This window comes from Giraffa tippelskirchi, chromosome 6 (assembly GCF_054371585.1).
Source record: "Giraffa tippelskirchi isolate mGirTip1 chromosome 6, T2T-mGirTip1v1.2.pri, whole genome shotgun sequence".
Classification (NCBI taxonomy): domain Eukaryota; kingdom Metazoa; phylum Chordata; class Mammalia; order Artiodactyla; family Giraffidae; genus Giraffa; species Giraffa tippelskirchi.
The window spans coordinates 90,229,474-90,300,829 of NC_137280.1; the positions used below are offsets into that span (position 1 = coordinate 90,229,474).

Genomic DNA, 71,356 nt, shown 5'->3' on the forward strand with positions numbered 1-71,356 from the left:
ATTCACTCCAGTATTCTTGCCTGTATAATTCCATGGGCAGCGGAGCCTGGCGGGCTACAGTCTGTGGAGTCACAAAGAGTCAGACATGACTGAGCAACTAACACACACACACACTCACACACAATGTTTCAATGCTACTCTCTCAATTTGTCACACCCTCTCCTTCCCCTGCTGTGTCCACAAGTCCCTTCTCTACATCTGTGGCTCTATTTTTGCCCTGCAACAAGATTCATTGGTAGTATTTTTCTAGATTCCATACATATGTGTTAATGTCTGGTATTTTTCTCTTCTGATTCACTTCATCTATATTTAGATTTCCTACAATTTATAGTTGAAAAGGCAGGTTCATATATCCACATGCTCTAACACACGTATGTTTTCTTGAAACTGCACTGAGACCCTGCTTGCTCTGAAAGCTCCTGGCTCCTGGCTTCTGTCCAGGCAGTTTTCTTCTGAGCATCTAGCATGCTCTGTAATGATGTCTGCCTTTGATACAATTTTTCAAAAGCATCTGAAGCCAATAAGGCAAAAGGTTTGCATTAATTTTGGAAGGTGGTTACGTGGCTGTTTATTTTACTGATCACTGTGCTGTTTTCATGGTTTAAAATATTTTGTAATGTTTCGCTTGGAAGTTTTCAAAGAACGACTAGAAAAGTAGACTAATGGGTCTCAACCTCCTTGCCCAGAGTTCTCACAAGTAGGAGATCAGGACAAGACTTGAATTCTCTAAGAATGCAATCTGGAACGAGGAATGGGAAAATTAAAAAAGCCAAACTCACCCCATTCCAGGCCCACTCACTACCAAAAAAACTGGTAGAGAATTATAGAACAGGTGCCAGATTTCTGAAGGGGTTCATTCATGCTCAGGTGGTCCCTGGGATTTAGGAGACCAGAGCCAGAAATGATGAAAGCTGAAGGCAAACTGGATGAAAGTGGGAGGATAAATATACCAAGGTCAAAAACTTATCATCTTACTTATAATTCCATTGAACTACTTATCTTACCTCTTGGATGTCCTCCAGATAGACTGGTTAAAAAAATAAACTTAGGCTCCCCTCGTGGTTCAGTGGTGAAGAATCCACTTGCCGATGTAGGAGTCAGGGGTTTGACCCCTGACCAGGGAAGACCTGACATGCTGCAGAGAAACTAACCCCATGTGCCACAACTCTAGTGCCCAGGAGCTGCAACTACTGGCACCTACATGTCACGACTATTGAAGCCTTCTCACCCTAGAGCCCGAGCTCAGCAACAAGAGAAACCACCACAATGAGAAGCCAGAACACTGCAACTAGAGAATAGCCCTCCTCTTGTCAGAACTAGAGAAAAGCTCTCACAGCAACAAATACCCAGCACAGCCAAAAATAAATAAATAAAGTTGCTAAAACATAAAACTCTTCAATTTCTCACTGCATTTATTGGGCACTTCAGATTACCTTGGAGCCATCAATGTACTCATCTACCTTTCCTCTGGATATTGAAGGATGGAGACAGAAGATCAGCCCCCACAAAGGGTAGATGGCCTAAGTAAGGCAACTGGCTCCAGGGCAAGAGGGATCATCCCAGAAGGAGACTCAAGTGCGCTGTTTCCTGAGCTGAGTAGCGCTATTCTCAGGTGAACCATCTGCAGTCTCTGTGGCCCAGGGGAGTGAGGGGGGAGGGGTGCTCAATTTTCAAAGCTCCTCATTAGCCAAACGTGTACCAGCATTTCTTCCCTCAGGCAGTTCAAATCCTTAAGGAGCACAGATCTTAGAAGGGAGAACTCCTGCATAGCTGACTTCCTGACCCTGAGAGGACAGACAGGTATATGTCATTTTTTTCCCCACATTTCCTCTCACCTCCAGGGCTTATCATTCTTGAATCTTGGGTCTAACTGGAAGGGAACTGATGGACTTCTCCTTAGACTAATTCCCAACCTTCTCTGAGCCAAAATCACTAAAGGACTAGAGAACCAGAGTGGCTTAGTCCCTACAGGGACAGAGACTCAGTGATGGAGAGAATGTATCATGGGATCTTTACAAAGTCACAAGAAAATTTTCTGCTTTCTTAATTAAAGTCCCTGCATGAATGAGGTTAGTATTATTGTAGGAAAGAAGTAGCAAGGTTTGGACTTTCCTGGTGGTCCAATGATTAAGAATCTGCCTGCCAATGCCGGGGACACAGGTTCAATTGTGGTCTGGGAAGATCCCACATGCCACAGAGCAACTAAGCCCATGAGCCAAAACTACTGAGTCTGCACTCTTGAGCCCAGGTGCTGTAACTACTAAAGCCTGTGTGCCTAGAGTCCATGCTCCACAGTAAGAGAAGCCACCACAGTGAGGAGCCTGCGCTCCACAATGAAGAGTAGCCCCTGCTTGCTGCAACTAGAGAAAGCCCACGCACAGCAATGAAGACAAAAGGAAATAGCAAGGAAACAAATTTACTAGTTACTTAAGCAGGCTTTTCAAGGTTGCCTGAAAAATAGGCATAATCCAGCAATCTTAAAAAAAAAAATCACAGTGGCTCTTCCTTGGTGGTCCAGTGGTTAACATTCCATGATTCCAATGCAGAGGGCTCAGATTCAATCCCTGATATTCAGGGAACTAAGAACCCACATGCCACAAGGAAGGGCCAAAAAAAAAAAAATCATAAGAAAAACCACTAATTATAAAGGAAGTGACCAATAAACTGACTGCAATATTATTGGGAAACTCTCAGGGATAAGATGATGCTGTGAAAATGCTGCACTCAATATGCCAGCAAATTTGGAAAACTCAGCAGTGGCCACAGGACTGGAAAAGGTCAGTTTTCACTCCAACCCCAAAGAAAGGCAATGCCAAAGAATGCTCAAACTACTGCACAATTGCACTCATTTCACATGCTAGCAAAGTAATGCTCAAAATTCTCCAAGCCAGACTTCAACAGTATGTGAACTGAGAACTTCCAGATGGTCAAGCTGGATTTAGAAAAGGCAGAGGAACCAGAGATCAAATTGCCAACATCCGTTGGACCATAGAAAAAGCAAGAGAATTCTAGAAAAACTACTTCTGCTTCATCGACTACATTAAAGCTACATTAAAGCTGTGTGTATCACAACAAACTGTGGAAAATTCTTAAAGAGATGGGAATACCAGACCACCTTACCTGCCTCCTGAGAAATCTGTATGCAGGTTAAGAAGCAACAGTTAGAACATTATCTGGAACAACGGACTGGTTCCAAATTGGGAAGGGAGTACGTCAAGGCTGTATATTGTCACCCAATTTATTAAACTTATATGCAGAGTACATCATGTGAAATGTTGAACTGGATGAAGCACGAGCTGGAATCATGATTGCCGGGAGAAATATCAATAATGTCTGATATGAAGATGACACCACCCTTATGGCAGAAAGCAAAGAGGAACTAAAGAGCCTCTTGATGAAGGTCAAAGAGGAGAGTGAAAGAATTGACTTAAAACTCAACATTCAAAAAACTAAGATCATGGCATCTGATCCCATCACTGCATGGCAAACAGATGGGGAAATGATAGAAACAGTGATAAGACTTTATTTTGTGGGGCTCCAAAATCACTGCAGATGGTGACTGCAGTCAAGAAATTAAGACACTTGCTCCTTGGAAGAAAAGCTATGACCAACCTAGACAGCATATTAAAAAGCAGAGACATTACTTTGCCAACAGATGTCCGTCTGGTCAAGGTTATGGTTTTTCCAGTAGCCGTGTATGGATGTGCGAGCTGGACTATAAAGAATGCTGAGCACCAAAGAATTGACGCTTTTGAATTGTGGTACTGGAGAAGACTCTTGAGGGTCCCTTGCACAGCAAGGAGATCACATCAGTCAATCTTGAAGGAAATCAGTCCTTAATATTTATTGGAAGGACTGATGCTGCAGCTGAAGTTCCAATACTTTGGCCACCTGATGGGAAGAACTGCTCATCGGAAAAGACCCTGCTGCTGGGAAATATTGAAAGCAGGAGGAGAAGGCGACGACAGAGGATGAGATGGTTGAATGGCATCACTGACTCGATGGACATGAATTTGAGGAATCTCCTGGAGTTGGTGATGGACAGGGAAGCCTGGCATGCTGCAGTCCGTGGAGCTGCAAATAGTCGGACATGACTGAGCGACTGAACTGAACTGAGGGATATGTGTGTTAGTCGCTCAGTTGTGTCTGACTCTTTGTGACCCCATACTGTAGCCCACCAGGCTCCTCTGTCCATGGAATTCTCCAGGCAAAAATACTGGAGTGGGTAGCTATTTCCTTCTCCAGGGACTCTTCCTGACCCAGGGATTGAACCCAAGTCTCTTGCATCTCCTGCATTGGCAGTTGGATTCTTTACCATTGCACCATCTGGGAAGTTCTTCTTTAAGTGTAAAAGTAGTTCAAAATAAAAGTTTTTAAAATTAAGAAAAACCAAAATATGACCCTACATACTTATCAAAATGGTCCAAACAAAAGAGACAATGTGAAATATTGGCAAGAGAGCAGGAATGAAATTTGGTGCAACTATTTTGGAAAACTGCGTGGTAGTTGTGAAATAAATATTACCATCAGTTCAGTTCAGTCGCTCAGTTGTGTCTGACTCTTTGCGACCTCAATATTACCATACCTATTCCTTAATATATACCCAACAAAAATATGTAGTTGTGAATCAAAAGACATGTATAAGAATGTTCAGTGCAGAACTATTTGTAAAATATCCCAGCTATAAACAGATAAAATGTCCAAAACAGTTGAATGATACAGTGTACAAATTCATTCTATGGAAAACTATGCAACAATGAAAATAAACCCCGGCTAAATACAACAGCAAAAATGTATCTCAAAAATGTAATGTTGAGCAGAAGCCAGGCACAAATGACAATATGTGATATCAGGCACAAGAGTGCACATAACTTAAGTCAATGAATTGTACACTTTGCATGGGTGAACATTTTGGTACATGAATTATATCTTAAGAAAGTTGTTTTTAAAATACATGTTTCTAGGGGATCCCCTGGCCATCCAGTGGTTAGGACTCCATGCTTCACTGCCAGGGTCTAGTTTCTTGTTTTTTTCAGGGCCTGGTTTTGGTCCCTGGCCAAGGAACTAAGATCCTGCAAGCTGTACAGTGCAGTCAAAAAAAAAAAAAAAGACACAAATGAACTTACTTAGAAAACATAAACAGACTCAGACATAGAAAACAAACTCATGGCTACTGAATGGGAAAAGGGGGAGCTGCTGCTGCTGCTAAGTCGCATCAGAGGAAGGAATAAATTAGTATACTGGGGTTAGCAGATACAAACTACTATATATATAAAATAAACAACAAGGTCCTACTGTATAGCACAGGGAACTATATTCAATATCCTGTAATAAACCATAATGGAAAGGAATATGAAAAAGAATATGTATATATATATATATATATATGTATGTATGTATGTATGTATGTATGTATGTATGTATGGGCTTCCTTGGTGGCTCAGTAGTAAAGAATCCACCTGCCAATGCAGGAGACTCGGGTTTGATCCCTTGGTCGGGAAGATCCCTTGGAGAAGGAAATGCCAACCCACTCCAGTATTCTTGCTTGGGAAAGCCCATGGACAGAGGAGAAAACTAGTGGGCTACATGCAAAGAGTCAGATGTGACTTAGCGACTGAACAACAACATACATATATATATATTACTGAGTCACTTTGCTGAACACCAGAGACAACACTGTAAATCAATTGTACTTCAATTTTAAAAAAGAATTAAAAATACATGATTCCATAGAGTACCTACATTCTGATGGCAGGAATCAGTGATTAGTAGTGCCCATAATATTCTATATCTTGACCAGATCTTGCAGTAGTTAATACTGAGGTATTCTGCTGTTGTTCAGTCACTAAGTTGTGTTTGACTCTCTGTGATGCCATGGACTGCAGCACACCAGGATGCCAGGCCTCCCTGTCCCAGAGGTGTTTTACCTTGTAAAGATTCAGGCATTTTTTTCATTCTCATGTATGTTAAATATATAAACAAAATGTGTTGTGAAAAGTTCTTAATTCCAAGGAGAATTGAACCACCTGCTATCTTCATGGGAAGACTCACTACAGACCTTGTGCAGGACGTGATAGGAGACAAGAAACGTAGAGGTACACAGGAGATTTGTAAGCACAACTTAAGAGCTTTATCTAATAGGCAAACATCTATTAAGGGGCTTCCTCAGTGGTTCAGATGGTAAAGAATCTGCCTGCAATCCTGAGACCTAGGTTTGATCCCTGGGTTGGGAAGATCCCCTAAAGAGAATGGCTACTACTCTAGTATTCTTGCCTGGAGAATCTCATGGACAGAGGAGCCTGGTGGACTACAGCCATGGGTTTGCAAAGAGTTGGACATGACTGAGTGACTAAGCATGCACGCAAATATCTATCAAACCTATATCCCCATACTAAATAGTTTTTCAATTTTGTTACCATATGTAAAAGTTATTTTTAAAAACTGACCATCTGTGGACTATATTGGTTAGTGATTACAGCCAACTGGGAGAAAGAAAAAAAAACTCCCTACCACCACCACCATAGAGTCCATAGGGTTGCAAAGAGTTGGACATGACTGAAGTAACCTAGCACACATCACTACCACCACTACCATCACAACCACACACACACACACGGAAAACAAAAGAACAGATACACAGAAAACATGGTGGCTTAAAACATTAGGTTTTTATTTTTCTCAAGTAACAAGTCTTGAAGATATTAAAACATTTTCTTTCAGCATTACTACTTATCTTCTAAGGGATAATGAACGAATAAAAAATTTCTCACAATCATCGCATAACTCAGGCTTCTCCCATAACACATTATTCAGAGGCTTTCTCACATTATTCAAAATCAGTTCTTTCCACTTAGCATTTTGTTGTATGTCTTAATGGTTGAGAGTTCCCTGAAAGCTACTTTACATGGATGTCATCAAAAGGGACTTATTGTGCATGAGTTCTCTCGTGACGCTGAAAGGGTAAGGGTTTACTGAAACTGTGCCCACAGATCTTGCAATTATAGGGATTTTCTCTAGTATGTATTCTTTTGTGCACTGTGAGATTACACTTTACACTGAAGGATTTTCCACATTGATTACACTCATAGGGTTTCTCCCCTGTGTGAGTTCTCGTGTGTACTGTAAGGAAAACATGCCTGCTAAAAGCTTTTCCACATTCACTGCACTTAAACGGTTTCTTGCCTCTGGTATGGGTTTTCATATGCTTCCCATGAGATAAGAGACCACGGAAGGTTTTCCCACATTCCTTACATTCATACTTCATTTTCATGTGAATTTTCTTATGTAACATGAGGAAAGATTTCACTCTGAAGGCTCTTCCACACTGGTTACATGTAAAGGGTTTTTCTCCAGTGTGAATTCTCACATGTTCTTTAAGGCATGAGCGATCCCTGAAGGCTTTCCCACAGTCATTGCACTTACAGGGTTTCTCTCCAGTATGAATTTTCTTATGTGTGCTAAGGTTGGAGCTCAGCCTAAAAGCTTTCCCACATTGATCACACTTGTAAGGTTTCTCTCCAGTATGTATCCTCATGTGTGTCTTAAGAGATGCCTCACTCTTTAGGGCTTTACCACAGAGGCTACATTCAGTGACTATCTCTCCAGTGTGGATTCTCTTATGTTGTTTAAAGTATAGGAGAACACTAAAGGTGCTTCCACAATCATTGCACTTATAGGGTTTCACTCCAGTATGTGAAATCTGGTGTATGGTAAGCCTAGCATTTCTACTGAAGGTTTTGTTGCATTGGTTACATTTGTAGGGCTTTTCTCCTGAATGAGTCCTTGCATGCTGTCTGAGAAGTGAGCTATCTCGGAAGGTTTTTCCACAGTCATGGCACTCATAGGGCTTCTCTCCAGTATGAATTCTCTTGTGACGCGTAAGGTAAGAGCTTGAGGTGAAGGATTTCCCGCACTGATCACACTTGAATGGTTTTTCTCCAGTGTGGGTTCTCATGTGCAACTTAATGGACCCATGGCTCTGTAATACTTTACCACACTGACTACACTCAAAAGGTTTCTCTCTAATGTGAGTTTTCTCATGCTTCTTAAGATGTGAGATTGAATTTAAGACTTTCCCACAGTCACTGCATTCACAGGATCCCTCTCCTGTATGTTGTCTCTTGTGGCTGGCTAAGTTAGAGCTCCTGATGGAGGAATTTTCATCTGTTGTATTTTCACAGTTGTATGATTTTTTCTGAGGAAGAATTCTCTCATGTGACTTAAGATGTGAAGATTCACCAAGGGCTTCTACAGAGTCAGGGTATCGATGGAGTTTCTTGCCTGGGTAAATTCTTTTATTCTGAGTAATGCTCGATTTCACACTCAAGGTTTCAATAATTTCTCTGCACTGAATGGTATTTCCTCCAACAGTTTGTTCCTAATGATTAAAATACGAATTATGATCATGAGACTTATCATGTTCATGACTGAGACTCTCCCCTGGCATAAATTCTGACATGTCTAACCAGCACTTTATTAGCATGAGAGTTTCATATTTTCTCAGTGAATATGCACGGTTTCTGACTGAATTTATTAGCTTGAATAAGCAGATTGCTATACCAGATGGATCCCACTAAAGTTTCTTCAACAGATTAAGATAAAATTGCCTTAGGGTGAATGATATCTTAAACATTTAATATCTAATTCCATTATACAAATATTTACATTAGGGATTCTCTGAAACCATTTTTGGAGCTAAGTTATGAGTTTTCTTCAAATGAATACTTAACAGTAGCTTCTGCTTTCTGTTGGTGAAGTAAGTGTGCTATCACTTGGATTACCCTGTAGTCTAGCAGCCCCTAATCTTTTTGGCACCAGAGACTGATTTTTGTGGAAGACGATTTTTCCACGGATGGGGACGGGAATGGTTTTGGGATGATTCAAGTGTATTATTTTTATTATGCTGCCACTGATCTGACAGGGGGCAGAGTTCAGGTGGCAATGTGAGCAATGGGGTCACCCATCACTTACCTCCTGCTGTGCAGACTGGTAGCAGTCCATGGCCCAGGGATTGGGGAACCCTGCTCTAGTTCTTTTCTATCTTATAGAATTCTGGACTTCTAAGGTGAGGACAAGAAATTATCCCATGTGAATCTTACCTTCTTGCCATTGAGTGTATATTTCTCCAAAATACCTTGTTCTTGCTGTGGTCGTTCGGTTTTAAGGAGAATCATCTCACCTGAACAAAGTAGGGAAAAGTTTTGGAAAAGACATGGTGACCATATATTGACAAAAACAGGTAATGCCAAACCCCAATCTGAAACAAATGGGAAACATAACCTCATGTTCCTATATAAAACGGTGGAATGTATAGCACAGAGAACTCTATTCAGTACTCTCTGATGACCTGTATGGGAATAGAATCTAAGAGTGTATATATCTATAACTGATTGGCTTTGCTGTACAGCAGAAACTAACACAGCACTGTAAATTAACTATTATGCCAATAAAAATTAATTAATAAAATAAAATTGTGGGATGATGACCAAAATAGTAAGCCCCATGTGGATTTCTCTTCAAATATTGATCCTAGACTTAGGAAGACAATATGAAAGAAAAATCCATTTACAGTGAAACTGATGACATTTACATGGTTTATGATTTTGTGTAATTTACTAAGGAATCATTCTGTCTTGATTGAAAGTCATGTTGTTGACAAGCCATTATTACATATGCAAAATGGGAAGAATCAGACAATGATTCGAAATGTAAATATTAAAAATCAAGACAGATCTTTCAGAGCACAGGAAAGTATGAAATAAAAGGCAAAAAGTGAAAGATTAGGGAAAGCTGAAACTACATAAGGAAGCTCACACCAAAGGGTCTCTGCTTTCTCCTTAAATAATAGGGGTTATTTTTTAAAGTCTCCTGATTGACATTTCATAATGCACCTTTTCCTTCACCCCAAACAAATCTTGTAGGCAAGACATTCATATATGCCTGGTGCTCACAGGAATAGGTATCTTGGTAAATTCTTCGCTCTACTATCTTCATTTCATCTTCCTGTTCCAGATGGGTGATGAGAGGAGGTTTGCAGAGTTGATGTCCTATAATTGGGGATGATACATATGAGAGGGCCATGCAGTGTACGACAAAAACTATCAAACTGTGGCAAGAACTTGGTCTTTGAGGTTCTGAAGATCGATAATTGTGACATTACAGAGAGCAAAATGATGATAAACTTCTAATAGAGAAAGCAAAAGTAAAGCATTTGGGAGATCAACTTTCCACAAATGGAAAATGGTCTAGAGAAATCATTGAACCTTGGTAAGAAAACAGGATATGTGATATTTTAAAGCTATTTTAAGAAGCCCCATTGGGGACTTCCCTGAGTGTCCAGTGGTTAAGAATTCACCTTGCAATACAGGAGATGCGGTTTGATCCCTAGTCAGGGAACTAAGATTCCATATGCTACAGAGCACCTAAGCCTGTACACTGCAACTACAGAGTCTGTGAGACGCAACAAAAGATCCCTTGTGTTGCAACTAAGACCCAATGCAGCCAAATAAATAAATAAAACTTAAAAAAGAATTATTTCATCCTTTCACTCTCCCTAGCTCAGTGGCATAGTGGCCAACACCGGAAGCTCTGCAGTCAACAGAGAGGTGGTTTGACCTCTTTGGGAGCTCTGTTAAAAGAACCATAGAACACAGTCAATATTTTTGTTTTCTAAACTTGCAGCTCCTTAGAAAAGCTCCATACTCAGGGTGGTGTGGCTATTTGATTTACTCAGAGCCTGGATTAACAGACTAAAAAAAAGTCCTTAACTCCAAGGCATTATTCAAACACTTGCAACCTGCTAGTAACATCCCCAGATGCTTAAGGCTCTGATTTCACATGGGGAGAATGGAAGACAGGCTGGGAGTTTTAAAGAAGAGTAAGAATTAGACAACCACAGGGAACTTTGAGAAGCTCCCAACAAGTTCCTGAGGATCTGAAAGGCTGTGTGCATGAGCGAGGCTATGCATGTGCTCAGGAAATACCTAGGAAAGATTAAGTCCCAAGTCCTTTGGTGGACTTTAAGACTCTGTCCAAGTCTAAGCAGGAAGCGAAAGCTAAGCCTATCTTATAAGTTGCCTGAAGCTTAAAGCTGTGACTTCTCCCATAGGTCCCCTTGGCAAGAGGTGGAAGAGATAAAGGCAAGGGGCTTCCCTGGTGGTCCAGTGATTAAGAATCCACCTTGCAATGCAGGGGACACTGGTTCAATCCCTGGTCTGGGAAGATACCACATGCCGCAGAATAACTAAGACTGAGTGCTCTGAGCCAGTGTGCCGCAAGCAACTACTGAGTCCACGTGCTGCAACTACTGAAACCACAGCGCTCAAGAGCCTGTGCTCTACAACAAGAGAAGCCACCACACTGAGAAACCCACATACAATGAAAATTGGCCCCGCTCACCACAGCTAGAGAAAGCCCACATACAGCAACAAAGACCCACCATAGCCAATAAATAAATACATCTTTTAAAAACAAAACAAATGAAAAAAAAAAAAGATACAGGCAAGGCACTTAAGAAAATCTTTTTACCAATCATTGGTGGACTACTAAATTATAATGACTAGCTAGTGACTTCCCAAAAGCTAGGCTTTTTAAAATTAAGTACTTAGAAAAAAAACTACAAGAAAACTCCGTGGCTGCACACTGCAGGGAATACAGAATCTGTGGAATTCATCTAGTAAAGTCACTAAACAAATAAGCACCAACAAGAAAACAATAAAAGCCAGCAATGACACCAAATTTCCCTAAAACTGAGTTCCCTTACCAAGTTTATGATTAATTATGCTATCTAAAACTTCATTCCTGTTCTTTTATCCCCTCTGACCTCAGTCCTATGCTAACTGAACAGTAATCAGTCAGATGACTAAAATTGCTGTTTTTGGTAGATTCATTAATGTACTAAAACTGCTATTATGGATATCATCATTAGTGTACAAACTCAGGTTTTTTTTCCTCCAGAGCAAGATGAGCTAACTGACCCTGAAGTCATGGACCACCTGGCTACAGAATCTTAAACCAGAGACATCCTGACTCCCAAAACTGTGATCAAGAAAAGTCAGAGAAATGTCACAAGATAATGATTAATTAATCCCAGTCTCTTTTTTATTCCTCTTAAAAAAAAAACAACCCTAATTCAAAGACCAATTTGGAGTGGATCTGAGGCTTTTCTCCCACTCTCTTGCTTGGCATCCTGCAACGAATGCTGTATTTTTCTTCACCATAACCTGGTGTCAGGAGATCAAGCAAAGAATTAGGAAAGTTGGGATTTCCCTGGTGGTCCAGTGGTTAAGAATCCACCTTCCAATGCAGAGGATGTGGGCTCAACATTATTAATCACAACTACTAGGATGACTATAATAAAAAAACAGGAAATAAACGTTGGTAAGAAAATATGGAGAATTTGGAATCAACATATATTACTGGAGGGAATGTAAAATGACACAGCCAGTTTGGAAAACAGTTTGGCAGTGCCTAAAAATGTAAAGTATGAAGTTACCAAATAACCCAGCAATTTTACTCTTGGGCATATACCCAAGATAAATGACAACATTTGTCCACACAAAACTTGTATGTGAATGTTTGTAACAGCATTATTTGTAATATGGTTGTTGTTTTGTTGTTAAGTCGTGTCTGACTCTTTGAGACTGTAGCCCATCAGGCTCCTCTGTCTGTGGAATTCTTCAGGCAAGAATACTGGAGTGGTTGCTTTTCCCTTCTCCAGGGGATCTTCTAGACTCAGGGATTGAACCCATGTCTCTTGAGTCTCCTGCACTAACAGGAGGATTCTTTACCACTGAACCACCTGGGGAGCCCATTATTCATAATAACAAGGGTTAAAAATCCAAATGTCCATCAACTGATGGATAAACAAAATATGGTAAATCTATGCAAGAGAATATTATTCAGCAATGAATAGGCTACAAGTACTGACATATACTACAGCATGGATGAACCCTGAAAACATTATGCTAAGTGAAAAAAAGTAAGTCACAAAAGACAACACATGGTATGATCCCATTAATATGAAATGCTGAATAGGGATATCTATAGAAAACGAAAGTAGGTGAGTTGTCAGGGACTTAAGGCAGAAAGGAATGAAATGCCCTGTAGGCAGGTAAATGAAAATGTTCTGGAATTAGACAGTGGTGATGGTTGCACAACTCTGGAAAAAAAAAAAAACACTTTAAAAAGCTTAGTTTTGTACACTTTAAATGAATGAATTATGGTATGTGAATTATACCTCAATACAGCTATTTTTCTTAAAAATAAAAACCTACAGGGACTTCCCTGGTGGTCTAGTGGTTGGGAATCTGCCTGCCAATGCAGGGAATACAGGTTTAACCCCTGGCCCAGGAAGATCCCATATACCTTGCAGCAGCTAAGCCCAAGTGCCATAACTACCGAGCCCTGGCACCTAGAACTGTGCTCTGCACTAGAAGAATGAAGAGTAGCCTCTGCTTGCTCCAACTAGAGGAAAGCCCATGCACAGCAAAGACCCAGCACAGCCATAAACACATGAATGAATTAATTTTTAAAAAGCCTGTATCTGTATCACACTTAATCACCCAAGAAATCCATGCTCAAACTCAATAAAATAAATCAAGGGATTGTGTTGGCCTTACCCAGTGAAGCCAAGTTTCTATAGTTCTCCAGCATCACATCTCTGTACAGCATTCTCTGAGATGGATTCAGCAATGCCCACTCCTTCTGGGTGAAGTTTATGGCCACATCCTCAAAGGTGATTGAGTTCTAAAATAACAACACATTTCGTGTCAACCAGTCACCAATCCCACAGTGTTCCAGGGAAGAGGATCATGGGTAACAGCACTGGAGATGAAAGGCCTATTTACTTCATGGTCTTTACCTTAATTTCATAAGTCTAGATTCTGAGGACTCTTCATTTAATCCAGGATTCAAGGACTTCCTTGGTGGTCTAATGTTTAAGAATCCTCACTCCCAATTCAGGGGGTGTGGGTTCAATACCTAGTGGGGGAACTAGGGTCCCACATGTGGCACAGCATGGCCAAAACAAAACAAAACCCCAGGACTCAGTTCTCAGAATCTTCCCTTTTCTATTCATGCTCACTGCTTAAGGAATCCCAAGAATTTATGATGAAATGTATCTCTCTACTCCTAGCCTGAGAACTTCCACAATCTTACTCTCTTCTATATTCAGTGTCAAATAGAGACCTGAACATGTTGCAAGAATGAAAGAAATACTTCCTAAATGAAAAAAATTATTTTTCAAAATTATTATTATTTTAGACACTGTTGTTGTTCAGTTGTGAAGCTGTGTCCAGCTCTTTGCAACCCCACGTGCTGTAGCACCAGGCTTCCCTGTCCTTCACTATCGCCTGGAGTTTTCTCAAGTTTATGTCCACTGAGTCAATGATGCTATCTAACCATTCTGCCGCCCTCTTCTCCTTCTGCCTTCAATTTTTCCCAGCATCAGAGTCTTTTCCAATGAGTCGGTTCTTCATATCAGGTAGCCAAAGTACTGGAGCTTCAGTTTTAGTTCCTTCAATGAATGGGGCTTCCCTTGTGGCTCAGCTGACAAAGAATCCGCCTGCAATGCAGGAGACCTGAGTTCAATCCCTGGGTTGGGAAGATCCCCTGGAAGAAGGGAAAGGCTACCCACGCCAGTATTCTGGCCTAGAGAACTCCATAGACTGTATAGTCAAATGGGGTCGCAAAGAGTCAGACATGACTGAGTGACTTTCACTTTCAAAGAATATTCAGGATTGATTTCCTTTAGGATTGACTGGTTTGATCTTCTTGCAGTCCAAGGGACTCTCAAGAGTCTTTTCCAGCACCACATTTCAAAGCATCATTTTTGAGACTAAGACAGTATTATATTTTTCTTTTTATCTAAAATTTTTTTTACTGTTTTTTTTTCTTATTTTTATTCTTTTACTTTTTACTTCTTTTACTAACAGCACTAAGCAGAAGAGATGCCTGAAAGAAAACTGTTAAGTAGTGGGGTAGAATAATTTTTTTTAGAAGTCCTTGAACCACTATCAACAGTTCCAAAATGCAGGTTGAGTTGTGAGGCTCCAGAGTACTGAAGGAGATGCATTCACCCCAGGGGACAGGAATGCATTTTAGGAGAAAGAAAATAATTCTTGACTCACCTGTAACCAAGAGTGGAAGTTTCCCATCTCTGTGATACTTTCATGGGTACAGGAAGGGTCTAGAACAGGCAGAGTGAGAGGAGGGGATGACATGAGCATGTAGGCATATATATTATCACAATGTTTTCAAGCGTAGAAGTTGTCTGTCATCACTTGAGTCACACACACACACACTAGCTCCACCGGAGTGAGAAAATAGATGCTTTCTACTCATAACAGCCAAGACATGGAAGCAACCTAAATGTCCATTGACAGACGAATGGATAAAGATGTGGTAGTATATACAATGGAATACTACTCAGCCGTGAAAAAGAATGAAATAATGCCATTTGCAGCAACATGGATGAGCCTAGAGATCATATTAAGTAAAGTAAGTCAGAAACAAAAAGACAAATATCATATGATGTCATTTACATGTGGAATCTAAAATATGACACAAACTTATTTATGAAACAAAAGCAGACTCATAGATATAGAAAACAAACTTATGGTTACCAAAGGGGAAAGGGGGTTAGGGAGGGATAAATTAGGAGTGTGGGATTAACAGATACAAACCACTATATAAACAACAAACAAGGTCCTACTTTAAACACAGCATAATGAAAAAGTGTATGAAAAAGAAATCATGTATCACTGAATCACTTTGGTATACACTAATACAACTAATATAACACTGTAAATCAACTATACTTCGATTAAAAAAAGAGAATAGGGTGCTTTGATACCCATGAGAAATGGGTTTATATTCTCAATTTTCTTAACAAGGCAATTGAAATTCACAAAGGTTGAGTTGTTATCTTTCTCAGCTTTATAAAACAAATCAATGAAATAAAGAAGTACCACCCTTAAATTTTCTTCCCTCTCCCCACCATGCATATATGTCCTTCCTGTAAAATCCCAAAGAGCACTGAATCTGACATGAATAATTCTGGGGCTCCAAGGGTTCGAAGAGGGGCTCCATACCCACCTCCTTTCATTCCAGCGCTTCTTCCAGTCCCCTGTGACTCCTCAACTCCTTTATTTTGAGCCTGCTCTAAGGTGCTGAGCCCACTTAATCCTGGTGAAGTGAATCTACCCTAGGGACTTACCAAATATAGTGGACAGATGTGGGGCTGCCATTTTGTAAGTCTGTGAGTTGTTAAGTATGCTCAGATAGCAACCAGGAGAACCTGGAAGCTCCTCTTACTGCTTCTGTGATCCACTCCAGGCAGGGCTCTGGAATAAAGAAATATTAACAAAAGAATTCACAAGCTTTCTGTTTCTCCTTTGCACTTAGGACAATTTGATCACTGTGCATTCTGTATGTGCTCCTTTCAGACTCAAGCTGTCTTTGATTCTGGGTCTTTGTTTTGCATGCCACGTATCACCTCAAAGCAATATGAGGGCTGTTCTTGGTCTCTCCCATCCCTAACATACATCCTTTACATTGTCGTTTAGTCACTAAGTCGTGTCCCACTCTTCACGACCCCATGGACTGTTGCCCACCAGGCTTCCCCTGTCCATGGGATTTCTAGGCAAGAATATTGGAGTGGGTTGCCATTTCCTTCTCCAGGGGATCTTCCTGACCTTGGAACTGACCCGGCATCTCCTGCTTGGCAGGATTCTTTACTACTGAGCCACCTGGCAAGCCCATCCTTCACATTATCATTACCAAACCACATTAACCATCACTTATCAAAAATCCCATATCAAAAAAAAAAAAAATCCATCTCCTCTGAGGCACTTTACTGTCCTCTCACCTGAATTAGCATCAAACATAGACTTGACTCATTAAAGTCACTGCCACCTAACTCCCATTCTTTATTTTAACTCTATCCCTGGACTTCTCTGGTGGTTCAGTGGTTAAGATTCTGCACTTCCAATGCAGAGGGTATGAGTTAGATCCCTGGTTGGAGAACTAAGATCCCACATGCTGCATGGCATGGCTAAATTTTTTTTTTAAAAAAAGAAGAATAAAACATTAACTCTTATCCTTGCTCTAATTCAAGATGATTCCATGTTCGTGGGCATAAACTAGCAAACATCCAATCCATGGCTTCCACATCTCAATCACATACCTTGAATTTATTGTTACCTGAGATTCTTGCTTTCTACAAAGGCAAAAAGTCAGACCTCCCACTTTATAAATAAATACAGTAGGTATACTTCCACTTGTTCTCTTTTTTGGCTGTACTGCATCTTCTCTCCTGTCTCATAGAAGCTTCCAAGCCATCCATACTTCCACCATATTGCTATTATAATCCTCATTTTCTTGGCACTGTGTACAGAATGTCATGGCCCATCACTTCAATAATATATTTTCCAAAACACCAAATTTCTCTCTGAGGAATCATAATATCATCTGTCCATTCTGCATGAGTAATTCCTATCCAATAAAATATAAGAGAATCACTAAAAATTTTGAGTTCCATACTTTAAATGGGCCCTCAACACTAAAGGAAAAGCCCCACAGGGGATTTAATCTCCTAATTACCTAACGACCTTTTCAAAATTCCACCAAGATTTTGAATTTCATATGGTCTCAACTTTGTCTCTTCAATAACAAATGATCTTCGAACTTCCCTGGTGGCATAGTGGATAGAAGCTACCTGCCAATGCAGGGGACATGGGTTCCATCCCTGATCTGAGAAGATTCCAGGTGAGAACTACTGAGACTGTGCTTTAGAGCCCATGAGCCTCAACTACTGAAGCCTGGAGGTCTAGTGGGTAAGACTCTGCTCTTTCAATGCAGGGGGTGTGAGTTTGATTCTTGGTTGGGGAACTAAGAGCCTGTGCTCTGCAACAAGAGAAACCACCGCAAGGACAAGTTTATGCACTGAACTAAGAATAGCACCTGCTCGCTGCAACTAGATAAAGCCTGTGCACAGCAATGATGAATCAGTGCAATCAAAAGTAAATAAACAAATGATGTTACATCTTACTTTGCAGAACAACTGTAACAATGATATGAAGGATTTTTCATCTTGTTACCACCAGTTCAAAAGTAGTTCCACAGCATCATGATTTCTTTCACTTTGCAGGTGAAGATATGTCTGCCTTCTTATCTAAAGTTAACATCTCCTACACAGGAGATGCAGGTTCTACCCCTGGGTCAGGAAGATCCCCTGGAGGAGGGCATGGCAACCCACTCCAGTATTCTTGCCTGGGAAAACCCATGGACAGAGGAGCCTGGTGGGCTATAGTCCATAGGGTGTCAAAGAGTCGGACATGACTGAAGCAACTGAGAAAGAAAAGGCTTTATTGTTATGAGGGTACTATCCTGTGCATTGTAGATGCTTAGTAGCATCCCTGGACTCTACCCATTAGATGTCAGTAGCAGGTGAAGTCGCTCAGTCATGTCTGACTCTTTGCGACCCCATGGACTGTAGCCTGCCAGGCTCCTCTGTCCACGGGATTTTCAGGCAAGAATACTGGAGTGGGATGCCATTTCCTTCTCCAGGACATCTTCTCAACCCAGGAATCGAACCCAGGTCTCCAGCATTGCAGGTGGATTCTTTACCATCTGAGCCACCAGGGAAGCCCAAAAGTGAAAGAGAAAGTCGCTCAGTTGTGTCCGACTCTTTGTGACCCCATGGACTATATAGTCCATGGAATTTTCCAGGCTAGAATAGTGGAGTGGGTAGCTGTTCCCTTTTCCAGGACATCTTCCCAACCCAGGTATCAAACCCATGTCTCCAGCATTGCAGGCAGATTCTTTACCAGCTGAGCTACCAGGAAAGCCCAAGAATACTGGAGTGGGTAGCCTATCCCTTCTCCAGTGGATCTTCCAGACCCAGGAATCAAACCAGGGTCTCCTGCATTGCAGGCGGATTCTTTACCAGCTGAGGTCAGGAAGATGCCAGTAGCATCCCCTCAAGTTGTGAAAGGGGTATTGGCAAATGTCCTTTAGGGGGCAAAATTTCCTGGTTAAGAACCACTGGTCTAATCCCTTCTTACCTTCTCAGAAAGCTTGCTGTATTAGTTATTCCTTTGTTCTTTTCCATTACCATCGACTTCTACTCCACTGAACTCATACTGTTTAAAAAATTTTTTATTTATTTTTGGCTGTGTTGGGTCTTTGCTGCTGTATGGGCTTTCTCTAGTTTCAGTGAGCAGGTCCTAATCTCTAGTTGCGGTGGGTGGGCTTCTCATTATGGTGGCTTCTCCTGGTGCAGAGAGCAGGCTCTAGGGCATGCGGGCTCAGTAGTTGTTATACTCAGGCTCAGTTGCCCCAAGGCATGTGGAATCTTTCCTGACCAGTGATGGAACCCATGTCCCCTACATTGGTAGGTGGATTCCTAACCACTGGACCACCAGGGAAGTCCTGTACTCATACTTTCAACATTGAAATATAATCAAAGATCTCCCATCTTACAACAAGGTCCTATTGTACAGCACAGGGAACTATATTCAATATCCTTTGAGAAACCATAATGGAAAAGAATATTTAAAAAAAAAATGAGAAAGTACATGGGCTTGGACACAGGTATTTTCCTGGCTAATCTTTTCCCTTTATAATTTTTTGCAAAGTTTGAGTGTTATCTTAAGTGACTGTGGGTCTTCCCTGGTCCAGTGGTTAAGAGTGTGTGATTCTACTGCAGGAGGTGAGCGTTCCATCCCTGGTTGGGGAAGATACCCTATGCCACTGGGTGCGGCCAAAAAAAAAAAAGTTAAGTGACTTTTTGTACATTTTCTAAAGGTTACCTTGTATTTTCTAATACATATTGGCTTGTATCTCTTCTTTCTAAATAAAGCTTCTTAATCAATTCAAAGAAAAAAGATCTCCCATCTTGAAATGAATTCATAGCTTAGAACCCACTTAGCCCTCCAGTTACTGCTCAATCTCTTTTCCTTTTTTCCACCAAATTGTTTGAAAGAAGTCTATCCCCAGCGACTTCCCTGGGGGTCCAGTGGCTAAGACCTGAACTCCCAGTGCAGGTGGTCGGGGTTCGATCCCTGGTTAGGAAATGTGATCCCACATGCTGCAACTAAGACCTGGAGCAACCAAATAAATATTCTTTTAAAAGAATAGTCTATCCTCACATTCTCCCCATTTCCTCGCTTCCCTTAATTACACTCCAACCTAGTTTCTATCTCACCATCGCTTCAATGACACGGCTCTACCAAGACTGCCAAGGATTTAAGAGAATCAATCCAGTGAACACCATTCTGTTTTTGACTTACAAGCTTGGTAGCTCAGTTGTGTCCAACTCTTTGCGACCCCATGAACTGTATAGCCCACCAGGTTCCTCTGTCCATGGAAGTCTCCAGGCAAGAAAATTGGAGTGGGCTGCCATTTTCTTCTCCATGACTTAGTTGACCCATCAGAAAAAAATCCTATCACTACTTTCTTCCATAAATCAGCCTCTATCATAGGCTCTGTGACATCTCCTGCTTGGCATCTTATTTCTATGGTCACTGTCTTTTGGACTCATTGGCCTGCTCCTTTCCCACTGTTGACTGTTCTCAAGGCTCAGTCCTGGCCCTCATCTCTCACCTTATTCTGTGCATTCCACATCTATGCATTCCTTTGAAATTAAATTCCATCTCTATGCTCATGACACCCAAATCTCCAGTAGAGAACTCAAATTTGAAATTTAGGACCCATATATCCTGCTGCCTTTTCAACTGTGGCCATCTAAAATTTTTGTAGGTACCTCTGATGAAATTTATCAGACTGAATTTACCATCTCTCCCAAAAAGATTTTACTTCAAACATCTGCACTCTCAGTAAGGAGTACTAGTGCCCGAGGTATTCACAGCACATAGAAGGTATCACATACCTTTACCCCACCCCACAGCTATAATTAATTGAAACTAAAGATTAATTGATAAGCCTTTCTCCCTTCCTGTGGGCTGAACTCAATTAAAGCCCACAGAAGAAAAAACAACAAAACCCACAGAGGGCTTCCCTGGTGGTCCAGTGGTTGAGAATTCACCTGCCAATACTGGGGACATGGGTTCAATCCCTGATCTGGGGAAGATTCCACTTGCTGTGGAGCAGAGCAACTAAGCCTATAGGCCACATCTATTGAGGCGGTGCTCTAGAGCCTAGAAGGTGCAATTATTGAAGCCCGAGTGCCCTAGAGCCTGTGTTCCACAAGAAAAGTCATCGCAATGAGAAGCCCAAGTACCACAACTATAGAAAGCCCACACACAGCAACAAAGACCCAGTGCAGTCAAAAATAATAAAGGGACTTCCCTAGTGGTCCAGTAGCTAAGACTCTGTGCTCCCAATGCAGGGGGATCGAGGGTTCAATCCCTGGTCAGGGAACTAGATCCTATATGCTGCAACCAAAGATCCTACATGCCACAACTAAGACCCAGAACAGTCAAATAAATACATTTTTAAAAATAATAAAATAAACAAAACAAAACAAAAAACCACACAGAATCCTAGACTGCTCTCCCTCAGTCCACAACAACCAAAGAAATTTAAAAATATGGGCGCACTTTCCACCCCATCCCCTAAAGGCAGCAATTACCTGAAACCTGAAACCATTCCTTTGTAGACTTCTCCACCCTACCACACAGCAGAAATTGACAGACTAATCCAAGACACACCCTATCTCCACCCATATCTAATCATTTCTTCAATGGTGCTCCCTCCAGAGAAAATTCCAACTACTAGACTCTTTCCTCTTCCCTGACACATGGATAATTTTTCCTTTGTTATTTTTCTGTCCATGTAAATGTCATTTTCTCAGAATCAACTTTATCGTGAGCCCCATATTTAATATAAAGCCAATCTCTTTTTGTCTAAGAGCTCTCTCTATTCTTCCTATGTAGCCCTAGGCACAATTTCTAATCATACATTTATTCTTTGCTTGCTTATATTCTTTCTCTTCCACTAGATCTAATATCCAAGAGTGTATGCATGCACGCTCAGTCGAGTCTGAATCTTTGCAACCCCATGGACTGTAGCCCGCCAGGCTTCTCTGTCCATGGACTTCTCAGGCAAGAATACTGGAGTGGGTTGCCCTTTCCTTCTCCAGGGGATCTTCCTGACCCAGGGTTCGAATCTGTATCACCTGCATCTTCTGCCGTGAGAGGTGGATTCTTTACCACTTTGCCACCTGGGAAGCCCAATGTCCAAGAGAGTGGCCTTATTAAAACCATATACCTGAGGACTTCCCTGGTGGTGCAGTGGCTAAGACCCTGAGCTCCCAATGCAGGGGGCCCGGGTTTGATCCCTGGCAAGGAACTAGATCTCACAAGCCACACCTAAGAGTTCGCATGCTTCAACTAAAGATATTACATGCCACAACAAAGACTGAAGATCCTGCATGCCATAGCTAAGATGCAGTGCGACCAAATAGTAAATAGAAATATAAACATATATTTTTAAAAAGTCTATATCCAGTCACTAGCACATCACTAGCTACATCATAAAGCATTCTGAGTGTGAAGAAATTAATGAGTATGGATTCCACCCTTCATCTCTCCCCTAAGTCGTCACTTTTTTCTACTTTGCAACCATCAGGAGTCTAGATTACTGTCACTCATTCCTAAACCCTACTACAAATCCTTCCTCTTTTCTCTTGACAGTCCAACTTGTCCTTTTGTACTCCATCCTCACCACGCAGCTAGCTCTGCTAAACACAAGTCTATAATCGTTGTGCCCCTGCTCATAATGGCTTTCCACCTGTCTTAAATTAAACCCTGAACTTGCTTTCAAGACTACAAGTCATGTGGCTGGGGCTCCTGCAATCTATTTCGATTTCTTCCCCTCTTGCTTCTTTTTCAGCCATGTCCTGTCTTGCTCACTTCTTGGTATAATCCAGGGATTTTAGCTACAGGGATTTTACATGTGTGGAGTCCTCAGGCTAAAATGTTCACCTGCCCTCCTCCTCCCAGGCTTAGCCCATTGCCTGTTTGTATCCTAGTCATTTTCTAGATTGTGCATTGGGGCTTCAGAAACTTTTTTCCAACAGGCTTAATGAACCTTTAGATTGAGTCCTCCACTGACGTGCTCTCATTTAGGAACGGATTTCCCTGGTGGTCCAGTGGCTAAGACTCTGTGTTCTCAATGCAGGGGGCCCAGGTTCGATTCTTGGTCAGGGAACTAGAGTCCCACATGCTGCAACTAAGACTTGGTGCAACCAAAAAAAAAAAACTCAGGGGACTTCCCTGGTGGTCCAGACGTTAAGAATCTGCCTGCTAATGCAGCAGACATGGGTTTGATCCCCGGTTCAGGAAGATTCCACATGCCACAGAGGAACTAAACCCATGGGCCACAACTAGTGAATCAGTGCTCCAGAGCCCATGCTCCACAAAAGAAGCCACTGCAACAAGAAGCCCATGGACCACAACTAGAGAGTAGCCCACTTGCAGCAAAGAAGACCCACCAGTGCAGACAAAAAGAAATAATAAAATAATAAAAAAAATTTAAAACTCAAAAAAATGCAGGAAGCCCAGCCTCACACTCTGTGATAACCTAGAAAGGTGGGCTTGGGAGGAGAGTGGCAGGAAGACTCAAGAGGGAGGGGATATGCATACAGTTATGACTGACTCAAGCTGTTGTGTGGCAGAAACCAACACAACAGAGCAATTATCCTCCAATCACACTAAACTTTAGTGACTAAATGATAAGAATTACTAAAACGTATGTAATAAATAATAAAAACAAGAAGCTTGTTAGTGAGTTGTTTAAATAATGTGAATTCTATTTAAGTAAAGGAAGCATCAAATTCTATAAGAGGGGCTTTCCTGGTAGTCCAGTGGTTAAGACTCCACATGCGATCACAAAAAAATAAAAAATAAAAAAAGAAAGAAATTCTGTAAGAGAATGCTATTTTATAACCAAATCCCTGACATTTAAAGCCAAAGCAGATGCCTAATTTGGCTTTATGTTTTATCTCCTTTGGGGGATAATAAATATTTAATGAACACAACACTAGGTCAAAACTCCTTCCATATAGAGTCAACTGAACTCCAATTCCAGGTAGGACCTTAATGAAATTTGCATCACTTTTTCAAGGATCTCTTGACTTTCAAGTGTTGGGGGCTGTCATGTGAGCTGAGCCCTCTTGAAAAGAACTATGTGTGTGCTCAGTCACTCAGTCGTGTCTGACACTTTGAGACCCCCTGCAGCCCATCAGGCTCCTCTGATGGGATTTTCCAGGCAAGAATACTGGAGTGGGTTGCCATTTCCTTCTCCAGGGGATCTATTTGACCCAGGGATTGAACCTGCATCTCGTTCGTTCTTTTGGCAGGCGGATTCTTTACCATTGTGCCACCCGGGACCATACAGCTGACTTTAACAGGAGAACTTATGGTTAAAAGGTAATAAATTGCCCATTCTGACACCTTGTGAACAAAACCTATGTGGATGAAAAACTACCATCTGCCTCTATAAGGATGAAGTCACTAGCCACTGCAGTGGCTGACCTTCAACACACCCTGAAAGGAGTTCAGAGCAGAGTTCAGGAACGAGTAGCTCCATGCTCCTGGAAAAACTGGCAGAACAGGAGAAGATTTTACGAGCCCAATTTCTTGTATTATCTTTTATTTTTTGGCCATACCACAGTGGCATGTGGGATCTTAGTTCCCTGACCAGTGATCAAACACACACCCCCTGCAGTAGAAGGACTACGAGGGAAGTCCCCTTGCATTTTCTTTTATCTAAAAAGGACTAAAATAATTAACAGAGACATCTGCTCCTCATGACTAGTAGCAACCATCTGCCAAAATGTTGCTTGATGGCAGGTATATCCCTTCACCAAAATCATGCTGACCTCCCGCCTACCTTTTGGGAGTAGTTCTTTAGAAATATCTGAGAGGTGGTCCCCTAGGCTATAGTCCTCACTTTGCCCCAAATAAAACTTAAAAACTCACAACTCTCACATTGTGCACTTCTTCCAGTGGATGCTTATGCAACATAAATAACTAAAAATTTTCATTTCACAAGATATCTCAACCTCAAATGCACCCGGATGCCCACCATCAAGAGAAAAATATTCTGCAGGTTAGAAATTATCTTACAAAGTGAAGGGTAGTGGGGAGCCCGTGCTACAAGTTCTTATTCATTACTCACCAAAAGACACAGAAATCCACAGGACAGCGAGGTAAGGGCTTGCGCCAGGCTGTACTTCTCAGTTACTGAAAGCTTTCTGTCGGAAGAAATGCACAAGGTCACCGAACTTTATCTATGATACAACTAAAAGGATTAGAAGACACACCTTGTTCTCTTTGACCGGATTTACACAGTGAACTTTATATAGGATTATTGTTAAACCAAAAAGTACGCCCCGTTTACCCTAATGGTGGTGGTTTAGTTGCTAAGTCGTGTGTCCGACTCTTTCGACCCCATAGGCTGTAGCCTACCAGGCTCCTCTGTCCATGGGATTCTCCAGGCAAGAATATTGGAGTCGGTTGCCATTTCCTTCTCCAGGGTATTTTCCCAAACCAGGAATCAAACCCGGGTCTCCTGCCTAGCAGGCAGCTTCTTTACCAACTGAGTTACAAGGAAAGCCTGTTTACCCTAATTATTCCTTTTAATTGTTCAAGTAAAGATGCAAGTTCAGCCTTCCCTGGGTATCTGTGAAGGACTGATTTCACCACTCCACCCATACCGAAAGCCCGGGATATTCAAGGCCCTCCTGGAACACAGTGTGGTTTACATCCTGCCCTCGGATTCAGCGAGTTCCGCATCTGCTGGGTTCGGCATCTGCAGGGTTCCGCATCTGCAGGGTTCCGCATCTGCGGTTCTGGAACTGCGGGTTCCGCAACTGCAGATTCGACCAATCGCCAACCACTCTGATTCTGCGGATTCCGCAACTGCAGATTCGACCGATTGCGGATCCACAGATCCCAGGGTCGATTGCATTCAGTAAATTCTATAGAATGGTTCGCTGCCTACGGAAGTCTAAATTGTTGCGTATTTTAAAAATAAATTGTGTATTTTTACAGGATAATTTTCATTCATTGAATTAATGTTTATTGAGTATTACTGTATATCATGCACTATTCTGAATACCAGGAATGTAAAAAAAAAAAACAAAAAACAAGGCGACATAGACACGGGAAAATCAAATAAGTAAGACGGCTTTTGTAGATAGTGAATGCTAGAAGAAAAGTAAATGGTAATGGGATACCTGAATGACTGGTGGTAGTTGAACAGGGACACTCTTTGGGAAGATGAAGTTCCTGGGGAGACCTTGACACAACCTAGGCTTCACACAACCTAGGCTGGATTGACTTAAGAGAGTGAGAACCTTTATTTATGAGAAATTTCAGTCAATTCTTCCATATAGAGAATTGAAAGTGAAAGTCGCCCAGTCGTGTCTGACTCTTTGTGACCAGAATACTGGAGTGGGTAGCAGTTTCTTCTCCAGGGAATCTTCCCAACCCAGGGGTCGAAGCCAGGTCTCCCGCATTGCAGGCAGATTCTTTACCAGCTGAGCCACAAGGGAAGCCCCATACAGAGAGTTTGCCTTTCTCCTAAATTCAGCTCCCTGAATGCAGAAAAGAATATGGTTTAGGTGCCTTGTGAATGGAGTTTCACTTAATGCATTCAAATCTGACTTTACTCTCTCTAGCCCTGGACCTGATAAAAATTATGTTAAAGTCATGTGTTCCTGTCCTCAAGTATAAACTAATAATAATGCAGGTTGTTCTCTGTTGGAGGGTGATAATGCAGATAAAGGGCTTCCCTGGTGACTCAGACGATCCACGAGACCTGGATTCAGGCTCTGAGTTGGGGGAAGATACTCTGGAGAAGGAAATGGCAACCCACTCCAGTACTCTTGCCTGGGAAATCCCATGGACAGGGAAGCCTGGTGGGCTATAGTCTATGGCGTCTTGAGAGTCGGATATGACTCAGTGACTAAATCACTGCTACCACCACCATCAGTCCACCACCACGAGTCCATCACCGCCAGTACTGTAACTTGTTTGCTCTGTCAATCCCCATCCCTCCTCAATGTGCCTGACGACAAACATTTCCTGCCTCATCTTTTCCTGGTATTGCAATCTTTTTTTCTAAATTTATATTGCAATTATTTAAAGCAGTTTGTTAAGTTTCAAGACACTCCCCTACTCCATTTTGCACTTACACTCCCCACCCCAGCCCTGCCCACAAACTAGTTTTCAACAAGCCCCTGCCTCTCTCCTTCCCTCTCCAGTCCTGTGAGTTAGTCGCTCAGTCATTGGCAACCCCATGGGTTGTAGCCCGCCAGGCTTCTCTGTCCATGAGATTCTCCAGGCAAGAAAAATTGAGTGGGCTGCTGTTACCTTCTCCAAGGGATCTTCCTGACCCAGGGTCGAACCCAGGTCTCCTACATTGCAGGCAGATTCTTTACCACCTGAGCCACCAGGGAAGCCTAAGCATCTGCAAATTAAAGCTTTGTTGCTCCACTCCTTCCCTGAGACATTTCTGGTTAACTAAGCATTTCTGCTCCAACAAAGCGCAGCCGCCGCCCCTGACCTAGGGCCCGGGCTAGCTCCTCTCATCTTTCATGCAAAGATGGGCTCAATAAAGGACAGAAATGGTAGGGACCTAACAGAAGCAGAAGATATTAAGAAGAGGTGGCAAGAATACACAGAAGAATTGTACAAAAAAGTTCTTCACAATCCAATCACGATGGTGTGATCACTCACCTAGAGCCAGACATCCTGGAATGTGAAGTCAAGTGGGCCTTAGGAAGCATCACTAGGAACAAAGCTAATGGAGGTGATGGAATTCCAGTTGAGCTATTTCAAATCCTGAAAGATGAAGCTATGAAAGTGCTGCACTTTCATGATACTATGCATGATACAGGGTTCTCGGAGCTGGTGCACCAGGATGACCCTATATGCGAGACAGAATAAGAGACACAGATGCATAGAACAGTCTTATGGACTCTGAGGGAGAAGGTGAGGGTGGGATGTTCTGGGAGAATAGCACTGAAACATGTATATTGTCATATGTGAAGCAGAATGCCATTCCATGTTCGATGCATGGGACAGGTGCTCAGGGCCGGGGCGGTGGGATGACCCGGAGGGGTGGGATGGGGGTGGGGTGGGTGGGGGGTCCGGGAGGGGGAGCACATGTGGACCTGTGGCTGATTCGTGTCAGTGTGTGGCAGAAACTATTACAATATTGTAAAGTAATTAGCCCCCAACTAAAATAAATAAATTTATTTTAAAAAAAAGAAAAAAAAAAAAGAAAGTGCTGCACTTTCATGATACTATGCATGATACAGGGTGCTCGGAGCTGGTGTACCAGGATGACCTGGAGGGATGGGATGCGGAGGAAGGTGGAAGGGGGGTTCTAGAAGGGGAAAACATGTACACCCATGGTGGATTCGTGTCAATGTATAGCAAAACAAATACAATATTGTAAAGCTAAAAAAAAGAAAATAAACTAATTAAAAAAAAAAAAGAAAGTGCTGCATTCAATATGCCAGCAAATTTGGAAAACTCAGCAGTGGCCACAGGACTGGAAAAGGTCAGTTTTCATTCCAATCCCAAAGAAAGGCAATGCCAAAGAATGCTCAAACTACCATACAATTGCACTCATCTCACATGCTAGTAAAGTAATGCTTAAAATTCTCCAAGCCAGGCTTCAGCAATATGTGAACCGTGAACTTCTAGATGTTCAAGCTGGTTTTAGAAAAGGCAGAGGAACCAGAGATCAAATTGCCAACATCCAATGGATCATCGAAAAATCAAGAGAGTACCAGAAAAACATCTATTTCTGTTTTATTGACTCTGCCAAAGCCTTTGACTGTGTGGATCACAATAAACTGTGGAAAATTCTGAAAAAGATGGGAATACCAGACCACCTGATCTGCCTTTTGAGAAACCTGTATGAAGGTCAGCAAGTAACAGTTAGAACTGGACATGGAACAACAGATTGGTTCCAAATAGGAAAAGGAGTATGTCAAGGCTGTATCTTGTCACCCTGCTTATTTAACTTATATGCAGAGTACAACATGAGAAACGCTGGGCTGGAGGAAGCACAGGCTGGAATCAAGATTGCCAGGAGAAATATCAATAACTTCAGATATGCAGATGACACCACCCTTATGGCAGAAAGTGAAGAAGAACTAAAGAGCCTCTTGATGAAAGTGAAAGAGGAGAGTGAAAAAGTTGACTTAAAGCTCAATATTCAGAAAACTAAGATCATGGCATCTGGTCCCATCACTTCATGGCAGATAGATGGGGAAACAATGAAAACAGTGGCTGACTTTATTTTTCTGGGCTCCAAAATCACTGCTGATGGTGACTGCAGTGATGAAATTAAAAGATGCTTACTCCTTGGAAGGAAAGTTATGACCAACCTAGACAGCACATTAAAAAGCAGAGACATTATTTTGCCAACAAAGGTCCGTCTGGTCAAGGCTATGGTTTTTCCAGTGGTCATATATGGATGTGAGAGTTGGACTATAAAGAAAGCTGAGAGATGAAGAATTGATGCTTTTGTGGTGTTGGAGAAGACTCTTGAGAGTCCCTTGGACTGCAAGGAGATCCAACCAGTCCATCCTAAAGGAGATCAGTCCTGGGTGTTCGTTGGAAGGACTGATGTTGAAGCTGAAACTTCAATACTTTGGCCACCTGATGCGAAGAGCTGCCTCATTTGAAAAGACCCTGATGCTGGAAAAGATTGAGGGCAGGAGGAGAAGGGGACGACAGAGGATGAGATGGCTGGATGGCATCACTGACTCGATGGACATGGGTTTAGGTGGACTCAGAGAGTTGGTGATGGACAGGGAGGCCTGGCATGCTGCGGTTCATGGGGTCGCAAAGAGTCGGACACTACTGAGCAACTGAACTGACTGACTGAAGCATTTCTTCCTGTTGAAGTTGTCTGCTTTAGTGAAGTCATTCAGTAATTACTAACATTTGAAGTAGTGGCTTTTTAAAAAATTTGACAATCTGAATTACAAAAGCCAAGTGTGGGAAGATCTGGGAGAAGACTTTTCAAAAGAGAGAAATGCTAGAAATGCAGATACAAAAGCCTTGAGGCATGAATAAGCTTGGTGTTTGAAGGTGAAGGGATCCTCAGTGGTGAAGTCCACCCCTCAGAGTGGATCACATAGCTCTTTCCAGCTCTGCCTTCAGGGACTGGTAGCTTGAATTTATCATGGGAGAATTTATACTTCCGAAACCGACTAAGGTTGGGATTTCCTTGCTGGTTCAGTGGTTAGGTGTCTGTGCTCCCAATGCAGAGGGCATGTGTTCCATCCCTGGTGAGGGAACTAAGATCACCACATGCTCCAATACTCCACCATGCCCGCTCGGCCACTGCCCCCTCCCCCTGCCCCCACTGAAAATAGATCAGTGGTACTAATCAGGTCTTTTACCGACTTCCCAGCAAGCCATTACTTCTAATCACTGGTTGTATGTGAAAGTGTTAGTCGCTCAGTCGTGTTGGACTTTTTGCCACCACATGGATTGTAGCCTGCCAGGCTCCTCTGTCCATGGGATTTCTGAAGCAAGAATACTGGTGTGGGTAGCCATTCCCTTCTCCAGGGGATCATCCCAACCCAGAGACAGAACCTAGGTCTCCTACACTGCAGGCAGATTCTTTACCATCTGAGCCACCAGGGAAGACCACTTCACCTCTATTGCGGTTATAAATCATTATGGCATCTAACTCATGGTTTGAAACAGTTTCTTGACTCACATCAGTAATACATTATCAGCTTCTATTAGGGTCTGGTACTGTGTTAAGTTATGCTCAGCAAAAACTGTTCTCTTGTAATTGCATTTTTAAGGGCAAAATGGCCTTTCATCATCAAATAATCTCAAGAGTCTTGGATCTCAGTAGAGTCATAGGTGAATGTCACCAATGAGTAGAGCCCCAAATCAAGAACCCTGCCCCCAACAGGGGTGTCAGAGGAAGCCACCTGAGCAGGTGCTCCTAATGCAAAAATCTAGAAACTGTAGAGATGTACTCATTAGTGTTTCCAAAACAGGATGCAGACAGTGTTTTAAAGACTATATTTTTTGCTTGGCCAAAAATTTTGTTTGGGTTTTTCTGTAAGATGTTATAGAAAAACCTGCATGAACTTTAAAAAAAATATATATTTATTTTTTATTTATTTGACTGCATTGAGTCTTAGTCATGGCATGTGGAATCTAGTTCCTGACCATGGATGGAACTTGGACCCCTTGCATTGGGAGCTGTGAGTCTTAGCCACTAGGCCACCAGGGAAGCCCCTTGAATGAACTTTTTGGCCAAGCCAAATATTTTAATATGTATTATAAAATATTCCCTGATAGCTCAGTTGGTAAAGAATCCACCTGCAATGCAGGAGACCGCAGTTTGACTCTTGGGTCGGGAAGATCCACTGGAGAGGGATAGGCTACCCACTCCAGTATTCTTGGGCTTCCCTAGTGGCTCAGCTAGTAAAGAATCTGCCTGCAATGCAGGAGACCTGGGTTTGATCCCTGAGTTGGGAAGATCCCCTGGAGAAGGAAAAGGCTACCCACTCCAGTGTTCTTACCTGGAAAGTCCCATGGACAGAGAAGCCTGGCAGGCCACAAACCATGGGGTCAAAAAGAGTTGGACACGACTGAGAGACTGAACACATTACAAACCCCACATTACAAAATACATCACACACACACACAAAAAAAACCTGCTGAGTTTAACAAAAGAGCCGATTAAGAGTCACTTCCAACCATGAAGATGATCAGGAATGGCTCATTTTGGGAGACTGCTTCCTTGATAGGGGAGTGGTACTCGGTAAAGGACGATTATCTCTGCTGTTGGGCATCTGGACCAACCTGGGCTGTGAACTTTGGTACCTGAGAGAGGTAAGAGGAAAGGCCACATGCTTACTCCCACTCAGGGAATTAGCAAGCCAGTAGTTTTCTTCTTTCTGCTTCAGGACTGAAGGGAAGAGAGAGCAATTTGGCTAATGAGGAACTTTGGAGATAATGCCCCAAGGACCAGAAAAAAAAAACCCCACGAAAATGTAAACTGGACCTCTGTCCCCTATCAGTACAATCTTATACTTACAAGACCAGAAAGGGAGATACCTTGTTACTTCTTAGAGAATGTGTCTTATCCAGAAACTGCACTCATGACTGTCTCCTTGAAATTTTCAAGCATCAATTTGTCTTCAACATCTACCTCCTGGGGAGAAACTCAGCCCCTGTGGTCTTCTATGGGGCCTCCTGGAGATACAAAACCCCTTGTAAGTTCTAGAGGAAAGGGGCAACATTATTATTATTATCATTATCACTATTATTCTCATTTGGATGTAGTCTTGGGTTAATTAAGCAGGAAATCTAAACCAATGGTTCTCCAAATGTGTCCCTAGGACTGCCCTGGTGGTCCAGGAGTTAAGACTCTATGCCTCCACTTCAGGGGCCTCGGGTTCAATCCCTAGTGAGGGAGCTAAGATCTTGCACGCTGTGTGGCATGGCCAAAAAATTAAAAAAAAAAAAAAAAGAAAGAAATGTTTTGGGACTTCCCTGCTGATCCAGTGGCTAAGACTTCATGCTCCCAGTGCAGGGGGCCCAGGTTCGATCCCTGGTCAAGGAACTGGGTCCCATATGCTCCAATTAAAGATCTCACACTAAGACCTGGTACAGCCAAATAAATAAATATACATGTATGTTTGTGTTAGTCGCTCAGTTGTGTCTGACTCCTTGCAAATCCATGGACTGTAGCTCACCAGGCTCCTCTGTCCATGGGATTCTCCAGGCAAGAATACTGGAGTGGGTTGCCATTTCCTTCTCCAGGGGATCTTCCCCACCCAGGGTTTGAGTCCAGGTCTCTTACACTGCAGGCAGATTCTTTACATCTGAGCCACCAGGGAATCCCAAAGAAATACACAGAAATAAATAAGTATTAGAAAAATAATGTTTCCCTTAAATAAACGAACTGTGGTGTTGGAGAAGATTCTTGAAAGTCCCTTGGACTGCAAGAAGGTCCAACCAGTCCATCCTAAAGGAGATCAGTCCTGGATGTTCATTGGAAGGACTGATGTTAAAACTGAAACTCCAATACTTTGGCCACCTCATGCGAAGAGTTGACTCACTGGAAAAGACCCTAATGCTGGGAAGGATTAGGGGCATGAGGAGAAGGGGACAACAGAGGATGAGATGGTTGGATGGCATCACCGCCTCGATGGACATGGGTTTGGGTAAACTCCGGGAGTTGGTGATGGACAGGGAGGCCTGGCGTGCTGCGATTCATGGAGTCACATAGAGTCAGACACGACTGAGCGACTGAAGTGAACTGAACTGAACTTAAATAAAGTGACCAGCAGCCAGGGCTGGGTTTGTGGGTGGGTGTGCAATCAGAAGGACCACAGAGGACCCTGCTCTTGGTTGAACGCTCTGCTATCACTGTCTTGACATTTTTGCAACTTGGGGTTCCAAATTTTCATTTTGCACTGGGACCTGAAAATTATGCAGCAGGTTCTACCAGTTGGATCAGCATTACCTGGGGAATTCTTTGAAATGCAGTTTCTCAGACTTCACCTAGAGATGCTGAAACTGGGGTGGCGCCCAGCAACCTTTGTTTTAAGAAACCCTCCAGGTGACTCTGACACGTGGTCAAGACTGAGACTCACTGTCTAATGGGCCTCTTGATTTTTCTGGCCTATTCCCAAGTCCCTTGGCACCAGGTTTGCAACTGCTCCTGACTCTGCTGACCCCATTCTCTCACCCTGAAATTTTATGGACCAATTTACTACTCGAAGGAAATCAATACTTCCTAATATTTTCTGAGAATTTCAGGCTGCTCCAATGCATCCTTTTATTTCAGGAAGGGAAGGAGGAGATCTGTGCTATTGACTCTGATGTGATTCTGTCAAGAACAGGAGGAGATAAGATCTGAGTCTCAGTGAATGGTGTTAAATGTTCCCTGATCTGCAGAATTCCCTGACTGAGGGAGAAGCCTGAAACAGAAGTGGGGGTGGGGCTGTGTTCCTAAGAACATCCATGAAGTTCAAGAAATGAGGGGGCAGCTGGCTGATTTCTCAAAGCACAGGGACACGCGCATGAGTAAGCAAAACAGAAAGAGTTCCTTCAGTACTTCTTATTAATTCATTTATTTTTTAATAGTGACAAGATATAGAAAATAAAATGTACCCTTGTAACTATTTTAAGTATGCAGTTCAGTGGCATTGAGTTCAATTCCATTTTTGTGTAACCATCACCACCATTCATCTCCAGAACAGTTTTCATCTTTCAAAAATGATTCTTGGTTCCCTTGAAACACCACCCACCCCCCCTATTCTGCCATCCTCACATCCCCTGACAACCACCCTTCTTTTTTTTTAATTTATAAATTGAAACCTTTCATTTTGTTAGGTTGTTGTTCTTTGGTTGCTGAGTCATGTCCCACTCTTTGTGACCCCATGGACTGTAGCCCAAGGCTCCATGGGATTTCCCAGGCAAGTATACTGGAGTGGGTTGCCATTCCTTCTCCCAGGGATCTCCCCGACCCAGGGATCGAACTTGGATCTCCTGTGTTGGCAGGCAGATTCTTTACGCTGAGCCACCAGGAATCACATTTGTTGGGGAGTTACAAATCATTTTTACAATGAAAAAGATAAATCATAGTACCTTCCTCTAAAAGAAAAGAAAGTTACCAAATATTAGAGAATAATCACAATGGTTTCAGACTTATGATACCAAGAGTTAGAAAATATCATTAGGCCTTTGAGAAATCTTGGTCAAGGAAAATCAAGCAAAAAAAAAAGTTAATTTTTTTGAAGAGGTTCGTTTACTTGGCTCAAAATTCAAAAGGCACCAAAAACAGTGAAAAATGTCCCTTTTACTCCTATTTCTTAGCAGTAAAGTCCTCTTTTTGAGGCTAACATTGCACTGATTTTGTATGGATTCTTGAAGAGAAATTTTATGCACAGATAGACATCTATGTTACCTCCTCAACTCTTGTCTGCACACTAGTAATCATACTATTTTTTTAACCTAGCAAAATAGCTTGCAGATTGTTCCCCACAGTGCAATAGTATTAGAATATTTAAAGGAATGGATCATTGATATTATTTTTTACATTGAGATAGAAGAGAATCTGAGCTTATAATTTCTAGCAATACCTGAGATTTGCAAATCTGAGCAGACTCAGTATAAGGTTAGCCACAGAGTTAAAAATCCTCTGAGAAAATAAAGTCATCCAACTGGGCTCAAGGACTTCCCTGTTAACTCAGCTGGTAAAGAATCTGCCTGCAATGCAGGAGACCCCGGTTCAATTCCTGGGTCAGGAAGATCCTCTGGAGAAGGGATAGGCTACCCACTCCAGTATTCTGGCCTGGAGAATTCCACGAACTGTATAGTCCATGGGTCTCAAAGAGTCAGACATGATTCAGCCACTTTCACTTCTTAACCAAGCTTGATGCTGTATGAAGAACTGACCAGAATTTAATCATAGATTTTAAAATGCCTTGGGATTTCCCTGGTAGTCCAGTGATTAAAACTGTGCTCCCAATGCAGGGGGCCCAGGTTCGATTCCTAGTCTGGCAACTAGATCCCAGATACCTCAACTAAGAGTTCGAATGTCACAACTAATGATCCCAAGTGCTGCAACTAAGACCAGATGCAGCCAAATAAATAAATAAAATAAATAAATTAATACTAAGAAAATAAAGTGCTGTGAATGCATGATGCATGCATGCATGCTAAGTTGCTTCAGTCTTGTCCGACTCTTTGTAACCCTATGGACTGTAACCTGCCAGGCTCCTTAGTCTATGGGATTCACGAGGCAAGAATACTGGAGTGGGTTGCCGTGCCCTCCTCCAAGGGATCTTCCCAACCCGGGGATCAAACCCACATCTCTGACATCTCCTGCATTGGCAGGTGGGTTCTTTACCACTAGCAGAAGCCCATGATAGTTCCTAGAAAAAAACAATAGCACTTGTTTTCATTTTTTTAATTTTAGTATTGGAAAAAAATGTACAGTATTTAGAAGTTATTCAAAAATTACTTGGAGAAGGAGGAAATGAGTAGAGGAACTTGAAGGGAAGAATTTGGCTGCCCCACCCGGTATGCAAGTTCCTAGTTCCCCGACCAGGGGTCGAACCTGTGCCCTTTGCAGTGGAAGCATGGAGTCTTAACTCCTGGACCACCAGGGAAGTCCCTAGATATTTTTAGAATCTAAGGCATAGAAGAAAAATTTCTCTCAAACAAATGATGTCTGTATATCCATTTCATAGTAACTCATGTCGATATTTTCCGGTACACTCATCAACAACACGGAATTAGAAAACCAGACAGAAGTCTCAGAATTCCTCCTCCTGGCCTCTCTGATAATGCAGATTATCAGATTATCTCTCTGCAGCCCCTCCTGTTTGGGCTCTTCCTGTCCATGTACCTGATCACCATGCTTGGGAATCTGCTCATCATCCTGGCTGTCAGCTCTGACCTCCACTTCCACACTCCCATGTACTTCTTCCTCTCCCTCGTCCTTTGTTGACATCTCTTTCATCTCCACTATAGTCCCCAAGAAGGCAATGGCACCCCACTCCAGTACTCTTGCCTGGAAAATCCCATGGACGGAGGAGCCTGGTAGGCTATAGTCCATGGGGTCGCTAAGAGTCAGACACCACTGAGCGACTTCACTTTCACTTTTCCCTTTCATGCACTGGAGAAGGAAATGGCAACCCACTCCAGTATTCTTGCCTGGAGAATCCCAGGGACGGCGGAGCCTGGTGGGCTGCCGTCTATAGGGTCGCACAGAGTCGGACACGACTGAAGCGACTTAGCAGCAGCAGTAGCAGCATAGTCCCCAAGATGCTGTCGAACATCCAGACAGAGAGCAAAGCCATCACCTATGCAGGCTGCCTCACTCAGGTGTATTTTTTCATGGTTTTCATTTGTATGGACAATTAACTCCAGACCATCATGGCCATCTGCCACCCACTGTATTACGTGATCATCATGAACCCCTGTCTCTGTGGTCTGCTGCTGCTTCTCTCTTTGTTTGTTAGCACTCTGAATGCCCTGATCCACAGTCTGATGGTGTTGCAGCTGTCCTTCTGCACAGACTTGAAAATCCCCCACTTCTATGAACTTGCTCAGATCCTCAAACTTGCCTGTTCTGATACTCTTATCAACGACATCCTGGTGTATCTGGTGACTAACCTGTTACGTGTTGGTCCTCTCTCAGGCATAATTTTCTCTTACACTCGGATTGTCTCCTTCATCCAGAGAATCCCATCCGTTGGTGGGAGGTATAAAGCTTTTTCCACCTGTGGGTCTCACCTCTCTGTCGTTTTCTTATTTTATGGGACCTGTGTTGGGGTCTACTTTAGCTCTGCAGCTACTCTCTCCCCCAGGAGGAGGGCAGTGGCCTCAGTGATGTACACCGTGATTACTCCAGTGATGAAACCCTTTATCTACAGCCTGAGGAACAGAGACATAAAGGTAGCCTTGAGGAAATTCATCTCCAGAACGTTTTCTTTTTCATGATTCTGTCATCAACTTTTGGTGTGGGCTTCTAGAATGAGTCAAAGGGAATGAAATATTGGGTATGCTAGAATTTCTGGTTCTTCCAAAATTTAATTCTCCTGGTAAAGTGATTAATCATGGGTTTTCAAGTCAAGTATCTTTGTATTAAATCCTACTATCCTGGGAATTCCCTAGAAGTCCAGTGGTTAGGACTCCATGCTTCCACTTCAAGGGGAATGGGTTTGATCCCTGATTGGGGAACTAAGATCTCCCAGTTTGCTGAAATGCACACTCCTCCCAAAATTCTTCTATCTTGTGTTTTGCTACCTGTCATTTATCAAACAACTTAACTGAGTTCAATTTGATATCTATAAAATAGGCAAAATATTACATACTTAATAGTGAAACAGGAAATATATGTGTACAGAAATTCATCTAGATTAAGCACTAGTAAAATCAAACGCGTAATTATCAGGTGCTAACAGAAGTCAATTAATCTCCATAGAGCTGAAAGAAAAAAATCATTATTATCAGGTATACAGTTCATATGTCTGTATACTTGTGAACATGCATTTGCTTTAGCATTATACATTGATAAACCAATTCTCATTTCATCTTCCTTTTGAGTCATCTTCATTTTCCTCATTTCTGCTGGAATCTATACAGAGAAATTGATTAGAATAAAGTCAACTGACAGTTTTTGTTTAATCCATGAGTTATAAAGAAGTGCGTTTCTTTGTTTCCAAATATATAAAAGACCTATTTTTATGCCTTTGTTAGTGGCTTTTAGTATCACTGCACTATGGCTAGAGAACATAGTCTGCACAATTTAAATTCTTTGAAATTTAAGTGTGGTATGCAGCACTTGTGGTCAAACTTAGTAGATGATCTGTTTGTGCTTAAAGATCATTTCGGCAGTGATCGAGTACATTTTTTGTATATACCCACCCATTAGGTCAATCATGTTGAAATCTGACTTTTTTGTCTCCTTGTTATATCAATCATGGAGTGATATATGTTCAAATCAGCCAGTGTGATATTGAATTTGACTGTTTCTTTTTCTTAATTTTATTTTTAATTGGAGGGTAATTGCTTTACAATGTCATGTTGGTTCAACAGGGTGAATCAGCTGTTTGTTGTTGTTTAGTTGCTAAGTGATGTCTGATGCTTTGCAACCCCATGGACTGCAGCACCTCAGGCTTCCCTGTCTTTCACTATCTCCCGGAGGCAGATATAAATATACATGTATCCCCTCCTTCTTGAGTCAAATTCCTCTACCCGCCCCCCCCACACACACACTGAATTTGACTATTTCTGCTTATAGTTCAATCATTAGATACTGAGTACAAATTCAGAATTGTTGTATCTTCCTGGTGCTTTCAGTCTTTTATCTTTAAAAAGCTACCTTTGTTATCCCTGGGTGTATTATTGCATTAAAATCTACTTTGTCTGATAGTGAAAAGTGAAAGTGAAAATGTTAGTTGCTCAGTGTTGTCTGACTCTTTGCAGCCCCATGGACTGTAGACCACCAGGCTCCTTTGTCCATGGGATTCTCCAGGCAAGAATCCTGAAGTGGGTTGCCATTTCCTTCTCCAAGGGAAAAAATTTTAGAGGAAAAAATGTAGCCTTAAAAAGTGTGTAAAGCTTAAAATTTTATTTAATAAACATGGTAAGGTATTAATAAGAATAAATGTAGCAAACTCAAAGAAGAAAGCAGGAAACAATGATCACAAAAGAACAAATTAAATTAATTTTGAAGAAGCGGAGTAGTAGAGAAAAAAAACTGAAATTTGGTTTCTTGAAAATACTAATAAAGCAATTTCTAGCAAGACTGATAAATTTAAAAGTCTACACAAATTAGTATTGGGCTATCTTAGTATTAATTGCCAGTCCAGAAGTTAATTCAGAAAGGTGGATTCTCCAGGCCAGAATACTGGAGTGGGTTGCTATGCCCTCCTCCAGGGAATCTTCGCAACCCAAGGATCAAACCCAGGTCTCTTATGTCTCCTGCATGAGCAGGTGGTCTCTTTACCATTAGCACCACCTGGGAAGCCCAGAAAGGTGAGACACAGAGGTTTATTATATTAGGGTCCTGCCCTCTTTGTGTTCAAAATATTCCACAATATGGAGAAGGAAATGACAACCCACTCCAGTATTCTTGCCTGGGAAATCATATGAACAGAAGAGTCTGATGGGCTACAGTTCATGGGGTCACAAAGAGTCAGACACAATTGAAGCGATTTAGCGTACACACATGCATGTCATAGTCTAGGCATTGCCTATTGTATTCTGTATTCTGTGTAGTGTGCTTTAACAGGTACTAGTTCTCTCCTGTTCTAGTGCATCTTGCTCCAAGTGACTCATGCATTCTTGCTTTGAACAGGTTTGATACTTGAAATCCCAGCAGTTGAAGCAGTGGCAGAGTCAAAATGTGAAATCAATAGAATGAATGCCTTTAGCAGTGGTTGGAGAGAACAAGACTCCTATCCACACATGGTCAAAATAGATGGATGCACAATGAATGAAAGTCATGGCTGGTCTAGGGACAGTTTCCATGGAAGGCATGGGCTTCCTTGAGGCCTCATATCCCCAGCCACTCCAAGATTGTCCAATTGCTTTTCCTTATCTGGTTGATGTTATTATTCCTCCCTTTGGCATTTCCTGCCAAAGGGCATTTCCTTCCCTAGTGGCTCAGCTGGTAAAGAATCCGCCTGCAATGCAGGAGACCTGGGATCAATCCCTGGGTTGGGAAGATCTCCTGGAGAAGGGAAAGGCCACCCATTCCAGTATGCTGGCCTGGAGAATTCCATGGACTGTATAGTCCATGGGGTCACAAAGAGTTGGACACGACTGAGCAACTTTCACTTCACTTCTCCAAGGGATCTTCCTGATGTGGGGTTTGAACCTGGGTCTCCTACACTGCAGGCAGAGTCTTCACCATCTGAGATAGTAATGCACCGTAGTTACCCAAGGTTTTCCTGGCATCTCCCAGGTGGTGGCAACCTGGCTGTAGCCCATATTGGTTTGCTTTTTGTTCCTCCCTATTCCCCAGAGACATTCCTTTGGGGTGCTAGCCTAAAGGGAGATCCTTACCCTCACTGTTCACTTCTGATCCTGAAGAACTTAAAGCTCACACTGGTCCCTCAGCTTCCCTTGTAGACCACCTCAAGGGTAAAGCCAGCACCAGTGTCTGACTCACCACTCTGGAGCCCTTTCCTCTCCTAGTATACATGCAACATTTTCTTTTTGTGTGTAAGTTTAATGTGTACAAGGTACTGATTTGCAAAATGCTTATATCTTGCAAAATGGTTACATTCATAGTATTAGCCATCATCTCTACCAAGCCACATAATTACCACATTTTTTTGTAGTAAGAGCATTTATGATTTACTTTCCTAGCAACTTTCGAGTATAAGATACATTTTTTTTGCTTTATTTAATATTTTAATATAACTTGTTTCCTCTATAATTCTATGTATTTTATTAAATGCATAAAAATACTAAGCTATTAGATGCATATAAATATAAATTACTCTAAGAAAGGGTTGATAAACTTTTGCTTTTGTTGTTCTTTGTTGTTTTGGCCACACCTTGCAGCATGTGAGTTTGCCAGGTCGCCCTAGAGGTAAAGAACTGCCTGCCAGTGCAGGAGACATAGAGACGCAAGTTTGATCCCTAGATTGGGAAGATCCCCAACCCACTCCAATATTCTTGCCTGGAGAATCCCATGGACCAAGGAGCCTGGCAGGTTACAGTCCATGGGATCACAAAGGGTCGGACATGATTGAGCAACTGAGCATGCACACAAAGGTGTCTTAAATTAAACTAGGCATTTATATGCATGGCTCAAATATTAACATATAAAAGTGAGTGAGAATAGCGAATTTTACCTGTGCTGCCAGAAAATGCTGAGAAGATGCTGACGTACTGTATCATGTGGAATCTTAGTTCCCTGACCAGGGTGGCACCCTTGCCCCTCTGCACTGGAAGCACAGAGTCTTAACCATGGGACTAACAGGGAAATTCCACAAGTGAAGGCTTCTAGGAGAAACAAGACTCATCATTGCCTGGAATTACTCTTTGACTTTTAACTCCAGGGAGACTTTTTGCCATATGTAGTGTCTTCCTTATCCTTTACTCAGACAGGTTTTTTGCCTCTCTTTGTCCTTGCCATGATTATTCCCTTGAGGTGTTTACGAGACAAAAATTGGCTATTAACCCTGTTTCAATTGTTACTTCCATTTTTGAGACCAAAGAGAGGGCTGTTTGTAAATTCCTCAACTGGAGCCCACCTATCTCTTGCCTCAGGAAATGCAAAGCGGAGGCTTGTTGTTCAGTTGCTCAGTCCTGTTCGACTTTGCAACCCCATGGGCTGCAGCACACCAGGCTTCCCTGTCCTTCACTATCTCCTGGAGCTTGCTCAAACTCATATCCATTGAGTCAGTGAAGCCATCCAACCATCTTGTCCTCTGTTGTGCACTTCTCCTGCCTCCAATCCTTCCCAGCATCAGGGTCTTTTCTAAAGGGTCAACTCTTTGCATCAGGTGGCCAGAGGAACTTCAGCTTCAGCATCAGTCCTTCCAATGAATATTCATGATTGATTTCCTTTAGGATTGACTGGTTGGATCTCCTTGCAGTCCAAGGGACTCGCAAGAGTCTTTTCCAACATCACAGTTCAAAAACATTAATTTTTCAGTGCTCAGCCTTCTTTATGGTCCAACTCTCACATCCATACATGACTACTAGAAAAAGCATAGCTGTGACTATACAGCCCTTTGTTGGCAAAGTAATGTCTCTGCTTTTTAATATGCTGTTTAGGTTTCATAGCTTTCCTTCCAAGGAGCAAGTGTCTTTTTATTTCATGGCTGCACTCACCATCTGCAGTGATTTTGGAGCCCCCCAAAATAAAATCTGTCACTGTTTCCATTGTTTCGCTGTCTATTTGCCATGAAGTGATGGGACTGGATGCCATGACCTTCATTTTCTGAATGTTGAGTTTTAAGCCAGCTTTTTCACTCTCTTCTTTGACCTTCATTAAGAGGCTCTTTAGTTCCTCTTTGCTTGCTGACATAAGGGTGGTTTCATCTACATATCTGAGGTTAAAGAGGAGGCTTGCTGATTTTAAATGTCCAACTGGAGTCCATTTATTTCTTGCCTCAAACCTAATAGGTTGGGGTTCAGAGAGCTTCCAGGTTGGAAAGCAAGAACTCATCTATGTGCTAGGACAGTGGAGCTTCCTGAACTCTCAGGGGGCAGAATCTCCTGTGCTGAAGACTCTCTGAACCCTGCCCTGTGTACATATCTATCTGATTGTTCATTCATATTCTTTAATATCCTTTGTAATAAAGAAGTGATCTAGTAACTTCTTTTCCTGAGTTCTGTGAGCTACTCTAGCAAATTGAGCAAACCAAGGACTGCTTTGAGGGGACTTGCAATGTATAACCAATTAGTCAGACTGACTCTCAAAAGGTGTGCTGCTATTTTACCATTACCCCATCGCCACACCCTGACTCCGCCTCCAATCTTCATTCTATTCACCTTTGGCACCAGATAAAGTCTTTTCTGGGAGATTATTATGTGCATTTTGAGATGTTTAGCTGCACCCCCAGATGACACCACTAGATGCCAGTAGCACTCCACCCAAACCCAGTTGTGCCATTTTACAAAAATCTCCAGTTCAGTTCAGTTCAGTTGCTCAGTCCTGTCCGACTTTTTGTGACTCCATGGATTGCACCACGCCAGCCTTCCCTGTCTATCATCAACTCCTGGAGCTTACTCAAACTCGTGTCCATTGAGTCGGTGATGCCATCCAAACATGTCATCCTCTGTCGTCCCCTTCTCCTGCCTTCAATCTTTCCCAGCATTAGGGTCTTTTCCAATGAGTCAGTTCTTCCAATAAGGTGGCCAAAGCATTGGAGTTTCAGCTTCAGCATCTGTCCTTCTAATGAATATTCAGGATTGATTTCCTTTAGGATTGACTGGTTTGATCTCCTTGCAATCCAAGGGACTCTCAAGAGTCTTCTCCAACACCATAGTTCAAAAGCATCAATTCTTTGGTGCTCAGCCTTTAATGTCCAAATCTCACATCCATATATGACTACTGGAAAAACCATAGCTTTGACTAGATGGACCTTAGTTGGCAAAGTAATGTCTCTGCTTTTTAATATGCTGTCTAGGTTTGTCAGGAAGCAACAGTTAGAACTGGACATGGAACAACAGACTGGTTCCAAATAGGAAAACGTGCACCTCAAGGCTGTGTATTGTCACCCTGATTATTTAACTTATATGCAGAGTACATCATGAGAAACGCTGGGCTGGATGAATCACAAGCTGGAATCAGGATTGCTGGGAGAAATATCAATAACCTCAGATATACAGATGACACCACCACTATGGCAGAAAGTGAAGAAGAACTAGAGCCTCTTGATGAAAGTGAAAGAGGAGAGTGAAGAAGTTGGCTTAAAGCTCAACATTCACAAAACTAAGATCATGGCATCTGGTCCCATCACTTCATGGGAAATAGATGGGGAAACAGTGGAAACTGGCTGACTTTATTTTTGGGGGATCCAAAATCACTGCAGATGGTGACTGCAGCCATGAAATTAAGACGCTTACTTCTTGGAAGGAAAGTTATGACCAACCTAGACAGCATATTAAAAAGCAGAGATATTACTTTGCCAACAAAGGTCCGTCTAGTCAAGGTTATGGTTTTTCCAGTAGTTATGTATGGATGGATGTGAGAGTTGGATGTGAGAGTGCCAAAGAATTGATGCTTTTCAACTGTGGTGTTGGAAAAGACTTGAGAGTCCCTTGGACTGCATGGAGATCCAACCAGTCCATCCTAAAGGAAATCAGTCCTGAATGTTCATTGGAAGGACTGATGTTGAGGCTGAAACTCCAAAACTTTGGCCACCTCCTGTGAAGAGTTGACTCATTTGAAAATACCCTGATGCTGGGAAAGACTGAAGGCAGGAGGAGAAGGGGACGACAGAGAATGAGATGGTTGGATGGCATCACTGACTCAATGGACATGAGTTTGGGTAAGCTCCAGGAGCTGGTGATGGACAGGGAGGCCTGGCGTGCTGCAGTCCATGGGGTCGCAAAGAGTTGGACACGACTGAGTGACTGAACTGAACTGAGGTTTGTCATAGCTTTTCTTCCAAGGAGCAAGTGTCTTTTAATTTCATTGCTACACTCACCATCTGCAGTGATTTCGGAGTCCCACAAAATAAAGTCTGTCACTGATCCATTGTTTCCCCATCTATGTACCATAAAGTGATGGTACCAGATGCCGTGACCTTCATTTTCCGAATGTTGAGTTTTAAACCACTTTTTTCACTCTCGTCTTTGACTTCCATCAAGTGGCTCTTTACTTCCTCTTTGCTTTCTGCCATAAGGGTGGTGTCATCTGCATATCTGAACTTATTGATATTTCTCCCTGCAATCTTGATTCCAGCTTGTGCTTCATCCAGTCTGGCATTTTGCATGATGTACTCTGCAAATAAGTTAAATAAGCAGGGTGACAATATACAGCCTTTCCAAATTTGTAACCAGTCTGTTGTTCCGTGTCTGGTTCTAAGTGTTGCTTCCTGACCTGCATACAGGTTTCTCAAGAGACAGGTCAATGGTCTGGTATTCCCATCTCTTTAAGAATTTTCCATAGTCTGTTGTTGTGATTCACACAGTCAAAGGCTTTAGTGCAGTCAGTGAAATAGAATTTTTTTTTTTTTTGAATTCTCTTGCTTTTTCAATGATCCAGCGGATGTTGGCAATTTGATCTCTGGTTCCTCTGTCTTTTCTAAAACCAGCTTGAACATGTGGAATTTCATGGTTCATGTACTGTTGAAGCCTGACTTGGAGAATTTTGAGCATTACTTTGCTAGTGTGTGAGATGGGTGCAATTGTGCGGTAGTTTGAGCATTCTTTGGCATTACCTTTCTTTGGGATTGGAATGAAAACTGACCTTTTCCAGTCCTGTGGCCACTGCTGAGTTTCCAAAATTTCCTGGCATAGTGAGTGCAGCACTTTAATAGCATCATCTTTTAGGATTTGAAACAGCTCAACTGGAATTTCATCACCTCCACTAGCTTGTTCTTAGTGATGCTTTCTAAGGCCCACGTGACTTCATGCTCCAGAATGTCTGGCTCTAGGTGAGTGATCATACCATCGTGATTATCTGGGTTGTGAAGATCTTTTTTATATATTTCTTCTGTGTACTCTTGCCACCTCTTCTTAATATCTTCTGCTTCAGGTAGGTCCATACCATTTCTGTCCTTTATTGAGGCCATCTTTGCATGAAATGTTCCCTTGGTATCTCTAATTTTCTTGAAGAGATCTCTAGTCTTTCCCATTCTATTGTTTTCCTCTATTTCTTTGCATTGATCACTGTGGAAGGCTTTCTTACCTCTCCTTGCTATTCTTTGGAACTCTGCATTCAAATGGGTATATCTTTCCTTTTCTCCTTCGTTTTTCACTTTTCTTCTTTTTTCAGCTATTTGTAAGGCCTCCTCAGACAGCCATTTTGCTTTTTTGCATTTCTTTTTCTTGGGTGTGGGCTTGATCCCTGTCTCTTGTACAATGTCATGAACCTTCGTCCATAGTTTATCAGGCACTCTATCTATCAGATCTAGTCTCTTGAATCTATTTCTCACTTCCACTGTATAATTGTAAGGGATTTGATTTAGATCATACCTGAATGGTGCAGTGGCTTTCCCCACTTTCTTCAATTTCAGTCTGAATTTGGCAATAAGGAGTTCATGATCTGAACCACAGTCAGCTCCTGGTCTTGTTTTTGCTGACTGTGTAGAGCTTCTCCATCTTTGACTGCAAAGAATATAATCAATCTGATTTCAATATTGACCATCTGGTGATGTCCATGTGTAGTCTTCTCTTGTGTGGTTGGAAGTGGGTGTTTGCTATGACCAGTGTGTTCTCTTAGCAAAACTCTATTAACCTTTGCCCTGCTTCATTCTGTACTCCAAAGCCAAGTTTGCCTGTTACTCCAGGTGTTTCTTGACTTCCTACTTTTGCATCCCAGTCCCGTATAATGAAAAGGACACCTTTTTTGGGTGTTAGTTCTAGAAGGTCTTGTAGGTCTTCATAGAACCATTCAACTTCAGCTTCTTCAGTACTACTGGTTGGGGCATAGACTTGGATTACTGTGATATTGAATGGTTTGCCTTGGAAACGAACAAATATCATTCAGTTGTTTTTGAGATTGCATCCAAGTACTGCATTTCAGACTCTTGTTGACTATGATGGCTACTCAGTTTCTTCTAAGGGATTCTCACCTACAACGTAGAGGGCATATTAAACACTAGAGCCATCACTTTGTCAACAAAGGTCTGTATAGTCAAAGCTGGTTTTTCCACTAGTCATGGAAGGATGTGAGAAAATGGAAGTGAAAATGTTAGTTCCTCAGTCCTGCCTGACTCTCTGTGACCCCATGGACTGTAGCCCACCAGACTCCTCTGTCCATGTGATTCTCCAGCCAAGTTCTGAAGTGGGTTCCCATTTCCGTCCCCAGAGTATCTTTCTGACCTGGATATTGAACCTGGGTCTCCTGCATCGCAGGCAGATTCTTTGCCCTCTGAACCATCAGGGAAGCTGCACTGATGTGAGTGCTGAGGGCCAAAGAATTGATGCTCTCAAACTGTGGTGCTGGAGAAGACTCTTTTGAGTCCCTTAGACAGCAAGGAGATCAAATCCGTCAATCCTAAAGGAAAATCAACCATGAACATTAATGGAAGGACTGATGCTGAAGCTGAAGCTCCAATAACTCTGGCCACCTGATTGGAAGAACAGACTCATTGGAAAAGACGCTGATGCTGGGGAAGACGGAAGGCAGGAGAAGAGGGCAACAGAGAATAAGATGGATCTTGCTCGGTTTCAAGTGCTGCTGTGACCTTTTTTGACTCAGAAACAGGAAAAATATTTTTTGCAAAGCAGTAATATTCATGGCTTATGGTCAAGGTAGAACTGAGCATTCCCTGTTGGAGGAAGAAGAGTCCAGCCTGTTGTCAAGTTTATAATGGAAATGTGGAAAGATGGGGTTGCTGTTATTGATGTTGATAAGATGGAGTAAGGAGTTTGATTTGTGGCACTTTAATGTATCTGTTGAAAGCACTGTTTACTTAAAATGGTAAGATTCAGTGCTAACATAGACATTATAGAGGCCTGACAACTGATTATAAAGGGACTTGAACAATTATAAGTTGGAGAAAATGTGCCTGGTTCGTAGAATACACCTAGGCAACCTCCTCAGGCCTGCTTTAATTCCCAAACTACATTTCCCAGAATCCTTTCCGCTCTGTGCTTCCTTGTTCGCGTCCAGTTTTGAAGTCCCGCGACACTTAGAAGGCGGAAGTGAAGCGGAAGCCATTACTCTTGGGAGGAGAGTGCTGATATACACATGGGAAGAGGAGTGGTCTACAGTGGCTTCTTACAAGTTCTTGGTCCCCGCGGCCGATCGGACTATCCGTATGAACTTGTCATCCCTTCGGCCGCAGCTTCCGTGATCTTTGCTTCCCATGATTCTACTGTCGGTGATGTAAGTCCCTCTTTACTCACTTAACCCTTTACTCTTGGCCTTCATGAGAACCTGGGAGGCCCAAAAGGCTGGCGGAGGTAACAGGGAAAAGGACCTGGGACCAGGAAGCCAGGCAGGAGTGTGTTTTTGACCCTGTCATAAGCGGTAAGAAGTGTTGGTGACGAAGTTTAGGACCAGAGTGAGGCACCAGTGATGTGGTCCAAAAAAATTGACATCTTGGCGGTGGGGGCAAGAAAAGCCCATTCCAGGTGAGTTCAGGACGTTATTGAGGTGGATATGTGTATCACGAATTGGAGACCCAAGGATAAACTACCTACCTTTTGCTTTGTGGTCATTTTTGTCTAATATTAATAGGAGCACACTGGTTTTCTTTCAGTTAACATTTGTCTTGAATGCTTTTTTACACTTAAACTTTTATTCAGTTGACTGTCGTGTAAATAGTCTATAGATTTAAAAATGCACTTCAACGTTGTTGTTTAACTTGAGAATTAGTCCATTAATATTTAATGTGATTACTAATATTTTGCATTGACTTTTGCCATCTTACTTGGTGCTTTCTATTTTCCCTTCGAATAATTTTTTAATTAGAATATAGGACATATATGCCCTCCCAAAGTATGAAAACACACAAAATTAAAAGAAGAATAAAGTGAATCCTCAAACTAGGACAAGAAAAATAAGGTTATGAAAACTCAGAAACCTGTATTCTTCTGAACTGCATCCACCTCCTTCTCTATGATTTTCTTCCTGAATTTTACTGCTTATATGTTTTCTTAAAAATGTATTTCCTAATTTTGGTAATTACTTATGATGAATTACATGCACCCAAGTATTTTCAGAGACATGCGCCTACCATTCTTTTTTAGATACATAGTGACTTAGTCTGTTTACAAAGTTCCATACACTGTGGTTTTATTTGCAAATTGTGTTTTATATACACACACACACACACACACACACACATATATATACACACACACAGATACACACACACACCTGTGTGTGTGTATAAATTTTGAGAATATTGGCATTATTATGCCATTGAATTTTACAGTTAACTGGTTACATCTTCTATAATGCTTTTCAATAAAGTTTTATGAATATCAGCAAGTAAGATATAATGTCTTTTGTTATTGTTAGTTTTATTCCTTGGAAAGAAGTGATGTATATTTATGTTTTTCTTTCGTATCACACATTTATTTTTATTATTTACTTTCTTTGCTGGACTTCCAGTAGCATTGAATGGAGTTCGAAAAGCCAACTTGAGGCTATCCTGTTTTCTTTCTGACCTTAAGGGGAATTAACTTGAGTGTTAGCTGAAGGCTTTTTTTTTTTTTTTAATAGTATGAGGTAAAGGAAGCTCCTTTTTCCTAATCTAAGTTTTTTGTCATGAAAATCACTCTTACCTAGTGATTTTTTTTTCCAGCATCTACTTTGATGTGTTGATGTATTTCAGTCATCTCAAAGTATGCCTGATCTGTAGGTTCTAGTTCTGTTTGTGCTTTAAATGAATAAGTGAAAAATATGATTATCTTATTTACCTGATAATGGCATTAAACCAATTACAGAATTAAACCAATCTACATTTGAGTGAAATTGGCTTGTAATTTTCCTTTTCTGTTTCAGGTTTATGCCAGACTCATAAAATGGGGTGGGAGTGTTCTCTTTTTTTTCTAAACTCTGGAATATTTTACCTAAGAGTAGTCCTCTAAGAGTCAAAGGGCATCCAAGTTCTCTATTTCATTATGATAAATAAAATTTCTTTAGGAACTTATTCATTCCATCTAAAGCTAAATTGTATAATCAAAGTTGTTAAAATATGCTCTTGAGTTCAGTTCAGTTCAGTCGCTCAGTTGTGTCCGACTCTTTGTGACCCCATGGACTGCAGCATGCCAGGCCCCCCTGTCCATCACCAACTCCCGGAGCTTACCCAAACCCATGTCCATTGAGTCGGTGATGCCATCCAACCATCTCATCCTCTGTCGTCCCCTTCTTCTCCTGCCTTCAATCTTTTGCAGCATTAGGGTCTTTTCCAATGAGTGGTTCTTTGCATCAGGTGGCCAAAGGATTGGAGTTTCAGCTTCAGCATCAGTCCTTCCAATGAACATTCAGGACCGATTTCCTTTAGGATGGACTGGTTGGATCTCCTTGCAGTCCAAGGGACTCTCAAGAGTCTTTTCCAACACCACAGTTCAAAAGCATCAATTCTTTGGCACTCAGCTTTCTTTATGGTCCAACTCACACATCCATACATGACTACTGGAAAAACCATAGCTTTGACTAAACAGAACTTTGTTGGTAAAGTGTTGTCTCTGCTTTTTAATATGCAGTCTAGGTTGGTCATAGCTCTTCTTCCAAGGAGCAAGTGTCTTTTAATTTCATGGCTGCAGTCACCATCTGCAGTGATTTGGGAGCTCCCCAAAAATAAAGTCTGTCACTGTTTCCATTGTTTCCCCATCTGTTTGCCATGAAGTCATCTCTTACTGTGTTTTTAATGCTTGATACATGTGTAATGTTACCAGTTTTTCATTCTCATATTTCTATGTTCTTTCTTGTACTTTAAGTAAATCCTGTCAGAATTGTGTCAATTTTGTTTTTCTCTTAAAACTTTTGGCTTGATTGAACACTTTATAATATGTATGTTTTCTATTTCATAACTTTGTGTTCTTCATAATTTTCTTCTTTTACTTTCTTGGCACGTTTCTTTACAATTTCTTACATTGGATACCTGCATGTCCCAAAGGACAGTGGTGAGTATTCTATTGTATTTCAGTTCTAAGTATTATCAAATACTATGACTTCTTTGATATGAAAGTTATTTAGGACTTTTAGTTTCAATTTCTGTGACCTTTTTCTGGTTATCTTTTGGTTATTGTTTGCTAACTTACACTGTAGTCAGATTGATGCCATTTTCTGAGACACACATTGTACCCCACATGTGGTTGGATTTTATAGTTAGGAAATACTATTTCATCTTGTGCAGTCTGCATATAGTTATTGAGTTGTCTGCTTGAACATATTATTGAGAGCTCTGGTAGTGGCTTTGTCCATTCTCCTTAGAGACCTACCCCCCTCCCCCTGTATGTATATAGTTTTTTCTGGGGTTATACCTTTTTTCATTATGCAGTTTCTCAGTTTTCGCTCTTAGCCTTTTTGCTTTAATTCATTCTGGTATTAAAATATTTAAAACCAGATTTTAAAAAAAGTAGTTACCTTGTATGTGAAGTGAAAGGCACTCAGTCATGTCCAACTCTTGGTGACCCCATGGACTATAGAGTCCATGGAATTTTCCAGGCCAGAATACTGGAGTGGGTAGCCTTTCCCTTCTCTAGGGGATCTTCCCAACCCAGGGATTGAACGCAGGTCTACCCGCATTGCATGCAGATTCTTTACCAGCTGAGCCACAAGGGAAGCCCATTTACCTTGTATATCTTTTTTATATTTCCATTCTTGTATATCCTTATTTTTTAGATGTTCTTGCAAACACCATATAACTGGATTGTTTTTACTCCATTTTGAGAATCTCTCTACCATAGTTGAAGCTTTTGGTCAGCTTTTTTATAGCATCTTTTTTTTTTTTTTTGCCCTCTAGCTTCTTTTGATTTGAGAATTTTGTTCACTCCACATTTTTCTCTGCATGTTTTGAATTTATCTATGTATATATATATACTGAATTTATTTATGTGTATTATCTTAGTAGTTGTCTTGGAGAATTCTTATCCTTGTTCATTTGTGAAATTTAGATTTTTGATAACCTTACCATTCTCCTGGTTTACATGGTTTTGTTATCATCCATTTTATTTTATTATTATTTTTTAATATTTATTTAATTATTTGGTTGTGCCTGGTCTTAGTTGTGGCAAACAAGATATTCAGTCTTCATCTTTATTTTGTGGCATGCAGGGCCAAGTTCCCTGACCAGGAATTGAACCTGGTCCCCCTGCATTGTGAGCAGAATTTTAGCCACTGAACCATCAGGGATGTCACTGATCATGCATTCTAATTCTGTCTTTTTTTTTAACTCGAAAGAGATTATCATGTATAGTTATGTTTGGTTTCATTATACCCACACATTTTCCTCATTGTGTTCTTTCTTTGATTCTTGGACCCTTTGGTGTAAGTTATTAACAGTCTTTGCTTCCTTGAATTTTCCTTTCTCCCTAAAATATTTATTTTAGAATTTCTCTTTTCTGTGAGTGGCAAGTTCAAATATGATGTTATTTTGCCATCTTAATGGACATTTTGATTTTAAAAGTATATTCCAGAGCCATGAAGATGTTCCACTGTCTTCTGGCTCCCATTGTTACTGGCCAGAAGTCAGGTGTCAGCCTAATGTTTTACTTTTTTAAAGTGGTGATTCTTAAAGCATGTTCTTCAGACCAACGGCATCAGCATCACCTGGGAAGTTGTTAGAAATGCATATTCTTGCATTTCACACCCCATATCTTAGGAGTCAAAAACTGGGGCTGGGACCTAGCAATGTGAGTTTTTTAAAATACATTTCCAGTTTTAACAAGCTCTCCAGGTGATTGAGATGCAACTTGAAGTTTAAGAACCATTGCTTTAAAGGTTACCTGTGTTTTTTTCCTCCTTCGCTGCTGTTCAGATATTGTTTTGCCATTTTTGTTCTCTGGTTCAGTTTAATTGAATCTAACTGTGATCTGTTTTTATCTTCAGCCTGTTTATATTTGCCTTCTGAAATGAGAAATTCACAGCTACCGTGTTTTGCAATAATTGCCTGGGCTCCTTCCTTCTCCTTTTAGAATTCTATTTAGAATCAGTTCAGCCATTTTCCCTCTGTCCCCCATGGCTCTTTGTGCTTATCAGCTCTTTATCTGTGTGCCCTCGTGTTTATTCTTTAGAAGTGGTTTTTAAATTTAAGCCTGTGTAAAAGTCACCTATAGTGCTTGTTATTAATAGATTCATCAATAGATTCATCAGTCTACTTCAAAACTGTCATTTAATTAAGGGCTTGGATATGAACTGGGCATCAGAATTATTAAAGTTCTCCAGGTGATGTTTATGCAGCTGGCTTGAGGACCATACTTTGTATAAGACTCTGAAAAACAGGGGGTTTTTTTGAGAGGGGGACTGTGTAATCTGATGAAACTCTTTATTTCAACATTTTCTCTTAATTTTAACAATTGTAATTGTCCTTTTAGAAATTACACATTTTAAAATTTCTGCATATTTTTTACCAGTGTGTGAATGATTTTAAAAAATACCTGTGTTTATTTTGTATTGCACTTAAAATAGGTTTGAATGGAAGATTTAACCAGGATATGTAGATTGCCTGTTGGAAACAGAAGTATTAATCTATCCTTTTATCCCCTGGGGCATTTCATCTGGTTGGTTGAAAGCTTACAGATAGTGAGGTATAGAGATGTTAACTTATGAGTGTAATATATTTCTGAAGTAAAAAAAAAAAATGGCTTGCAGTGTTTTCACAACTATTGTTTCTTTGGGCCTACAGGAATGACTGGTAGAAACAGTTCTAGCAGGGTCAGAAATACCACTCAATAAAAGTAACAGAAAGATTATTCTCTCTATAGTAGTTCCACCTGCAAATTCTGAATATCTCTGGGTTGTATTACAAAATTGAATATGGGGATTTAAATCAAATATTGAAGGAATTATGGCCACAAAAGGAGAAATCATCATAGAACAGTTGTAAAGAATAAAATGTGTTTTGGACCAAAAAACTGATGAAGGTAGGTCTTTTGTAATTGTGAGGAGCAGGGGTGAGATTAGGGTGAGGTAGAAATGCATGTGAGCAAGCAGAATACATGGTGGTGTTAACTCTGTGTTTGTGTAATGCTGAGATCTGTATCCAGGGTCACCAATTCTAGCTCAACAAATGATATAATTGCTCAAATGAGAAATACTTCAGAACCTTGCTCTGGTCTATAGTTTACATTACCATGAGACTTTGAAAATATCCCACAGATTTGAAATTGATGTGAGTGCATTCTCCATCCAGGCTTGAACCACTTGTGTACCTTACTCCATACTGCAGATGGTGGTGAATGGTGAGGGCCAAGGTGTGCCTAAGCCACATGGCTGTGTCAACATACATCTCATAGGACCTGAACAGGATCTCCCTCCCCTCCAAGTTCCATCCCTTGTGATCTTCCCAAGACCCCCAGGCCCAGGGATGTCTTCTCAGTATGAAGAGAAATGTGGGCAGCTTATTTGTCACCATTCATTCTTTCACTCACTTTAAACTTGTTTATTATTTGAGGTACTGTTCCAGACACTGTGTACTCAGTTGCTTAGTCATGTCCAACTCTTTGTGACCCCATAGACTAGCCCGCCAGGCTCCTCTGTCCATGGGATTTTCCAGACAAAATACTGGAGACTGGGTTGCCATTTCCTTCTCCAGGGGATCTTCCTGACTCAGGGATCAAACCTGCATCTCTTATGTCTCCTGCATTGGCAGGTGGGTTCTTTTACCCACTGAGCCACCTGGGAAACCCTTCAGACACTGCAGCAGTGAACAAAACAAAGAAGTGAAAAATCTTTGTCTTCCAGGCACTTCTTGTCTAACAGGGTATACATTGTGTAGGAGATTTTGTCCAGAGAGCAAATTTTTGAATCATTGTTAGTGAGGTGAACCTGATTCTAGTGATGACAAGCCCTGAGCTGTAGCCCACAGTTGTGTATGTTGACATAGAGTATGGGGCCAAAAGGCATTGGAGATCAGAACACATGGTCCTAGATGGATCCTCCTCATGGTTACTTGAACCATCGTAAGCCAGAATGAGCCTTGAAGAAGTCTGGAGCCTCAGTGTTTAGTGAGTGACAGAGTTTAGTATAATTGTAATTGGTGACATGGACTTCTCATGTGGCTCAGTGGTAAAGAATCTGCTTGCCAAGCAGGAGATGCAGAGTTGATCCCTGGCTTGGGACAGTCCCCTGGAGTAGGAAATGGCAACCACTCCAGTATTCTTGCCTGGGAAATTTCATGGACAGAGGAGCCTGGTGGGCTACCGTCCACGGAGTTGCAAAGAGTTGGACATGGCTTAGCGACTGAATAACAATTGGTGACACATTACTTGAGAGAATGACTCTGAATCTTAGTTGAAGTGGGTCCAGGACCTCCACCATGTTGTCTGGAGGTTTTACCTAAGCAAGGTTAAGGCCCAGGATGAGACAAAACTTGCTGCTCAATAGAGGAAATGCTGAAAAACAAAAGTCAGAATTGTTGTGTGAGTGGGAGAGACAGAAAACCTTTGGCTGCACCTAGTAGTCTTTCTCTCATTTCCTACAGATGTCCACTCCAGGAGGCCCATGAGAGAGAAAGTAGCTTCCTGGTCCCAGGCCCTGCTATTCAGGGAGATTTACTGTCATTCTCGCAAGATGGCAGCTCTTGGCCTGGCTGCCACATGTGGTAAGTTCTTTGGGTGTTGAATGCCCTCAGAAATCAAGCTTCCATGGCTCCTGCCACTTCACTGAGGGCAAGGATGTGCACAGCTGGTGAGAGGGCTGCCAGGTCAAAAGTGGTGGAGGATGCATGAACTGAAGTGGGTGGGGCAAAGTCCTGAGAGCTCCCCTGGCAACTGTGTCTGATTCAGGGTCTTTGTGAGTTTGGGTGAGGCAGGGAGTGTTTGTAGTTGGTGAGTAGGGAAGGCTACAGGTAGTTGATAACCCATTTATTATTTTGATAAATCTGAGCAAAGTAATAGCTCCATCTCTTAGAGCTTTCATTTCTCCACTCATAAATTGAGAATGTATATCATTTTCTTTTTGTTTTTGAGAATGTATATTAGTTTCTTTTTCTTTTTTATTTTTTGAGGATGTGTGTCATTTTCTTTATGGCTACGTAGGCCCACTACCCTTTTTCCTGTTCTTGAGTGGAGCAGGGCTGCTCTGGCTTGTTACACAGCTGATGTGTGTGTGTGTGTGTGTGTGTGTGTGTGTGTGTGTGTGTGTGTGTGTGTGTGTGATTGTGATTGGGGCATGTGCACTGCACACACACATAATTAGTATGGGATCACTTCCTGATTTGCAAGTGTCAGGTGGGCTTTAATCCTCATGGGTTCTCTCTTCTCTAGCTATGCCCAACCAGGAACCTGCCTATATCCATGAGTCAGAAATTCCTCTTTCTTCAAAAGACCATTCCTGTCTGCAGGATGTGGACCTGTTTGCATGCAATGACCTGGAGCCTCATACATCAACCAGTGTTGAACCATCCCAGGTATACCAAGCTCTTTAAGATCCTTGAAGGTGGGGGAGGGTCTTCATCTAAGCTGATGGATGCCTGATCAGAGTGCAAGAGGAAGAGCCAGAGAAGGTTGTGAGGCTAGTATCAGGGATGTAAGGGAAAATGACTTGTAACAGGTTGTTTTTTCATCATATAAGCTCAAAGCTCTCAGGCCAGGCTACAAGTGAATCCCATGTCAGAGTTGCATTTGAAGCAATGAGATAGGATGAAATTATCTCATAAGAAAGAGAAGACGTCTGAGGACTGTCTTCTAGAGTAAATGTTTAGATCCCAGAGCCCTGTATTGGAAATCCTGTGTTTAGAGTCTCTCTTTATCCTCAGCCATCTTTTAACACAGGCTGGGTTCTCACTGACCCCAAATGTGTGCGGTGTTTCAGGAATCAGTGACTTTCCAGGATGTTGCTGTGGACTTCACTGAGAAGGAGTGGCCCTTGCTGGACTCTACTCAGAGAAAACTGTACAAAGATGTGATGCTGGAGAACTATAGCAACCTTGCCTCAGTGGGTAAGGCTGGTGTCATTTCTTCATTCGTTCATTCATGAATCAAATGTCCTTGTTACAAGTGCTTGCTGTGGCCCAGGAACTGTGTGGGGATTTAGAATACAGTTATGAACAAGTTGCCCTGGTCCCTGCCCTAGTGGTATCTTCCTTTGGATATTGAGATCTGTTCACTGCATTGACCTTGGAGGTTATGTGTGTCTGAGCTTGGGCATAGTTTTCTGAGTTAAGAAATCCTCATTCTTTTGAAGGGCAAAATGTGTGGGAATATTTGGGGTTTTGTGTTTTACGAAAACCTTACACTGTGTTCCTTAGAAATGTGGCACTGCCATTTTGTTGCTCCTAAGTCAGACTTGTCCATCCTCAGAACACTGAAGACCAAAACACTGACCCCAGACTATTGGAAGGGGTGATCCTCTGCATGATCCTCCCTCAACATATGTCTTTCCCCGTGAGTAGGGTGCCAGGTGGGCAAACCCAGCCTCATTTCCCACTTGGAGCAAGAAGAGGAGCTGAGGACAGAGGATCGGGAACTTCACCGAGGCCCTTGTCCCGGTAAGCACCAGGAAGACACAAACACTGCTGAGAATCTGCTCTTGCCAGCGATGGAGATGAATGGGGTTTCATTGGGAAACCTCACCCAGGTTGAAAATGCACTTTCTCATTCACTGCACCTCCATCCTCTCGAAAGTCTTTTGGTTTCAGTGTCCCTTCATCTTTAAATTTGACGTGGCCGTGTGGGCTCTTTGTCCCATTCTTTCCTACTCAACATTCGTGGTCATACTCTTAATATCATTATCAGTGTCAGTATTTGAAGAGTTAATTCTTAGTGAGTCAACTTAAATTTCTACCCCCTTCATTGCCAAATGTCTTACACGTCCATATCTCTCAGTCCTTTTTACTTATGTGTAAGTATGGTTTGTATCTGCAAAGAAAGCCACCTCTGTTTTTGTCTCCATCATCCTACCATTTTCCTTCACCAGCAGGTTGATATTTTTCCAATTTGTTTCAGATTGGGCGACGCCATCTAAAACCAAATGGTCAATTCTTATGGAAGATATTTTTGGGAAGGAAACATCTAATGGTGTGACAGTGGTAAGATTTCCTTGGAATAATTCTGAATCATCCATATTGGGAGAGGACAGGGGCAGCCTGAGTTAGAAAAGCTCAAAACCAGGCAGGTCCCCCACACCCCTCAGCCACCCCCAAGAGCAAACAGTGATAGAGATAATACTACCAGTTTGGGGAAAACCCTGAATTTGGCCCCAGACTTTTCTTAAAGTTCTATTGAGTAAATATTTCTATAACTACATCTCAGATGTTGAGTGTTGGCTTAATTTAGTTTTAAACAGTTAACAAAGTATATATGCAAGAAGCTTTGTGAAAGTTACACACATAGCATTCATTTGTTTTCTTTTTTGATGGAGTCCATACAAGGCAGGAGCAATACTTTTGCTTTGCAGATTGTGACATCATTAGTAATTACGATGTTCTTCTACTTATACCAGTTTATGTGGGGATAGTCAGGAATGTAACAAACATGGGAAATTTCTTAGTCCGTGTTCCCTCTCCATCAACAGGAAAGCACTCAGCTTGGAGAGAAGTCCACGGAATACACTAACCTGTTTGACGTCTTCAGCATAGGCACTCATCTCACTCAGCAGATGGGAAGGCACACTGGCAAGAGACCGTACCACCGCCGGGACTGCGGGGTGACTTTCAGGAGCAGGTCCCATGTAACCCAACATGTGAGCATTTACAACGGGAGGAAGATGCACGAATGTCATCAGTGCCAGAAAGCCTTCACCACAAGTGCTTCGCTCACACGGCACAGGAGAATACATACTGGGGAGAAACCCTATGAGTGCAGTGCTTGCGGGAAGGCTTTCAATGACCCCTCAGCCCTCAGGAGTCACGCAAGAACTCACCTCACAGAGAAGCCCTTCGACTGCACTCAATGTGGAAACGCCTTCCGTACCCTCTCCTCCCTGAAGATACACATGAGAGTCCACACTGGGGAGCGGCCATACAAGTGCGACGAGTGTGGGAAGGCTTATGGCCGGAGCTGCCACCTCATTGCCCACAGGAGAACACACACTGGGGAGAGACCCTATGAGTGTCATGATTGTGGCAAGGCTTTCCAGCACCCCTCCCATCTCAAAGAGCACGTCAGGAATCACACCGGGGAGAAGCCCTATGAGTGCACGCAGTGTGGAAAAGCCTTCCGGTGGAAGTCAAACTTTAACTTGCACAAGAAGAACCACACAGTAGAGAAAACCTACGAGTGTAAAGAGTGTGGGAAATCTTTCGGAGACCTCCTGTCCCGGAGGAAACACATGAGAATTCACATTGTAAAGAAGCCTGTCGAGTGCAGACAGTGTGGGAAGGCATTCAGGAATCAGTCCATCCTCAAGACGCACATGAATTCCCATACTGGAGAGAAGCCATATGGGTGCGACCTCTGTGGGAAAGCCTTCAGTGCGAGTTCCAACCTAACTGCGCACAGGAAGATCCACACCCAAGAGAGACGCTACGAGTGTGCTGCCTGCGGGAAGGTCTTTGGAGACTATTTATCCCGGAGGAGGCACATGAGCATTCATCTTGTGAAGAAGCGTGTTGAATGCAGACAGTGTGGGAAAGCCTTCAGAAACCAGTCAACCCTCAAGACACACATGAGAAGTCACACAGGAGAGAAGCCTTATGAGTGTGACCACTGTGGGAAGGCCTTCAGCATTGGCTCAAACCTCAATGTGCACAGGAGGATACACACTGGGGAGAAGCCCTATGAGTGCCTGGCCTGTGGGAAAGCCTTCAGTGACCATTCGTCCCTCAGGAGCCATGTGAAAACTCACCGGGGTGAGAAGCTTTTTGTGTCATCAGTGTGGAAAAGACTCCAATGACACATCTTTTTTAAAGAAAAACATGAGAACTCAGATTGGCAGGGAACCTGGCAGGTGTCAGGAAGGCAGGAAGCTTTGAGGAACTCATCTCACTGGGCATAAATTGTTAACTTGGGAGAAATCCAGTTCGTATAATAACTGTGGAGAGACTTGGGCTTTTCCACGTCGCATTGGAACTATGTGAGAACTCACAGTGGGTGAGAAAACATGTATCTGAGGTGTGAGGAAGCCGTCAGTGTACATGTAGTTCTCAACAAACAGAACAACTTGGAGAGGGAACCCCTAACCTGGTATTTAATGTCAGAATGACGTTAGTACCACTTCGTACCTTCTGGGCACAAGAACAAGCTCATCCTGGAGGATCTCTGTAAATTCCATGACTGGACAAACCTTTCCTGGTCTGATTGTATCCCTCATGAGAGAAATCACACTAAATAAAAAAATCTATGAAATAAGGACCACGGGGAAGCCAGTAACAGATTGGCAAGCTATAGCCAGCAGTCTGTTTTTATGCAGCTGGCAAGTTTAGAATAGTGGTTGTGTTTTTTAAAGAAGAAAAATATGTGATGGAGACCACTTTTGGCCCACAAAGCCTAAAATACTCAACTCTCTGGTCCTTTACAGAAAAAAAATTGCCAATTCTTTATCTACAGCAGTGGGGATAACTTTGCTCCGTGGGGGACATTTGGCAAAGTCTAGAGACATAGTTGGTCTTTAAAAGTGGAGGGGGATTGCCATTGGCATGTTTTGGAAGACACCAAGGATGCTGCTAAATATCCTACAATGCACAGGGGCTTTCCTCAAAAGGGAGAAAGTATGTGCCCCAGAATGTCAGTATTGCTAAGGTTGAGAGATTTTAACCAACAATTCCTCATGTTTTTGTGAAACACGTGGGTACTCACATTATGAAAAATTCCTATTTGCAGCTTCAAAACTATACTCAGTGTAACTGTTTTGGGAATCACATGAGAACCCACACTGCAGACAATCCCTCTGTGGAGTTTCATCCACAGCCCTCTCGTGTGTGTATGAGAATTCTCTCCCCAGTAGGATTTCTCAGTACATGTGGAATTGCACTTATCAGTCTTCTATCACGAAAGTGGACCCCAGCTCATTAATTTTTCAGCCTTTAATTTTAAGGTTATGCTCTTGCAAATAACCCTCATGCTTCATCACAGAAGGTTTGTACATAGTAATTCTACTATAATTTCATTTGTGATATGTGTTTGTTTCCTTTTGGACAACTTACTTTGAACAGTGGGTTTTTGTTTTGTTTTTTTTAGAATAGTGTCATGTGCTGTGTAACGTGGGTATTTTTAGTACCTGTTTGTTACAAATATCTAATTCAAATAAGTTGTGATCAGAGCAGGATGTCTCCATCAAATCAGTCCTTTGGAATGTTTTTGGCCTCCTGTCCAGCCACAAGTAACCTAAACTTGTAGTTGCATCTTCAGTATCTTTTTCTTTCATACCAGAAAGATCCAAGTTCTGATTAGTAAGGTATGCTATATTAGAAAATCTCTTACAGGTTTTCTTGCAACTAGTAGAGTCCATGTCCACAGCCTAGTCATTGACAAAAAAGCAGATGCCACAATACGGACTGTGAGAAAGTGCTTGAAAAAGTGTCCATCTTACCTGGATTCTTCTCTACATTTTTTTTTTCCCCTTGTTCTTCCCCTTACTTCTCAACCTTGAGAAGAGATCCAGTACCTAGTGTTAAATATCCATCTTATGACTGTGAGGATGCAAGCCACAGGCTAAGCAAGAGGGGTGGGGCAGTTTACTGCAGAAAAATCACAATAATCTTGGCTTCCTCAGTGGCTTCTTTGAGTGTCTGCACTAGCACTGGATTTGTTATTTCCAGACTTACTGTTACATGAGAAAAAATAAAACTGACTATTGGTTTAAGCTGCTTTGGATATTTCATTGTTTAATCTATTTAATAATTGTTTTATTGGTGGTGGGAATGTTCTACTGTACCAGATTGAATGTTGTCTGTAACCCATGCATCAGGTCATTAGTGGGGTTGGGTAGCTTCTGCTATACATGTGGGTATAATCTTCTTATAATTGTTGGATTTGGGTTTTTAAAAATCCTTAAGGGCATCCCTGGTGGCTCAGTGGTAAAGAATCCACCTGCAATGCAGGAGACCTGGGTTCCATCCCTGGGTTGGGAAGATCCCTTGAAGAAGGAAGTGGCAACCCACTTCATTATTCTTGCCTGGGAAATCTTATGGTCAGAGGAGCCTGGCAGGCTACAGTCCAGGGGGTCACAAAAGAGTTAGACATTATTTAGTAACTAAACAACAAAAATCCTTGTACCTCTGTTTTTAAAATTGTATTTAATGTCTCTGATGTGCTTAAGCATTATTTCTTGACTTGTGTTGAAGTAAGCATATTGGTTTTCGCAAAAACCCTAAGAAATAGGTACCACCAATAACACCCTTTTGCATATGGGCAACCTGAGGCAAGGAAGTTTAATGTTACTTGTTTGAGGTCAGCTCATTAACAAGTTGTAGTGCCTTTTTTGTTGTTTATTTGTTTTAAATATTTATTTATTTGGCTGTGCCAGGCCTTAGTTGCGGCATACGGGATCTTTAGTTGCATCATGTGGACTCTAGTTCCCTGACCAGGGATGGAACCTGGGCCCCCTGCTTTGGGAACACAAGTCTTGCCCACTGGACCACCAGGGAGGTCCCTGTGCCCGTGTTTCAAGTTCATTCTTATGTCAGGCCCTGTTCTGTGCCCTGAGTCTATAGCAGTGAATCAGGATTTTTGCCTTTATGGTGATCACATTCTACATGAGATGAAGGCACGTGATAAACAAATGAGTAAATATGTGGTATATCGGCAGTCAGTTCAGTGCCCCAAAATTTAAGCATGGTGATGATGACAGGGATGTGGGGGTTCAGTGAATCTATTTTATGGATAGGGAAAACCTGTTGCTTAAGGGGACATTATAGAGCAGAGATGTAAATTCCCTGCAAGTGTGGGCCATGTTCTAATGTGGGCAAGAGCACCCTAGGCAGTTCAGAGGTCATGAAAAAAGAATTTTGCTTGCTAGGGCCAGTGTGGCTGGAATCTGGCAAGCTTGGGAGTCACAGAAGGTGGTAAGGTCAGAGCTGGATTGGGATCCTTTTCATGGGGGCATCTTGTGGAAGGTCAGTGGAGGGTTCTGTACAGAGAAGTAACAACTATTCCATCTCTGTTTTAAAGAATATATTGGCTTCCGGGTTGGTTGGCTGAGTAGAGGGATAGGATACACAACAGAAATCTGTTAGAAGTTCATTGCAGAGTTCAGGTTAAGTATAACGGTGTCCAATTGCTGTATTTAAAATGGATAACTAACAAGGACTTACTGTATAGCACATGGAACTCTGCTCAATGTTATGTGGCAGCTTGGATGGGAGGAGAATTTAGGGGAGAATGCATCCATGTATATGTATAGCTGAATCCCTTCACTGTTACTGTAAAATTACCACAACGTTGTTAATCACCTATAGCCCAATACAAAATAAAAAGTTTAGAAAATAAAAAAGTAACAGTATTAGTATTGGGTTGGCTGAAAAGTTCACTTGGGTTTTTCTGTAAGATCTTAGGAAAAAGCCAAATGAACTTTTTGGCTAACTAGTAAGGGTATTTCGAGAGTCACATTGAATGTGGCTGTAGTTTCATTTTCACTTTGGATAAGTGGTTCCTTATCATCCCACAATTTGTTTAACAACAGCTGATGTACAGTTCCTGGACTGTTTCCACTTTCCCTGATTATGAACAATGCTGTTGTAAGAAAATGTGTAACACACTTTCTGGAGCATAGGTGAGTTATTTCAGGAGTGTGAAATTGTTAGGTTGTAAGGCCTGTGCATGTTCAGTTTATCTTAATGCCAAAGGTGTTTCTAAGTGTTTGTGTAATGGTTTGTGTGTGGTATCATTTAAAACAGGTGTTGCTGAACTTCAGAAAAGTGTTTAACTCATACTTTGTTGTTGTTTACTTGCTAAGTCATATCCGACTTTTTTGCAACCCCAGGGACTGTAAACCGCCTGACTCTTCTGCCCATGGGATTTTCCAGGCAAGAAAACTGGAGTGGGTTGCCATTTCCTTCTCTGGGGCATCTTCCCAACCCAGTGATCAAACCCACGTCTCCTACATTGGTAGACAGTTTTGGGTTTTTTTTGCCACTGAGCCACCAGGGAAGCCCTAACTCATGTACAGCTTAATTGTCACATGAACTCATCCATGTAAGAAGGCAAGAAAAATGTTTTACATGTTTTAGCATTCCTGATAACTCCTTCTCGCCAAATAACAATCCTTGCCTTATTCCCCACAAGTGACCGGTGTTCTGGCTCTGACAACATGGCTTGGATTTTTTTTTGGACCCTATACAAATGGAGCCAAACAGTATACATTCTTTAGTGTCTGTCTTAATTTACTCAAAATTTTTGTGAAACTGATCCATATTGTTTTGAGTTCCTCTAGATAGTAGTACATTTTATTGTGTTCCATTGTTTGAATATTCCAGTTTATTTAAGCAGTTTGTGCTGGTGGACATTTGACTTCGCAGTTTGAGGCTATTGTAAATAATGCTGCTATGAGCATATTTTAATATTTCTGATAGAGCATAAATGTGTGAGTTTCTGTTGGGTTTATACCCTGGACTAATATCACTGGGTCATATGGGATGCATATTTCATAAATGATGCCAGTTTTCCAAAGTGTTTGTAGACAGTTTTCCAACAGGCTCTTTTATGGAATTGAATCAGATGATACCAAATTTGCCTGCCTTTTTCATATTGATTTATATATTCCAGATGTGGGCCTTATGGCTGGATATGTTTTGCAAGTAATTTTCCCCACTCTGACTTGTCTCTTCAGTGTTTTAATTGTTATCTTTTAATGAAATAAGTTCTTAATTTTAATGTCATCTAATCTTTATGGGCATCCTCTTCTTGTGTAAGAAACATTTACCTACCTTGAGGGCAAGAAGATATTCCACATTTTTTTCTACCAGTTTTATTGTTTTTGTGTATACATTTAGATCTGCATCTTGGAACTGATTTTTTGTGTTAGAGTGTGAAGTAGGATTAAGTTTTATTTTTTCCGTATTAACCCAACATCATTTATTTTAAAAGTACATCTTCACCCCAGGAATTTTCCACCTTTGTCGTATACTGAATTCCGTATGCATTGGGTCTAAATTTAGGCTTAATTCTATTCTACTGTTCTATTTGTTCACACACCATGTCACAGTGTTTAATTATAAATAAGAAGCTGTATAATAAGTCTCAATATCTGGATGAGCTAGTTTCTCCTCATGGTTTTTCATTTTCAGTGTTTTCCTAGGTATTCTTGTGTGTGTGTGTGTGTGTGTGTGTGTGTGTGTGTTGTGTGTGTGTGTTTGGGGGGGGTTATGTGTACTTGTCTGTTGCCTTGTCCGTCTCCATAATACTAGCTTGTTGGTATTTTTATTGGCATTGCCTTGAATTTATAAGTTAACTTGGTGCGGAATTAATATCTCTATAATGTTAAGTTGTCTTATCCAAGAACAAGGGATGTTTTCCCATTTGTTCAAGTCTACTTTAGTGTTTGTCAGGAATGTTTAAAATTTTTCTTTGTACAAATATTCTAGTCTCATTAGGTTTTCTGTAAGTATTTAATCTTACATTGTTAATTAAAATTTCTCTACCATTATGTCTTCACAGTTTTTGTATGTGAGAGCTACTAATACTGTATCTTGATTTTATAATTTGCTGCTTCACTGAATTCTTTCATTTTTTTTGAGTTCATTTTATTATTTATTTTCTGATTCCAGGCATACTACTGTATCATCTACAGATTGAGCTTTGCTTGTTTATCAGTCTTTTAAAAAATACTTATTTATTTTTTCTCTGCTGTCTTAGTTGTGGTTTTGAACTCTTAGTTTCAGCATGCAGACTCTTGGTTACAGCATGCATATGAGATCTAGTTCCCCAGCCAAGGATCAAACCCAGGCCCTCTGAATTGGGAACATGGAGGCTTACCCATTGGACCACCAGGGAAGTCCCTGTTTGTCAGTTCTTAAGCCTCTAGTTTTTTTTTGCCTGTCTGTTTGCATTGGCTAGTACCTCTAGTATGATAGAGGGCATTTTTGTCTTGTTCTAGGGGTAATACCCTGTTTTTCCATTAATTAAGATAAATGTCTTTTAGAATGAAGTATACAGTTGACCCTTGAACAACATGGGGGTTAGGGACACTGACACTCCACATAGTAAAAAATCTGTTTATAACTTTTTTGGTCCTTCATATCCATGATTACACATCCAAGGATTCAGTTGCAGATTGTGTGGTACTGCAATACATATTTTTTGAAAACAATCCATGTGTAAGTGGACTCTTGCAACTCAAACTCATGTTATTCAAGAATCAATATTTTATCATATTGAGAAGGTATTCTATGTTCTTAAATATTTTATCATAGATGTATACTGTATTTTGTCAGAGTTTTTCTGAACATCTGTGAGGAGGATTGTGATTCTCTTCCTCTGATTTATTAATATATTATATTAATAAATTTCTCAACACTCAACAAATTTTGTGTCCCGAGAATGAATTTCATTGGCCATGGTATATTATTTTCTTAATGTGTTGTTGGATTCTGTTTGCTAGTATTTTGTTGAGAATTTTGCATTGGTATTCATGAATAATTGATACATGATTTCTTAGAACTGTCTTTCTGGTTTGGGTTTTAGTATTATGGCTGCTTCATGAGAGGACTTAGGAATTTTTTTTCCTCTTTTTCAGTACTCTGGAATAGTTTGTACAGCATTGGGACTATGTGGTTTTTGGAAAATTAGGTAGAATTCCCTATGAAACCATCTGGGTGAATTGCTTTTTTTTTTTTTTTTTAATAAATTTATTTATTTTAGTTGGGGGCTAATTACTTTACAATATTGTAGTGGTTTTTGCCATACATTGACATGAATGAGCCATGGGTTTACATGTGTTCCCCATCCTGAACCCCCCTCCCACCTCCCTCCCCATCCCATCCCTCTGGGTCATCCCATTGCCCCAGCCCTGAGCATTTGTCTCATGCATCGCCTGGAATGGTGTTCTGTTTCACATATGATAATATACATGTTTCAATGCTATTCTCTCAGAACGTCCCACCCTCACCTTCTCCCTCAGAGTCCATAAGACTGATCTATGCATCTGTGTCTCTTATTCTGTCTCGCATATAGGGTTATCGTTACCATCTTTCAAATTCCATATATATGCATTAGTATACTGTATTGTTGTTTTTCTTTCTGGCTTACTTCACTCGGTATAATGGGCTCCAGTTTCATCCATCTCAATAGAACTGATTCAAATGTATTCTTTTTAATGGCTGAGTAATATTCCATTGTGTATATGTACCACAGCTTCCTTATCCATTTGTCTGCTGATGAACATGCTTTTTAGAGGTATATTTTCTTAGGAACTTTATTTCTTTTATGGAAATTAGTCTGTTAAGTTTTCTAACCTGAATGGAGTAAGCATTGGTAATCTGTATTTTCCTGGGGAATAGCTCATTTCATCTAGCACAGAGGTCAGAAAAGTGGTCATATGATTTAAAAATATTTTTTGATTCAATGGTCGTCACGAATGACCATCACATTCGATGGTCATTTCTCTTTTCCTGCACCCTTTCTACTTGCAGTTCTCCATACAGGTCTTCGGGTGCTTGGTGCCAGTAATTGTGCATCTGTGAGTGAAGGTGCTGAGTATTTTGCAGATCAAAAGTTTTCCTCAGCTTACTAGTGAAGAAATAGCAATTATTGACTAGCTCTTGCCTAGATTTGGAGAAAGAAAAAAAAAATGTACCCTAGAGGCCAGGCCCAAGGGGAGAAGAGTACTTTTTCTCAGCATTGACTAATGTAAGACTGTTTCTTTAATTAGGAGCCCTGGGAATCCAACACAGCTACTCATCAGCCCAGTTCCTACATCATGTCAGTTAACAGGGTAGAAGGAAACTGAATTCCCACCTGCACCTAAGTGCCCCAGAGCTCTTGCATCTCATTGTACTTTTCTGCCAGTTCTTGGGATAGACCTGCTACCTTACACAGTCTCTCTGGAGGGGACTTCTAATTATATTCTTACTCAATCTTCTTGTTTCATTATGGCCTGAGTTCTTGGGGCTTCTCTTACAGGAACCAGCTCTGTTTTGTGTAATGTTTGGATAACTCCAACCCACTCTGGATTTTTTCCTCTCTAAAGAACCAGGGAATATCAATTGAGGGCCTTATACTGGATTAGGCTTTGGGAAGAAAGACATGATGCTGTCCTTAAAGGAGTAAAGATCTAAAAGGAGAGGTGGGTATAAACAATAAATAAGATAGCTAATATGGCCTGTTAATCCATTAACAAGGACCCGAGGAGGTATGTTGAACTTTTGGAGTTCAAAGAGAGCCATATTGAAGAGATGACACAAGCTAAGCTTAGAAGGCTTATTTATAGTGTTCAGGATCAGATTTGAGTAAGCATGTCAATCATGAGGGCAAAGGCAAAGAAAATTATGCATCACATTCTCTGACATGTAAAAAAGGGCAGTCTTGGAAGTAGAAGATACAGCTAGAGGGGTAACATGGGACATTATATAACACACACACATACATCAGGACTTTATCAATCTCAGTTTAAATGTTAATTGAAATTGATAGAAATATGTTGACATTTGGTGTGATTCAGTTTAGAAAAGTGGCCTGTGCACACTTCTTAGTAGAATGGAATGAAGGAAGCCTGTTCATAATTGCTGCATAATGAACTACCTGAAACACAGTGGTGTAAAACAACCACCATTTGTTTAGTTTACAGTTCTGTTGGTTGACAGTTGGGACTGGTTAGCTGGGCTTACTAATGTGCTTGCAGTCAACTGCTGGTTTGGCTTCGGGGTTACTTGCTCCTCATTCTGGTCTCATCCTCCAACAGTCTAGATGGGGCCTTGTGAGATGGGGCTTTGTACATATGATGCTGGAGGGTTCTAGAAGAGCATAAGCTCCACTGTGCAGGTGCTTCTCAAGTGCCTGTATGTGTCATTTTTGCCTGCACCCCATTGCCTAATGCTGGTCACGTGGGTGAGCCCAAGGAGGAAGAATCCTCAGAGCTACAAAGAAGGGAAGTGGGTACAGGAAAAGGAAGAAATGGTACCTGTTTTTGCAGTCACCACAAGCCCGGTGTTTATAGTGCAAGGATTTCAAATGAGAGAGGATAACTTTATATAGATGTAATTAACATATAAGGAAGGGGCTTTCCTGGTGGTCGCGTGGCTAAGAATCCACCTTGCAATGCAGGGGACATGGATTCGATCCCTGGTTTGGGAAGATCCCACATGCTGCCAAGCAGCTAAGCCCATGCGCCACAACTACTGAGCGTGCATTCTGGAGGCTGTGCTGTGCAAGAAGAGAAGCCACTGCATGAGAAGCCCGTGCATCTCAATGAAGAGTAGCTCCTGCTTTCCCCAATTAGAGAAAGCCCTCATGCAGCAATGAAAACCCAGCACAGCCAAAGTCTTTAAAAATCGACATATATGCAGCTGCACATTCTTAAAATACATACTGAGACAAGTTTTGACCTATATATACACTTGTGAAACCATCACACAGTCAAGATGGTGACCCCCCCCCCAAATGTTTCCTCGTGTCCCTTTTAATGCTTCCCCATCATTCCCCAGGCAACCAATGAACAGACAAGGTTCTTGTCCTCTGGCACTAACATTTGTTCATCAGTTCAACAAATGTCCATTAATGCTTCTGTACCAGACCCAAGGCCCCATTCTTCCTGTAAGAAGAGGCTCGTATCTTAGGTCCATTCTACTTTGGGCCTTAGGAAAACCAGGGTCTAACCCTCAAGTATTTTTTTTCTCTTCATTTTCCTTTTATCGGTTGTCTGAGTCATGGTAAATCACTGATTTTCATTCAGGAGTGATTTTGTTCTTATGCGATGTTTGGCAATGTCTGGAGATACTTTTTTAAAAATCTTTTTTGAGGCAGGAGAGCAGAAGATGGCGGAGGAATAGGACGGGGAGACCACTCTCTCCTCCACAAATTTATCGAAAGAACATCTGAACGCTGACCAAACTTCACAAAACTACTTCTGAAGGCTGGCTGAGGACGTCAGGCTTTCACAAAAACTGCGCATTATCTTCAAAAGAGGTAGGAGAAATTATAAAAGATAAAAAGAGAGACAAAAGAGTTAGGGACGGAGACCCGTCCCGGGGAGGGAGTCGTAAAAGAGGAGGAATTTCCAAGCACCAGGAAACCCTCTCACCGGCGGGTGTGGGGGAGGATTTTTTATCTCGGAGGGCAACGTAACTGGGAGGAAAAAATAAATAAAATCGACAGATTACGTGCCTAAAGCAACTCCTAGCAAAGAACCCCAGACGCTCGCATCATCCGCCACCAGCAAGTGGGGGCTGAACGGAGAGGAGCGGGCGGCATTGCCTAGGGTAAGGACCGGGCCCGAGTGCCCCGAGGGCAATCTGAGGGAGCTAACGTGAGATAGTAACCTAAACTGTGGGACAGCGAGAGAGAGAGAGAACTATCCCGCGAAAAGCCCAACTCTAAGGCACTGCCGGCCCGCTCACAGAACAAAGGACTGAGCGATACCAGAGGAGAGCTAGCCGGCTGCGGACTGCGCCATCCCCCGCCGGACACAGCGGGCAGGCGGGGCCCGCCAGAGCCGGAAAGGGGCAAACTCGGCTCCAGAGAGGGCACCCCCTACCAAACTGCAAACAGGCTCCCAGTTTTTAAGCAAAGACTGCCTGAGATCCCGGAGGGTCGACAGCAGCCGGGAGGGTCGCAGCCAGAGACCAGCTCCCCAGAACCGACACAAAGCACACCGGAGCCGGGCGCGCCCGTAAACCGAGGCGGGGACCAGGGAGGTGATAAGCCGCACCGCCCCAACAGGGGACAGCGCCCTCGCCAAACTCCTGGCCGCCTGGGCAGCTCCGACCGGGAACGGCACAAGCCGCGGGCAAAATCGAGTCTGCGCCTTTGTGGAGTAACCGGGAGCCTGAACCTGAGCGGCTTAGTCCTGGGAAGTGCACGCAGCTCAGGGCCCGCTCCCCGGCCGAGTAACCTGAAGCCTGAGCAGGGTAGACGGGGAAAGCACACACGCCGTGAGCGGGGGCGAACCCAGTGCGGCCGAGACACTGCGAGCTTACCACACACACGCCAGAATTGCAGTGTTCCTTCCTCCCCACAGCACGATTGAACAAGCGAACCTAAAGAGATCACCTCCACCGCTTTGTTGCAGGGCGGAAATTAGATACTGAAGAGATCTCCAAACAGAAGCCAAATAAACAGAGGGAAGTGCTTTGGAAGGGACAGGCCAACAGATTAAGATCCCTGTAGCTAATACCGACTGCATTAAAAAGGACCTACAGATCTTGAAAAGTATAAGCAGGAATAAGGATCTATCTAAAACTGAGCAGATCCCACACTGCTCACAACAGCTCCAGAGAAAGTCCGGGATATATATATTTTTTACTATTATTATTTTTTTTAATTTTTTTTTTAATTAAAAAAATTTTTTTTTCTCTTCTTTCCTTTTTCTTCAAGTCCTCTATTACACCTTTAACTTTCATTTTCATAACCCACTATTAACTTGCAAAAAAAAAAAAAAAAACCCCTATTTTTGAAGCAAACTACATACATATATCTTATACCTTTTGTGTTTTTTTTTTTTTTTAATGTTTTTTTCCTGTTCTACATTT

General features: G+C 41.8%; 4 protein-coding genes and 1 non-coding gene across 14 annotated transcripts in view; 3 read left to right on the forward strand and 2 right to left on the reverse strand.

Annotated features, from left to right (window-relative positions):
• Window positions 1-6,649: 6,649 nt before the first annotated feature.
• LOC145509445 (uncharacterized) lies at window positions 6,650-25,890 on the reverse strand. Of its 9 annotated transcripts, none has more exons than XM_081498059.1 (8): window positions 25,682-25,890; window positions 25,144-25,219; window positions 16,217-16,343; window positions 15,129-15,187; window positions 13,620-13,746; window positions 9,951-10,046; window positions 9,099-9,178; window positions 6,650-8,377 (listed from the first exon to the last, which is right to left on the reverse strand). In XM_081498059.1, the coding sequence occupies exons 3-8, from the start codon at window positions 16,245-16,247 to the stop codon at window positions 6,926-6,928; spliced, it is 1,845 nt and encodes a 614-aa protein (XP_081354185.1). In that variant the 5' UTR covers window positions 16,248-16,343; window positions 25,144-25,219; window positions 25,682-25,890; the 3' UTR covers window positions 6,650-6,925. The 9 variants fall into 9 exon arrangements, with proteins under 9 accessions (XP_081354185.1, XP_081354183.1, XP_081354186.1 ...); XM_081498057.1 differs by having other exon boundaries at window positions 9,891-10,046; window positions 25,682-25,851; XM_081498060.1 differs by having other exon boundaries at window positions 25,590-25,839.
• On the forward strand, window positions 23,100-23,172 carry TRNAE-CUC (transfer RNA glutamic acid (anticodon CUC)). Its single transcript has one exon. It is a non-coding gene; the product is annotated as a tRNA-Glu (tRNA).
• Window positions 25,622-37,481, forward strand: LOC145510844 (olfactory receptor 7G3-like). The gene is given in 5 exon segments (XM_081503028.1): window positions 25,622-25,938; window positions 31,769-31,853; window positions 32,149-32,236; window positions 36,329-36,493; window positions 36,778-37,481. Coding segments are annotated over 5 exon segments (1,359 nt in total).
• Window positions 37,482-47,827: 10,346 nt separating this feature from the next.
• Window positions 47,828-61,539, forward strand: ZNF317 (zinc finger protein 317). 2 transcript variants are annotated; one of them, XM_081498066.1, is made up of 7 exons: window positions 47,828-48,009; window positions 55,280-55,399; window positions 56,064-56,206; window positions 56,611-56,737; window positions 57,191-57,286; window positions 57,744-57,826; window positions 58,312-61,539. In XM_081498066.1, exons 2-7 carry the CDS (start codon window positions 55,300-55,302, stop codon window positions 59,629-59,631), a joined length of 1,869 nt encoding a protein of 622 aa, XP_081354192.1. In that variant the 5' UTR covers window positions 47,828-48,009; window positions 55,280-55,299; the 3' UTR covers window positions 59,632-61,539. The 2 variants fall into 2 exon arrangements, with proteins under 2 accessions (XP_081354192.1, XP_081354193.1); XM_081498067.1 differs by lacking the exon at window positions 57,191-57,286.
• A 6,346-nt stretch (window positions 61,540-67,885) lies between these two features.
• The window catches only part of LOC145510845 (olfactory receptor 7D4-like), a 14,507-nt gene continuing 11,036 nt past the window's right edge, over window positions 67,886-71,356 (reverse strand). The window contains exon 3 of the mRNA XM_081503029.1: window positions 67,886-67,944. Within this exon, the coding sequence (XP_081359155.1) occupies window positions 67,886-67,944 (59 nt within the window). The remainder of the gene's footprint in view (window positions 67,945-71,356) is intronic.

Excerpts from the sequence above, each read along its gene's own strand:
- ZNF317 (XM_081498066.1), top strand. The coding sequence starts at position 55,300 with ATGAGAGAGAAAGTAGCTTCCTGGTCCCAGGCCCTGCTATTCAGGGAG. Across the intron at positions 56,207-56,610 it reads CCAGTGTTGAACCATCCCAG|GAATCAGTGACTTTCCAGGA; the intron begins GTATACCAAGCT and ends GCGGTGTTTCAG. Across the intron at positions 57,287-57,743 it reads TCACCGAGGCCCTTGTCCCG|ATTGGGCGACGCCATCTAAA; the intron begins GTAAGCACCAGG and ends AATTTGTTTCAG.
- LOC145509445 (XM_081498057.1), bottom strand. The coding sequence starts at position 16,247 with ATGGCAGCCCCACATCTGTCCACTATATTTG. Across the intron at positions 15,188-16,216 it reads ACATCTGTCCACTATATTTG|ACCCTTCCTGTACCCATGAA; the intron begins GTAAGTCCCTAG and ends TGCCTGTTCTAG. Across the intron at positions 9,179-9,890 it reads TGTTTGGGGTGAAGGAAAAG|GTGAGATGATTCTCCTTAAA; the intron begins GTGCATTATGAA and ends TACTTTGTTCAG.